At 36.7% G+C, this 72089-nt stretch overlaps 2 protein-coding genes across 3 annotated transcripts in view; both read left to right on the forward strand.

Moving 5' to 3' along the window:
* Positions 1–16376: 16376 nt before the first annotated feature.
* hbs1l (HBS1-like translational GTPase) lies at positions 16377–60346 on the forward strand. Of its 2 annotated transcripts, XM_088625283.1 has the most exons (18): positions 16477–16669; positions 17195–17260; positions 18621–18755; positions 18894–19088; positions 44308–44416; positions 48512–48765; positions 49021–49186; positions 49544–49661; positions 51158–51304; positions 51442–51516; positions 51747–51864; positions 52168–52236; positions 52457–52561; positions 54483–54573; positions 55435–55543; positions 55727–55827; positions 56326–56470; positions 59634–60346. In XM_088625283.1, exons 1-18 carry the CDS (start codon positions 16627–16629, stop codon positions 59643–59645), a joined length of 2058 nt encoding a protein of 685 aa, XP_088481409.1. In that variant the 5' UTR covers positions 16477–16626; the 3' UTR covers positions 59646–60346. The 2 variants fall into 2 exon arrangements, with proteins under 2 accessions (XP_088481411.1, XP_088481409.1); XM_088625285.1 differs by lacking the exons at positions 44308–44416; positions 48512–48765; positions 49021–49186; ... (9 more) ...; positions 56326–56470; positions 59634–60346 and adding an exon at positions 20122–23404 and having other exon boundaries at positions 16377–16669.
* Positions 60347–70147: 9801 nt separating this feature from the next.
* aldh8a1 (aldehyde dehydrogenase 8 family, member A1) overlaps positions 70148–72089 on the forward strand; it is an 11075-nt gene continuing 9133 nt past the window's right edge. The window contains exon 1 of the mRNA XM_088625286.1: positions 70148–70447. Coding sequence (XP_088481412.1) covers positions 70301–70447 — 147 coding nt within the window. The 5' untranslated portion in view covers positions 70148–70300. The remainder of the gene's footprint in view (positions 70448–72089) is intronic.

The raw sequence follows: 72089 nt of genomic DNA on the forward strand, positions 1-72089 counted from the left end.
TGTAACAGCTTTGCACTTCAGTTCTCACAGCAGAAAGCTTAGGGGATGACTGAACAACTAGAATTACAGCCGCTGACATAGACATACAGTAGCAGGGGAGTTACTCGTGAACCAGACGGATACAGCAATACTTTGTCTAAGACAGGCAGGACTTTAGAGTCCTCATTGCTCCTTTGTCTTATCTGATTTCTTTCCAACTGAGTACTTGGTTAATGAATTAAAACTTCAATCATTTGATTAATTGACATGATTTTATGGTCAATTTAAAAGAGGTCCAGAAGACAGTGGACTAATGAGACAGAGAGTTAGAAAGCCCTTATCTCAATAGTTTTTTAAATCCCTGAAATCTGACATTTTAACATTGTGCATATTCATAATCATATGGTTTTAGTTTTAAATTAAGTCTTAACTGTGCAAACTTTGATATTCCTTTTTTACGTATACAATATTTAGGGTATTCAGTAGAGACATTATAGACTGACAAAGACTTCACACAAAACTGCTATGCTATTTCACAACCACTCAGGTGCAAAATGTGAAACAGTGCTGATTAAGGAAAATATGGTGGTAAATATTAAACTGATTTTTAACTAATGTCACCCATAAAAATGTCACCTATGAGTGGGAGCTTTCAAGTTTTGATTAAAAACATTAACTTTAAAAAACGTGTTTACATCTTTTTCAATTCAACAAAATAGAGCCTCATAGGAAGCCACTGTACAAGGCATGTGCAATTTGAATTAATGTTAAGTGACTCTTCTGTTCCTGATAACCGTAACATAAGGAGAACACTGAAGAATTTGGTGAACTTGCTGCTTATATAATTAAGCCTCTTAGAAGAGATGCACAGCCTAGCTCACACCTTGACTAGCTCAAGTCAGTTTTGGGAATGGTAGAAGATTAGGGAGGGATTGTTTTTGAGATTTTAAAATGGAAATCAAAGTCTCGGGTGAAAAGCCATCTTGATCATTTGCAGAAGTTGCAGGTTTTTCTCACTAATAGTGTTGAAGGAGAGGGAATCCTGTTAGCATTGTAACAGCAGAGGCAGCTGGAGCAAAACAAATGTACCTGCGCTTCAGTTGAGCAGAGGAAAGGCAATCCACCCTTATTTTCTGAACTGATGAAATACTCAGTGCAAAGGAGGATAATGGTGTAGCTAAACAGGACAGAATTAAGAAGCTCCTGGGAAATTCTTAGAGTGTGTTATATGCTCACACTGTGTATGGCATGGCTTCACAGTGCAAAATTGGATTTGTCTTCCACAAACAATAACTCAAATGAAACTGAAAAGCTAGCCAAAGATGGAGCTCACTGACAGAAAACGGATTGCTTCCCTTTCAAAGAAAGAAATAAAGCCAGAATTGCAAGTTCCACAATCAGTCCACAGGGAGTGCTGAACAAGGACTTGTCAGTGGTCTGAGAGCTGTTGTTAATACTTTGTGTGTGCCTAGGTCCAGGGTCTTCTTCAAGTGTGGCCAGTTTGGACACATTTCTCTTCAGTGAAATGATAACGCAAAACCTACAGCTGTCAGTCAGTAAAATCAGGATCTAGGGGAAAACATGATCTACCACAGATCGAAGATTTTAGCATGAAATCCCTTCAAACATGCCTTTGAACATGTACTGTACTGTAGCAGCTTCTGTTGCAGGACATACAGCCTCTGGGGTAGTAGATGTCTAACTGTCCCATGAATTCTGGAGACTTTCCAGGCTACATTTCTAAACATTGAAACCAAACTGATAAAAACAACAAATCGGGATGAATTACTACCTACTTTCATGGCCTCACTGCACTGCCTCAGTTTCTATTGAAGGGGTAGCATATGCTTCCTTAATAATGTATGGACCAAAGTAATAGCGGTATCTGAGAATTTTTACCCGGATCATTTGATGTATGTTCCTGTTCAACTGTTAAATGACCTGTTAGAAGATTAAGATGATGCTCTTAGTCACCTGACCAGTGTCTGGAAGACATTGGGTAAGGAGACAGTTTAAAAAGCAGGGGCTTTATGGGTTGGTGTTTATCTGCTGTCTTGGGGAGAGAAGGTTAATTCTCTGCAATTGCCATTTTCCAGAGGGAGAAAGATTGACCAAGAGATTGTGGACCATGTTTGAAATCTTGGAAATTTTCTTTTGAAGACTCTCAAGAAGAGACTGAAACTCATTTGTGAAGTGTCTCAGGGAAAGACTGAAATACTGTCAATTGTTTTGAAGCTGGTAAGCAGCTGAGCTGCCATTGTGTTAGTTAGGAACTTGAAGAAGTCAGTCAGGAGCTCAGACAGGAGCTAGGCTTTTGTTTTGATGTTTTGGTGTATTTCTGGTTTCCCTTACTATAAATAAAAATGTTGTTTGAGCCTTACGGAGGGGTCTGTGTGCCTTTTGTCTTGGACCTACCTATTTTAAAGATCCTGTTACAAACTGGTTAATGGGCAGTCACAAACAGGCAAAAGCTGGTAGAGCTACCTGATGGTAAAGTGGTCAAATGCCCTAATGTCTTCAACCACAAAGGCTTGAGAAGAGAGCTACTGTATGTTTTTTTGATTGGAACAAAAAAAAAGGTGAGAAGTACATCTTATCACCTCTGTGGAAAACCTGAGAGATATTTTGTGGCTTTAAAATGCAATATGATTTAATTAGCAATACATGATTTGTATTGTGTGAAAAAGTTGGGTAGCTGATCAAATACATCTTAAATATGTCTTGCTGTTTACTTAAATTGTATCATAACTACTTTATTTGAACTATATAAGCTTAGTGAGGTGAACTGCCTTAGAAGTTTTCTTCAGTTCTTAGCATTGTTTTTATTACTCCCTAAAGGTTAAGAAAAAAAGTGAACAAAATATCTGAATCTGTCACAAAAAAGCATTTTTATTATATTATTTTAAAAATGGCCTTAAGTCTGTGGTATATTCCAGTTTTGAATGAATTATGTTCAGTATGTATAAAAGCACTGTGCACATTCCTAAGTATAATAAGTATTACTGTTCATCTTTTAAATTTTTTAAATAAATGTATTTCATTTTAATTTTGTTACTCTGTCTCAAATGGTCTTTAAAGAGATCCTGCTCCTAAATTTAGGCATTAACCCTGGGTTCCCAAAGGATCCAAAAGTGCTTTACATATAGGAAGGGACCCAAATCATCCACCACTGTATTGCTGCACCTGGTTTTTGCTCGGCAGCTGTTATTGCTAACTTTCGGTTTACTTGCTTCTGCACTCACTCCTAAGTTTCAGATAAATATCCTACTTTTAGAGTACTGTTTCCAGCAACGTCAACATACAGCCTCTCCTCAACTCGCTTTCCCTTATTTTTGACTAAACTGTTCTTAATAGGTAATCAATATATGATGAATGGACACAGGTGCGAATGTATCTAATACTCCTACAATGAGTTCTGGTTAGTTAGATGTCAGACAACACACCTGACTTAGGGTGGTTCTGAAACTCAGAAATTGCTTTCAGATACCAATTGCAGATCCCATTCAACCTCTGAAAGCAAATCTTTAAATGTGCCTCAAATAAAAAACTGAAATCAATTAGCCTGTGGTTAAGACCTCATCTGGAGCACAGACAGGAAGACACAGTGGTCCCCTAGGACCTGCATTGGCAGCCACTGACCTCTGCTATACCTCAAGCCGCGTGACACTGTAAATCATAAAACAAGTCTCTGTAATCTGACGTACTCTGAACAGAAACGAATCCTGAATGTGGTCTGTTCCCTGTTGTGTGTTGTGTGTATATATAGATTTATTTGTCTGTCAAAAACAAAACTGGCTTCATATTTCAGAAAAGTACATGGCATTTTTCATAATCAATGTATATATATTTCAAATTGTTCTAAGTTTAGTATTGTTACTATTTTATGCAGATTCTTTCCAGCTGTTTCCAGGTTTTGCTCAAACAGGTTGTATAAATTACTAAATGAGAAGAGTGCACTGAAAGCATTGAATTTACAGCAGAACAACAGCTACTTAGCAAGAGACACCATACAACCTAAATTCTGCAGCATCTATAACCACATTATATTTGGGAATTTCCTTTGGACATTTTTGTATTTAGTTGCATATAAATCATTGGTAAGAATAGAGAAAATATTTCCCGTAGAATATATCAGTTAGTTGTTGAATTAGTCATTTGGGAAAATATTAATACAGACAACGCAAAGGTAAGGAAGAAAAAGCAGTTCTGTATTTTTTTTATTTCATTATAAAATGCAAGGTCAGGGATTTTTTTCTTAAAATCCTGAAACTGCATGGCCCTAGTACAATGTGAGGTTATCTGCAGTTTTATAGAAGACAGATGGCCTTTATGTTGAAAAACACATATGATGTTTTAAGCCTCTGGCCTCTGAATGCATGAACTTGTGATCTTCTGAACTGTACAGATTGTACAAAATCTTACGTGTTTAATGTGTTTGACCTTGAGTGGTTAACACGTCTTATCATGGTACAAACCAATACAGGAAATTGAAAACACTGTGGGTGCACACGGCTTAGTGGTCGAGGTCATGGCACTTAACCTTTGTAACCTGTGGAGGTGAATCTTAGTGCACCATTATTTGTTTACCTTAATGATATGAAGTTCTTCAGCTGTGTTCACTTTAACAGTAGGTACTGTATAGTTTACTTGTTTTTAATTTTGAAGTAGGAGACACCCATTCCACAATAAACCCGACTAGTTAATTGGGGGGATTGTCACATTATCATAGGGGTTATTCTTGTTTCTGAATTCAATTTGATATGCTTGTCAGTCATTTCTAAGACTCTAATTATCCTTGATTCCTATAAAATGACATATTGTTGAAAATACTAATGTAGAATCACTATGTTTGCTGTTTTCTGTTATATCTGAAGAAAAGTATTAATATCTCTAGATGTGTAACTACATTTCTTTGCTACTACAGGTTTACTTTTAAGGTGCTATGTTTCCAATGCAATTATTAAGAATTAACACACATTATTCATTTACAGTACCTTGAAAGACTGAGATGGAACAATGTGTTATGGTATAAGAAAGACACTGTCTAATTTAGTATACTGCTGTTTCAGGTTGTTTTAGATTTTTAGAGGGCTGAAAGATGTTTAGGCCCAAAGGTTAAGAGTAATTCCTTAGCATCTACCTTAACACCAGTGTGAAATGAGAGAAAATATTAACTAATTTGTGTCACAGAATACTTTGTCAAGACTCTTGCAACCACTCATGCAGGGGCAGTCCCTTTTCATAGGCTTTGTTGGGGACGTGCAAAAAGATGATGTGAGGAGCACTTTGTGCCTGGAGCAGGATCACACTCATTGTGATTCTGTAAAGATCACGAACGACACAACATCCTGAGTTCCAAAGTTTCATTGTCTCATTGGTCCTGACCAACATGTGCAGTGACTACATTGCCCTTACCTAAGGCCTGGTCAACAACATTAGTCAATCACATGCAACCAGTGGCTGAACCCCAGAGCCACAGGCCAGCTGTTGGTTTCTCAGAAAACCCAGGATCCAAGAGGGCACATCCCCCATGCTCCTCAAGCCTATGTCCCTCTGTAAATTGTAGAGCAACACATACTTTCAGGACAGAACTGTGCTTGGGTAAAGGTTGCAATTCCAGATCTGCTGGTTGGAGGTTCATCCAAGTTAAGGGGTAAACACTTTCCTGGTGGCATTGTAGATTTTGTGATCTGCTACCTGCAGATAATCTGAGCAAGGTGGCCAACTGAATGCCAGGTTCACTTGTGCTTTTTTAGGGACACCAACTTGGGCAAACATTCACAAGTTCACAACCAAGAGAATAAACCAGTTTCCAGTCTCAGTTTTGGGAAAATGACCCAGTACATTAATCCCCACATACAGCATGCGAGGCCTGTGACTGGCAAATGGTCAGTAGTGGGTTGTTCAGTGTTCACAGGACCACCAGCTGCCAGAAGCTCTCCTATGTCCCCGGTGCCCCCCAGAGATGATACAGCATGTCATTCAGCCACTGTGAATTTCAGTGTACAGCTGTGACCATCCTGGCTATTCTCCTTCTTCCAACACAGGGGCACCCAGAATTGGGCCTGCAATCAGATAGCCCCAACCCAACACAGAACCCAATGCAACGGTATCCACATTCCTCATCTCATTGGGCGGAGCGGTGGCACTGTACCTGTGCTAAGGATCTGTACCTGTGGCTGGAAGGTTGCCGGTTCAAATCCCACGGCCGGCAGAGGAATCCTACCCTGTTGGGCCCCTGAGCAAGGCTCTTAACCCCAACTGCTCCAGGGGCGCTGTGCAATGGTTGACCCTGCGCTCTCACCCCAAGCTTCTCTCCCTGTCTGTGTGTCTCATGGAGAGCAAGCTGGGGTACGCAAAAAGACGAATTCCTAATGCAATAAATTGTATATGGCTATTAAAGTGATCTGATGTAATGATTGTACAGATCATGTAATGTACATGGAACTAGCCACAAAGATAGCACTCCACCTGATGTGTACCAGAGCCTTATAAAACCTAAGGAGTGGATATGAGTCCTTCTACTATGCCTTGTTCAAATCCCTGTAATCCATTCAGAACCCAAATGCTTTGCCCTTCATTGAGGGCTGTCAAAAGCTAGGTTGACGATGCTAGTTGCTCTCATTTACTGTAATTCTGCCCCAGCATATTGCTGTTTTACTAATTGGGGTACAAATATGGGTTATAGAGCCCATATATATGCAATTCGCATTTTTACTGTAGGTGCAAACACAACCTAGAATTCTGGAAGTAACTCTTTCATTGTAATTGTTTGCAATTATGTTTCTTTTCAAAGTCCTTTACACAAATGAGAGGACCAGCATCACTCGTGACAGAAATGCAGCATCAATATGGGTGATGTGGCAGCCATTATAGCCAGCAGCCCAAATACCCGACAGATGTGGCCTGGAAGTGAGAAACTACTTCACAAATTGAGTTCAGGGGGAAATTTACGTAGGCCAGATTTTATAACCCAAGAGTGGAGTTAAGCCAGGACACCGGGTTTAACACCCCTACTCTATTGAAAAGTAGTATGGGCTCTTTAAAGACTGTACTTGAGTTTAATGTTAACCCAAAGATAGATCCTATAGCACAATTTCCCTGGTCATCACACAGTGGCATTGATCTCAAAATGCTGGTGCAGAGAGAAGTCTACTGGTGCCTACTTGCAGCCTGTCTGATCATCTCTAAGTACTCAAATTATTCTCTGTTATTGCTGTAACAGTTGGTGCTGCTGATGGTGGATCTGTAACTGCTGTGTGAAATCTGCCTGCTGGCATAGATGATGTCTTGATTTTCCTCTACAGGAAACATGTGACCTGAAAATCACTCAGAAGATGGCTTGTGCACTGGCTGCAGCTTGTTGTCTCCTACCTCTTCTTTGCAGACTACATGCAGCATTAGGTGCAAATTGTCTCAGTGGGATTAGCTGGGCCAGGATTTGAATCCAGGGAATGTGTCACCACTCTGCTATTTGGTCAATTGGGGGCTTATTTCCTTTGGCCTCTCTTCCAGTGGAAGCCTGGATGTGGCCATCTAGGGTGGTTAGTTGTATGTCCCTCATGACACATGGAATGAGCAAACCGACTAGAGCTGCTCTGTACTTGTCTCCAAAATGGGGGCAACTATAGATGTCAAGTGCCACATCATCCTGCTCCAGACACCAATGTGACAAAACAGTTTCCTACAAACCTTATTCTAATTGTTGAAGCACAAAGGCTAACAGTGTGTTGTTCAGACTCATACTCTCCAAACCAGCCTGCAAGGGGTGCAAAACTATTTATAGACCTGCCTGGGGGTGGGGTAAAAGATGAGATGAAGAAAGCTCCACAGCCAAAACATTGTGTCTCTTTTCTTTTCCTTTCAGCATGGAATGAAACTACCTGTTCCTTTGTAACCTACACATGCTGATGCAGCTACCTACTTGAACTTCTACTGCCACAAAGTTACTTCATTTTTTTCCAGAAGCACCCTTCATCTTGTACAGATCATGAACAGTTCCCCCAGACCCAAAGTCTGCAGCCTACTTCTGCTAGCATTAGGGTTATTGAAATGTACATAGAATTTGTCTAGATAACTTAAAAATAAAAACAAAGACTTAAGTGGGAGATATCCATTAAAAATGAAGAAATCCTTTAATGTGCTGGTCTGATTTCCTGGAGATTACGTCTTACAAGAGCATTATATCCCTGTGTAAAATGTATTTCATGTTTGTTTTCTGTGTTTATATTTGGTGGAGCACTTGTTCTTCATACAACAAACCACAATATTTCAGTTCTAATTTTGGTCTCACTGATATGGTACTGAAGGCAAATTGAAAAGGGCTACATAGAGATCTACAGTAGTACAATACAGTTTGGCATTTTATGCTCGTAAAAGGTTTGTTAATGAAACAATCTTTTCATATTGAATTGCTGATCTATTCATTTTGATTTCTTTAATTGCTGCTTTGAGGAGAATATGTACTGTTCTTTACTTGTCTCAATTCACCAGCTGTCTTTTCCTCAGCAAATCTAGGTGGATGACTGATTAAAGTGATAAAACAGAAGTGTATCTTTAAGAAAGGCTTTCTTGTGAAGCTTGTATTCAGAATTACTCAAGTAGTATTTCCTTCTGAACTGCCTCTGAGAATATTTTATTTCCTTCAGGTACTGTATATCTGTCATGCATGCAAATCAAACTGACAAATGATTGCAAAGTGGAAAGATGGCTTGTATTTCTTTGACTCCCAGGTGTGTGCCTCACAGTGTTTTAAATAACCTTCACTCTTGTTGTGTAACTCGTTTATTTATTGTTTTTTTTTTTAACTGTGCTTCTGTAACTAATGGCAACGGAAAAACTGATGTCACTCTATACTTAAGCCTTCATGTTTTAAATAAATGCGCCATGGCTTCTGACCTTTACTGTCAGGGGTTAAACTGTATGTAAGCAGCAAGTAAGGTTACTAAGCCTTGTCTGAGGTTTTTTTAATTTTATTTTTCAAAAGAGTTGTTTTAAACTCTAAAGATTTTCCATATACCATTGCCCTTTAACTAGGCTCAACAAGTGAGTTGTGTTGAGCACGTAGAGTATTCAGAAACACCAGGCTGAATAACACCCACCAGAAGGGTAGTAGGAAAACAGGTGATAAGCAAAACAGCTTTATAATAGAAGGATGCATTTGTTGATTTACCCAGGAAATGGGGTATGCAAAAATGATATACTTTACACAGTGTATATATAAAGATAAATGCACCAAAACAGGCAAACCTTTTTTAAAAAGTTTTTAAATACATGCACCAGTCCAGGAAGCACAGCACAATCAGGTACATCAGGGCAACCATCAAAATCGAAACTTTTGTTTTTTCTTATCTAAAGATTCACTTTAAATACAACGCAGATTAAAATAAGATCTACTGTACTGTAGTTACCTGAACTCCCGATCACTCAAGAGAAAATGTTTTAGAACCTTCCAATAGGTTTAAACCAGTTCTTGCTATACATGACTTTTTGTGGTTCCTAAGTTCAATGAAGTTTTGAAACAATTTTCAGTTTAAATTATTAATTAGTCTTTTAATCTGAAAAATATTTTGCAACCAGTTGGGTTAAAGTCATTCATACGTGGTCTTTAGAAGGCACTGGCTTTAACAGGTGCATTCCATCCAGGCTTTCAGTTTAATTTACAGCTTATTTGTTTTCCTAAACTAAACAAATTAAGCAGTGTTCCCCCATGCTGAACAATTAATTCTATGAAAATGGCCCATAGCCCATAGGACTGCACCTCCCCCCCCCAAACACACACACACTCCTGGTACTATCTTTGGGATAAATTGTACAAGGGATAAAATACATAAACAAGATTTTTGGATTGATTTTTTTTTTCTTCCAGTTGTTACCATTAACATAGCCCTGTGATACAAATTTTTGAAAAGTAACATTGTCCCTAGATTAGGATACTCAAAGGGATGCATATATTTTCAAAGCACAATGAGTGCTCCTATTTTGAAAACTTATATTGAGGCAGAGATATTTAGAAATGATCTTTTCCTGATTCATATTTACTACTACCTATTTATTTGGCTGATGTTTTTATTGCAATGTTAAAACATACACATACTTAAGGTACTTGTCTAACCTTGCTCAAGAGTACCACAGCAATTCACCACCTGCAATTTAAACCCACAACCTTACAGCTGCAAGTCCAGAGTCCTAACTGCTACTCAACACTGTTACCTTAATGCTGTTAATATAAAAATATTTATAATTTATAATTTAATAGTTTATAATTTTCCACATTTTTTGAAAAGCTGATGTACTGTTGAGGCCATATACAGTATGTGCAGGACTCGTTTGGACCTTGGGGGAAGTATTAAATGCATTCAGGTAATGAGGCAGTTACATCAATTACAGGAAGCTGACTATAGCTTGACTGGAAGGAAGACCAGGATAGATACTACACTACTCAAGAAACAGGGTTCCACACCCTAATCTAAACAGACCTAGAAAACCAGTTGAAATGTGGCCCTTTAAAGACAAAAGCCCTAGAGGGACATATCTTTTTTGTGTTTTCATGGTACATGAACTCTTAATTCTATAAATTCTCTATAATTCTTAATTCTCTATAAAGCGAAACTGAGATCGGAAGGCAGTGATCCTCACTCCTGGTCCCGAAGAGCCATAGACCTGCAGGAACCACAACTCAACAATGTTTAAAGACCTGAAAACAGTTATGACCAAGACCAATTATTCAGTCAATGATTCAATGATGATTAAATTAAAGTAGAATGGAAACTAGAAATCCCCTTGTTTGTCTGAGACATAGGAGTGATGACAATTGTGTCAGGTACTGTATTGATTGCACTTCTTATGGTCTGTAGCCAACAACCTATTAATATAGTTAGTGTAAACCTAGCATGCTCAAAAGGTCCCTTATACACATGTTAGTGTAATGGAGTTCTTCTGTTGTAAAGACATAATCCCCCAGAAACATAGACAGTATAGAATTCTCCCTCAGTTGAGGACAAGGCCTCTTAGTCTAGAAGAGTTTGTTGCTGTTTAGGGACTGGCAATATGTAGCCCTGAGCCTGCGAGCAGCCATGATCAAATCCCTGAGGGGCCAGAGACGAGATCACATCGGTCCCATGACTGCCTTTTTGTGGAGGGTTTTACTCCTAACCTTTGAAGGTGTTGAGTGTAAATGAAATCATCAAATCGTCAAAAAACAAAATGTTGTATCAATCAGTGTTCTAAAGCAGGTGGTAATTATTTCCACCTTGCAGGGCAGTCAAAATGAGTTTTTATTTTTAATTCGCCTGTAACTGGATATATTCAGTTATATTCAAAACACTAATGCATTCAAAATCTCTGTAGAGATTTGTAAGTACTGAAGGAGTTTGACTAGAAGAACCAGAATCCTGCAAACGCCTTTGAGAAGATCAACATTTTCTTTATTTTGCCTATTGAATATGGAGGTTTTCTTGACTGTCCGTTAGACTGCACACATCTTTCTTACGCAACTGCATATTAAGTGCTGAGAAAGCGTGGGTGGCTGAAACCTCGCAGGGACCTGTGACATGGCTGACAAAATGTATAACATTTCCAGGAACCTTGCCTTTTGCATCAATCAAAACCACTGCTAACAACAGTGGAGATTAGCCATGGGATACTCATCCCACTTCCAAGTAGATGCTGGTGAGTTTGTTTTGTTTTTATTGAGCCAACCGTTTGACCATAGTTAGTGACTCAGTCTTAAGTCTAAATGCCACTGGTATGGCATACTGTACCTTACAGTACACACCTTAAATACTGATGACTTACATGAACATAGAACCCAGAAGAGACTTGATAAAAGTTGGCAAGGTATTGTTTTCTGTAGCTAGTGCACCGACATTTTTTGTAGGTTAATTCATTAAACTAGTTCAGGTGGGCAGCTGCATCAGCATGCATAGTCTACAAAGGAACAAGTAATATGTTTATTCCATGCTGAAAAGAGAAGAGAGAAAACACATGGTTTCGGCTGTGAAGTCTTCGTCAGGTGCTCACACCTCTTCTCTTTTCAGCATGGAATAAACCTATTACTAATTCATTAAACTATTTAACATTTCTCATCAATGGGGTTGATTAACGTGATCTACAGTGAACATTAGAGGTTTGTCGTGTGCGTTGCAAGCACTGTTGCAAGCAATAAAATAATGTGCGATGCCTGCTTTGCACCAGACTGCAGTTGCTATCTTGTGAGATTCTGGCTCATTCCTCTCGCAGAACCTAGCAAGCATTTGCCTAGTCACTGGTCACTGGCCCCAAGATCCAGATCATCACATGAATATTTAGTGGAGGTCAAGTCTGGCAGGTAGGGCATCCATAAAATTGCTGTCACATTTTCTTCTTGTCTTAAAGCCATTGGTACACAAGAAGCATGAGGACATGTGTTGTTCTGCTGGAATGTTGTCATATTACAATGTCACATGGAAGGCCAGCGAGACAGGGGTCTCAGGACTGGTTCAATGTAGTGCCATGCACTCCGGTTGCCATCAGTCACTGCAGGTAGAATTCTGTAGGGATATTGTTTAGCTGTACCATCCTGCCAAGTTAAAAATTGGTGGCCCTGAATGTCCCAAAACCAATTTTAAAGCATTAACAAATTTGCCGAAGCATAACACAGTTACTTTATCAAAATGACACCAAAACATTCAGTCAAAATCCAAAATCTGCATACTTCAATTTTTTATACATAATGATCATACATAGAATGATTAATTTCTTTTTTTCCCTTGCAACAAGAAGTAAAATAAAAAGAAGAATAAGAATATAACAAAACTTTGTTAAAGTGGTGCCAAGATTCATCCTTCATAAGAAATGGAAGTAAATGCTCTGTCAACAGTTCACAAAGACTTAACTGTTATGAAGTCAATGACAGGCCTACATTATAGAAAAGCTTTATGATATGGAACTATTGTGATGTACTGTATATATTTGAGAAACTCTTGTTTGAGGATTGTACTAATTAATTTTAGCACAGTGTGGGTATTTCAGATTTTTCATTTTTTCTGCAATTTGCAAAGTAAACTATTCACCTTTTCAGGAAAATGAGTGGAGTTAGGACATACCACATACTACCTTCAAAGAATAAATGCTTTAAAATAGTAGTATACCGCATACTGCTGTATGGCTGCTGTACAGAAGTATAAGAAAATAGTATGTATATATATGTTATGAGCATCAACAATTTACTAAAAGCCTCCATTAGTCTGTTCTACTATTATAGTAGCTTGGTTATTAATACAGCTTAGTTTGAGAAGAAACTAGAGTTTCTCATTTTGAAATCTGAAATTCATATTGATTAGAATCTTCAAAAATGTGCTTGCAGTCCATTTGAATTGTTGTAGTAGCACTTACCACTAATATCTCAAATATAAAAGTAATTGTCAAGTTTATCGTATTGTGAAAGCCATTAAGTGCAGTGAACAACAACTGAAAATCTTAAGAAGAATCTTCCTATAATCTTCTTTTAGACAGAAAAATAAATACTTCTGAATATACATATGTGGGATTTTATTTGAAATGTACATTTTATGTGACAGAAATTCTAAACTTCTGGATTGAGATAAGGGTACAAACATTATGATTTTAAGCCTATTTCTACATTACACAGATTTAATAAGAAAATCCTTCCCTAGTTCAAATTTCCCTTCTAGTTTCGATGAAGAAATAATAATGTTTTATCTGTTTAACAAGGCAACAAAGCAGAGCTTGGTTTCTGATTTTTTCTTTCAATGACATTGAACAAAGGAAGAAAGTGAAAAAGGTACATCTGTAAATTTGCTTGCAGCATTCAGGACACCTGTCCACAAAAAGGTGTCTCATCTCCTGTGGATGCTGCTTATAAAAATGTTTATTTGAAAACAGTCAGGTCATTGCTCCACTGACATCGACATGCCCAGCTGTTATGTGAATGGACACTTAGACCTAACCCTTTCTCAGTGCAAGCAAAAAGAACTATTTTCTCAAAACAATGTCTATATAAGCTGTGTCACATACTGTAAATGTTGCTGGCTCTTCAGCTTCACCAGTTCAGAGAGGGACTGTTCAAAATGTTTAGAAGAAACCAAAGAAGTAAGCATAGGCAAACTATTTAACACCTTTAAGTAATACTAATTTCTGCCTTACTGTATAGATTGAAACTGAAGGTTATTTTAGGAGGAAATGTAATTTTTCACTCATGACAATTTCTTTCCTCCTGCAACTTTTGTGTCTGTAAAACCTACTGTACTTTATTGTATATCAATCTAAGCTGACTGTCCAGCTGGTGCCAACTGTAGTTTAAAACATCGGGTAGGCTGTGCAAGTCAGCAAAACCTACCGGTATTGTTTTCCAAAGCTTTGGTAAGTAGAAAATGAGGTCTGTCATTTGTATCAGGGGTGCACTGTAACTAAAACATTTTACTCAATTTGGACTTAGATTAAACCATAATAAACATATTTTGGCAGTTACTTCAAGGAAGGTCTCCTGCTACATGTTGACTGTTCACTGAAATTAAATAATTTAACTACTGTATGTCATGCGATTTATCAGATGTCTGGAATGTGTGCTAAAATTTTTGCCATGCCATGTTCTTCATATTGACGATCTTCTGTGCTACAAGGGTGTAAAGCTTTGAATGAACAATATTTTAGTTTCACTTTGAGAACCATCCATTACCTGAAAGCTGCTTATCCCGATGAGAGGACAGGAGACTGGAGACTGGAGTCTATCCCAGAAGCTGTTTAACAAGACAACAAAGCACAGCTTTGATGGAGGGATCCAGGTAGGATCCAGGTAGGACCGAGAGCACATGAGTTGCCTTCCGCTGGACGGGACCTGAGTCCATTGCAGAACCATGGAGAAAGCGGAAATTTAGCACAGCCAATAATACCTAGGCAGCACTTCTTTAGAAGTTGGGAGCAAACCAGAGCACCTGGAGAGAACTCATTTTAAAATCTAGAGACACAGTCACACCTTAGGCCAGACTAGGGCTATGAGACATCAATGCTACCTGCCATGACGATGTACAAAACATCTCTTTAAGTTAACGGGTATGTAATCAGTATATAGGGTTTGAGCCACTTAAATTATAACTAATGGAATGGAATACTAATGGTAGCTTACTTTACCAGTGTTAACCCATCATACATGCTGGGCTCATTTCACACCTAAATGATTTTTACTGGCCTAAGCCAAAGATGGATATTATACCAGTTTACTTACTGTAAGTAATTCAAGTAAAACCAGAACGTGAGAGAAGAGGCTATCACAGAGAAAGAACTGCATTATCAAACTCCTTACAGGGTCTGTGACCCTGGTCCCTGACAGCCACAGTCTCTTCTGGTGTTAACTCACAGCAGAGTTCTTACTGACTTATTTGGATTGAGCCTTCTCTTAACCACTAGAAGTTGTTATTGTTCCAGATCTCCCCTTGTCAGCTACTTCAATTCACGTCTTAAACTTTTGAGACTACGGATGACTAGGACCTGCATCCTGAATGGTTCTCACTTCCATGTTTCCCAAGTTATGTTTGGCCTGTTAGTACTGTATGTAAAACAGCTTAGTCTCCGGTGTTTTGAAGTGCTTTTTAATATTTTTCATTACACCTTTGAAACAATCAATAAAAATTACAGTCTGACTTTCCAAAGATTGTAGAAGAGAACCAAACTGGATTTAGCTGTTTGAAAGAAATTTAGCTGTGCTGAATATAGTCACAAACTCTGGATTGTGAGTTTATGCTCCCTTTCAAACAAAGGGTTAAGAAGAGCTGAGTCAGACAATACAAAACACACTCAACCTGTGCCCGAGTAACCTGCAGGAAACCCCAAATATGCGTCTCTTCTACATTTTCAAAAGGATGTTTTTCCCTACGACAAGTGATTGATCAGCTTGTGCAGCTTGCTGTTGTCATAACCTTGTAAAAATGTTAACAGCAGGTGAAACAGTTATTAACCTTCATGAACTGTTCAGGCCATAACAATGTGTTTAGCACATTTTAAAAGGGCAGATTGTACCTGCATCTTTGTCCTCTTTTGTTATGACTTAAAAGTCTCAGCCACAGATTGTTTGGTTTCATAAATTACACAACATGACACCCCCTTGCCTCCTCCTCCACTAACATATGTCATGAGAAAGTAAAAGTAAGAACAAAATAGAAAGAGCCCTATTGCATCTTTGGAAAATTAACAAGTTTCTTAAAATGCTAGCATGCTTGTCTTTTCCAGTTTAAGTATTTTCTTTTTCTTTTTGGAGTACAGTGGATCAATAGTTTGGAATATTTCTGTTTATGATCGCAGCAGTATTGAATTCAGAATTCCACTTTCATTGTGTTACAGACCCAAATATTTACTAAAGATGGACTGTAACATGTCAATTTAGGTGAGCAGGTGTAGGACTATTGCTTGAAATAACTAACTTAATTTCACTTCGGCGCGTCTCAATGGTTAACTCGGCACAGGCAGAAAAACGGAGCTGGAGCAGAGCGCTGCAGTGCGCTTGCTTGGAGAATGCGCAGTGAGACGTCGGTGGAAACAAACATGGCGGCTGGAAAATGAAACGAAGCAGCTACGGTTACATTGCTGATTTATCACCAACAGTGCGGTTTTATCTTTAACCACCTATAAAGAGGCGAAGGGAAAGAATCCAAAATGTCTCGACACAGAAATGTCCGGGGCTATAACTACGACGAAGGTAGACGCTCTTCCAAGTTGACTGTAAGATTGTGATATTCCCTTGTCAGGAAAATGGAAGTGCTGTCGTGTCCCTTCCACAGGCTGGGCACAGGCCAACGCTTTAGTCAGAAAGTTTTACAACATACGAGCTAGCGGATACATAAAAATAGCTGTAGTTATTCTATAAAAGCGCTTTTGTGTACGAATTTGCGAATGAAATGAAACTGAATCTTTCCTTCAAAAAGCAAAACAAGATGTACTTCATGTGGTTTTACATTTCCCCCATTCATCCTGGCCTCCTCCTCGTTTTAAATTAGCAGTACTGATAGTTTAGGACACCCCTGTACGTTAGTCATTATTGAACATTATAGAACCTCTGTAGCTTTATGTAAATTGTTTTGGTGTTTAGGTGGTTTTAGTAGTTAACACAATTTGTGTCATAAGACTTAACTGTTCATTGCAAATACCTACCAGTGTGCAACGACAGATAATACATAGTGTACCATGCTTAGATATTTTCACAGCTACAGTTTTGTATACACAGATTTTGAAGATGATGATCTATATGGGCAGTCCGTGGACGATGACTACTGCATTTCCCCTGCTACAGGTTTGTGGGATGCGTTTCTTATGTGCCTGAACTTGAATTCTAAAGTTTTCTGAATCAAGATTTTGCCGATTTGATTAGATGGTTTTCTAGTGGTCTAAGCACTGTATTTGTTGAACATGGACCTCATTGAAGATGTGGACGTTTCTGCAACTTGGTTATTTTCAATTTGAAAGCTAATCAAAGGATTCGATATAAAACCTAAATTAAGTGGATGAAAAATCTGCATATTTTGTTTTGTAATGTTTTGAACATTGGCTTTTATCTTGTGTAGTATGAACTACACATGATGGATGCGCATGGATAAGTGTGAAACTATTTCTTATTAGTTTAGTTTTAACATAATCACATTGTTTGTGGTAAGACTTGGTGATGTTTCACACGTTTAGGGTTTTTATTACTTTTCTTTTTTTAAATTCTTGGCAGTAAATATGGATTGTTAAAAGTTGGATATTCTGCATTTTTATGATTCTACACATGATATTGTATTAAAACATGCAAGTGTCTTCTTTGCATACTTATTTAACTTTAACAAGAAACTACAGTTTTGAATAAAGTCATATTTTGGTGTGGCAGGTTTATCTGTATTAACTAAAGACAAATGAACAGAAGCATTCTGGGATGATGTGTCATCTGAGCTCGTAGATGAGTGTGCAATGTCTATATCTTTTATTGGTCAAAGCCATTTGTAATATCTTGCATCTCTCTAGTTACTCAGCCAATTTATTAAAATGTGTGTTTGCCTGGTAGGATTATCCATTCACAATGGAATAATGTGGCAGTGGGTTTGCAAGTGGTCTGGTATTTGACTCCTGTTGGCATCAGTTGTAGCTGAACACCATTAAAAAACACTGTTTACTAAAACGTGTGATGTCTGTGTTAAAGCTATCTGTCCACAGTAAGTTTTTACTTTCAGATGCTTAGTGTTATTTGTAAATAAACGTTTTGGCTCTTTCAGCCAGGTTTTAAATCATTTTTGGACAACTAGTGTGATTTGTCCAGAGTATCCTTGAGAGTAAATACATTCAACAAAGTAAATCAATTTAGTGAATTTTGGGAGAAATGAAGAGGCAATATATGGAAAAGGGACAGATGATTTGCATGTGTAAGGATGCTAAGTAACCTATTGAATTGTGGCGACTCATGTATGTTGATGTTCACTGTCTTAATGTTTTGAATTTTTTTGTTGCCAGTATAGTTACAAAACGATCACCCACCATGGAATGAGGCAGCTTGACTTCTTGTGTCACAGTTTTCTGTAGATGAAATGATGGCGCATGCGTAAGGCGGCAAATTCTGGATGATATAATAGTGAGATTTTGTGCGTCTCCCCCCTTAATATCCAAGTGTGCTTGTTTTGCAGCTGCCCAGTTCATCTATTCCCGACATGAGAAGCAGGCAGCCTATGCAGAGCCCCTGGAGGAGGAGTATGGGGCCGAAGAGGAAATGCCTGTCTCTCCCAGTCCGAACCATCACAAACTTGACACTCTTTCTCAAGGTATAACACAAAGCTCAAGTGATTTTAACAGATGTGACATTAATTTGATGACGCTATCAGTTTGCAAGTCATATAACATTTTCTTGATGTTGATGAAAGGCGATCAGCACAGTTCCCTCACACACTTCTTGTTTCCAGGGCAGCTGTACTCCTGTCTAGATCAGATGCGAACAGTGCTTGGCGATTCCATCCCTGATCCTGTGTTGGTAGAAGCTGCACTCAGCTGCCAGTTTGACCCACAGAAGGCTCTGGACTTAGTGCTTTCTGGGGAAAGCAAGAACACACCAGCAAGAAATCAGCAAGACAATGTGTCTGCTGTGAAAACTGACAGAGGTATGTTTGTATTGTCTTAATTCGTTCTGTTGTTTATTCAGCAAGCAAGATACATTTCTTTGCGCGTGCGTCACACCTTAGATTTTCTCATGACTTCGAAACCCTCAGTCATGCAGTTGGTGTGTGCAATTCTGAATAAGCGGACAGCAAAAAGTTTTTTCTACTATCTGAGGCTTTCACTAAATTGTATTTCAGAACACTGTTGCTTCAGTGTTTCCAACAAAGTCAGGAATAACTAAATATTTGCACAGAGGTATTGTAGTTAAAACCCTGTTTAAATATTGATAGTAATTAGGAACTGTTTATTCACTGAATAATATTCCCTCATTATTGAAGAACACTTACCTGTAATGACTTGAGAATTAATTTGAGAACATGAGAAGTTCATTTTCTCAAATGGTTTAAAATAGATATGTTGTACACGTCAGTGGTAGTCAAAGACTATAGAAGAATTACTTATTGCTTTTAGAGTTTTAATTTAACAGGACTTCCTAAATACAGTACCATCTTAGCAGAAGCATTTTAGTGTAGTAATTTGTATTTTAGTTGCACAAAAGTTAAATATTCAAAATACCACTTAGGCTAATTCATTTGTAATATACTTTTTCAAGAATAAACATAATAGACCTCCTCCCTCCATTTTACTATAATTTGATACGACATAACACAGTAATATAATCAGAGTGTTCCCTGCTTCTGCTGATGAACATACACTTACAACTTAGCTTTTATTATATGATTAAATCCATTGTTATAGTTCTTATTTTATGCTGAATGTTTTTGTAGTCACCCTTCACAAACAATATACTGTACATACTGTGCAGAATTACCATGCATCAGATCTGCACTTTTTATTTGAAAAATAATTTTTAAGTATGAATCAGATGTTGTCAGACATGTTTTTAATAAAATGCCCTTTTTTGTTTTTTTTTCCTTCTTGCATGTTTTGCTCAATCCTAAACGTGTTGCCTCATTGTCATCTTTGTGGACTCTCTCCATCCAATTTGGATGTTTTTGGCTATCGTAAGGTAAGGAGCCTTATTTTGTTCTTCAGATACTGGAATTTCTAAGAACAATAGACAGACAACAGCCAGTTTAAATCTAAGTAACCTATTAGTCCAGCCTCAGGTTGAGTCAAGCGACATACTTTTTAAAAACCTTACTGTGGAGTCTGGCCATGAGGAAGCTTTGAGTTCTTGCCAGGGTAATCTACTAAACCTGCCTTTGCAAAGGAAGAATTCTTTCACAGTAGATAACTTAGAGAAAATCAGTCTGTCGCAACTGATTGCAGAACATGAGAGGAAAAGTCAAGGATGTTCAGGTTTAAGTAATCTGACCTTAACAGACACTAGTGTAGCACCTGAAAGAAGCGAGTCTGGCTTGTTCAAGCTGTCGTCCTTGCAGAACATCCCATGTGGTTTTTCAGTCTCTACTGTAACTGAAGGTTCCCAGAGTACTGCTTCTTTAAGTGGTGTAAGTAGTCTGGCTGATTTAAACCCTTCACTTCCTAGGGAGTGTCCCCTCTCTACATCTTTGGGCAGTTTATCACTCTCGGCAATACAAGAGTCCAAGCCTGAGGCTTTCAGCAGCCTCAACTCTGTTCTGCAGAGCAGCCCGTTAGACATTTATAGTGGAAGTGGCAGCAGTACAGTGAAGCATGTGGGAAGCCCTTCCTTGGCAGACCTCATACAAGAGCATAAAAACAGCAGTCCGACTCTTTATAACTCCCTTCCTGATATCCAGAGCAAGCCAGAAGAAAGCAGTGTACCTTTGTCATGGGGAAATGTGTCATTGTCACATTTAGCTTCTGAACATGGTATCTCAATGGATTCTGCATCAAAGGTGGCAACTTCGTCTTCACTTACGTCAGCTGAAATGACAAAATGCAAGGGAGAAAACGTCTCTCAACATAACTTGAGCCACAGCAGTGTTCTGAGTAAACAGAAATCACCATTACCATGTAACAGATCAAAAGTGCTTATATTACAGCCTATTTCTGCACAAGACATGAATATAGATTTGAGTGTGCTCATCCAGCAACCACCTGAATCCAGCTTGGCAGCTATTTCATCAACAAAATTAAAAGATGGGAAGCTAACATGCTTTGAGGACAAATATTTGTCGATTTCTTACAAGACTCAGCTTTGGCGAGGCTCCAAGTCTTCTGTGTTTGCCGAACCTTCAGTATTTGCTTTGACTTTGTCTGCTCAGTTCCCTTGTAAGAACTTAAGGAAAAAAACAGTCTGCACCCATAGAGCCTTCTTATACAGCAAACAGATGAAATCAGTGAAAAGGAAAGTCCAGGGACCTTTGTTTGATATAATTCCTTTTGATTTTCAAACACCTTCTCCAGATGACGTTGTAAAAGCTAATCAGAAGAAGGCTTTTATGCGAGATTAACTCAAATGTGGATACTTAGTTACATTTTGTATATGAACTTAATGGATTGCCCTTTTAGTTGAAACATTCCATTTCAGGGAATGTTAAAAAAATTTTAAACAAATTATTGTTTTATTCCAATGATTTATCAACATTCTTATGTTTTTAAATCTAAAAATTATACAATATTTTTGTAATACTTGAAGTAATTCAGCTATGTTTTATGAGTTTGTACTAGTTGCTTTCAGATTGTGCCTCAACGAACATTGAGAATTTAGACGAATCTCAGGACATTTCCTAGTTTCTTAAATTTACATTTTTGATACTACAAATCAGTAAACATTAATTTGACAGGAGTGCAGTTTGTCACTTCTTAATTATAATTTGAAAGTGGCAGTCCCTTTCTTTTAACATATAAAACCATGTATTTCGTTCTGTAAGTTTAGTCTTCAAATACGGTTTATCTGAACTTTTAACTAGACCAACAAGGTTTAAAGTAGGATGCTGTTGCCTTTTTTGACAGTTATGGTAAATTATAGCAGCAAATATATAGTTAAGATATTGAGAAGATACACTGTTTTTTTGCACTCTTCAGTATTATGTTTCATCACTCTGAATGTTGGATACAAAGTAGTTTGATAATGTAATGTGACATGTGACATATGAATCCCTCATATTAGTAAACCAATTGGAGCAGAACACTGCACGCTGTCTGAGGTAAATTCAGGGAATAAGCTGATGTTCCATTACTATTGTGCCATAGCCACAAGGACATATTGGTATTCATTTCTAAGTTAATGAGTGGTGCTGTATCTAGTAGCTGAGATTTTCCATTATATGTTTGGGATTGTATATCCATCAACACAACCCTTAATTGGATTCCAGAAACTAAAAATGTGTGTAAAATTGAAGGGATCTTAGGACAACATTAAGATCCCTTACTTTCTCAGCAGCTTCTAGTTTTAGTGGCATGATTTAGGGAAAGCAGAGGCTTTTGCATGAACACATATTCAATGTAAAATATTGCTCATTATAGTATTAAGATATTTTAATGATCATTCATTATCAATGTGAAAAATCATTTGGAAAAGAATGGCACAAGTTAAATATCAGTCACTGTTGGTTCTAAAACTTCACCTGGTTCTAAAACTAAAATCTAGTTCTACACTTTCAAATGCTTGCCTGGGAGGGTATAGTCTGCATTTGCCAGTCTTGGTTTTATGTGAACTGTCAAATTTACCTGTTTAAGTTGAAGTGACAACAATCTTTTGGATGGATAGGATGGTAGAAATTGCTTCTGTAGGATGAGGAAAGTTTTATCTAATACATTTTTTAAATGATACATGGTTCATACATTAGCAGAAGCATTAAAATATTCTTTATGTTCTAAAGAATTGTTGGCAAGTTAAAAAAATGCATACCACATTTCGCAGAGCTTAAAAGAAAGAGGACACACGAGACAGGTGCATATTGGAAATAATGAACAGTTGACGCACAATTTTGGTTTACCACTATGAGCCGAGGCATTTAAGTTGTGAAGAGTTCAGGGACACCTGGAGTGTTTCCCATACATAAAAGCCCAAAGCAATGTATTACAGGATTCTAAATTTATTTTAATGAGGTTTGTCATGTAAATATTGTACCATTCTTTCATCACAACATAAAGAGGAAAAAAAGTATTTTTGTATATAGCTCTTTTACATGTGTTAAAGTTATGTTCTTTTAAGAAAAAAAATTGATTAAACTATTTAGTCTTTTTTTTCCATTAAAAGTGTCTTTTCAAACGTTTCTAGAAATGTACATACATTTTAAGCACATAATTTTTTTTAAGGAATGTATGGGTTTTGAATTTTGGGGATTTTGAGGTGTGTGCTGTACATTTTTGTTTGATGTAACAAAGCCTGAGAGAAAACATTGAAATAAATTTTGAAGCCAGACTTGTTTACTTCCAATGTGTGAAGGTGTATTTTGCAGCTCTCATACCCATGTAATGGTGATAGAAATCTCACGTTGACCAATTTTTTTTATTCTTCACAGTTTGTGTTGTACGGTGCCATTATTTGACCTGTGTTATTTTACTGCTGGTTTCTAAATAGGCCACACTGATTTCAGGTTAAGTGAGGCAGTAGTGAAGTGTGATTCAGAAGCAGGAGCTATATCTTTCTTTTGCAGAGAGGGTTTTGTTTTTATCATTGTCCAGACATGTCGCCGATTATCCAGTGATTTGTGTGCTTCTTTTTCTAATGCATGCATTGAAGGGCACGGTGTGTTATTATCTTGTGCTTCAGTTGTTTAAGATAATTGCTTAATTAATTCATTTTAAATCTGTAGTCCTTTCTGCTCTCCTAAGGTAGGCTGAACATGCACTTTGGACACATGAGTAATACTAAAAATGCAAATAGGCTGTCCAGCATGCGATAAGGAGAACTTTGAAATAACTTTTTGAGAAAAATCTTAGAACAAAAAGGTGCAAGTCTGACTTTAAATATAGACATGGTTGTGGATCAAAATGAAGTATCTGAATTTAACACATTGTTACCTTACATTATGGTATTTACACTATGTAGCTTATGTTTAATTCTGTACTTTCCTGGACAATTTTTAAAGATGCAAAAACTGAATTAAATGCATCTGAAATATCAAGTTGTGCAATTTTCATCATCTTCATCTTTGACCACCGTTTGGGTGTGCTCCAAATTCCTAGGCCATATTTTATGCATAAGGTCCAAAAGTCAACATAGCTAATTGAATCTCTGCATGATACCGAAATGTGTGGGCTTTAACAGGAAGTGGTGAAGTTCACAGAAAATATGTCAGCATTGCAGTGTTCTCTGCACCACCCGATTATTTTTTTAACACCACCTACATAGGAAAAAGTGAAGCACTCCAGGGTTTGGTATATTCAATTACGTTTTGTCTTGCAGATTATTTTCAAGTGTGTTGTCTTACATGGACACACACTTTACATGTATTTATCATTTTTATCAGTAAAAACATCATGATTTGCCATAGTTCAGAATGGTTATACTACATGTGCAAAGGACTACTGTACTGTTGTTTAGCGTCACAGACAAATTAGTCTATTGTGATATTTCAAGGCTTCAGTGATTAATTAAAGCAAATTTATTGCAGTTTTAGGAAAAAGACAGGAAGGCATTTAATTGTGAGATCTTTGATGGACACCACAACTGTTTTGGAAGTAATAAACTATGTAGGATACCTATAGCTGCAGACGTGGTCATTCAATTGATGTAAAGGTTGTACAGAATTTCATATACATTTAAATGACTGTTGATTGCTATTATTCCTTATGTCCTGCAACTGTTCCTTTCCTGAATGTGGGTTGTGTAGTTTTAGCTGTCATTGTCACATGATCCTACACAATCTTGTACTCCCACTGTTGTATTAACCTTAAAAGTGATATAACACTGTAGGAACAGCAGTGTGCATTAACTGCCATTAACTGCTCAGGAGCAGCTGAAGAATAATCCTAATTCATGGAGTTTGAGGCATTTCAGTTTTTTTAACACAATAAAGGTTTTCTCTTCTTCTCATCGTAAGTGTATTTACATTCAATATGTTGAGCACTGTTATCTTAAGAGTTAGCCCTGGCTTTTATTTGGGAGCTCAGAAGTACTCCCATTTAGTAACTTTGTTTTTAATGACTAAAGGCAGAACAGTATATTTTTATACAGTTCTTTGCAAATGTATTCGATATAACTCTTGCGCAGTTTTCACATTTTGGTGTTTCAAAGCTTGCAGCCGTGACACTTTGAAGTAGCAATTAACATTCGTTATATACACAATCTACTCCACATATTTGAATCATAAAACAAAAATAAATTCAATAATATGAAAGAAAAGGAATCATCATGATTGCATACGTGTTCAAACATTATTATTTAAGTGAAAAAAATAGTTAATGAGTAACACAGTTAGTTGAGTAGCTGTGCAATAATAGCAGTTCTTGTGATTTAAAAATAAAAACACCTGTCTTTATGAAGTTTCTTGGTTAGGTAGTGAATTTCAAGGAAAAACTCAACCATGAAGACTAAGGAGATTTCAAAGCAAGTCAGGGTTAATGTCATTGAAAGGCACATATCAGGAGAAGTGTAAAAAAAACTCAAGTCTCTGAATATCCCTGTGGGCACAGTCTGCTCAGTCATCAAGAAATGGAAGGTGCATCGTACCACCCAGTCACTGCTTAGATCAGGTTGTCCCTCCAAGCAGCCAGGCCAGGATGAAAATGGTGAGGAAATCCATTGTAAGGCAAATGAGAACTTTGTTAAAGTTAGAGTTCAGTGATTGAAAAGAAAAAATGCACATGAGCCAATAATATCCAGGTCCCTCCACAAAGCTTGCCTGTATAGAGAGAGAAAAACCCATCTGGTATTCCGTGTCGAGTTTGCAACAAAGCACTTGATTGATTTTGCAAAAAATATAGAAAAAGTCATTGTGGTCAGGTGAGACCAAACTGGAAAGTTTTGGTCAAAATGTCAAGTGTTAAGTTCTTTGCAGACCCAACAGCACATCTCTGAGTCAAAACCATCTCTATAGTCCAGCATGGAGATGGTAGCATCATGCTATGGGAATTCTGCTCCTCTGCAGGGACTGTAATGCTTGTTAGTCTAAAGGTAAAATTGGCAGAGCAAAGTATAGGCAAATAATAGAGGAAAACCTGTTTCGTCTGTAATTCCCTTGCAAGCGGGGAAAACTTGAGCGAATCTGTCAGAATTAAAGGACACAAATTGCACCAAACTGTTATAAAAAGGTGATAAAGACCTATAAAGAATTGTAGCTGTAATTGCTAACAATGATGCTTTTACCAAATAGTGAGTTCAAGGGTTGGAATACTTATGCAATCAACATTTATTTTTTCTCTTTAGTTTTTGCTGACATTTATTTGAACTTACAGTAAGTTTGAACAATCCCTGAATGTATGTTATATTAATTTTCACAAAATGTATGGGCACTATTTTGTAATTTTAGCAAATGGGATAGCACATGTGGGATCTGAACACTTTTGCAAGGCATTGTTTATACACAGCTTCCAAGCCACTGGTTCCTAATACAAAGAAGGGTTATTTCTTCCTTGCATTCCCTGTACAAGTGCCTGGTGGAAGACAGCAGTAGGATTTATTGCTCATTGATTAAAATTTTTTAAAGAAAGTCAATTGAAGGCGAGTTCCTATTTTGAGAAAAGGTGTCAATATTTTTATGTTAATATATTGTTTGCATGTTCATGCAGTGTACATTTGTAGATTGCACACCTGTACACTGGCATTATACTTCTTGTATTAACTAAAGCACTAACCTACGAAAGTAATATGTGATCAGTAAAATTCTGTTAAATTACCTTGAATATAGTTAAACGAATTGTATGTTCTTAGTACATAAGCGTTTCAGATATGGGCATTTTGTCTGTACCATTTTCTATTAAGTCTAATTCTTAATAGTATTTCTATAATAGTATAATTCTTAATAGAATTTCTTACACTGCATCTATTATATACTAATGCCTTTTTAAAAGTAATTCTTTATCTTTTATTGCATGGCTGCCATATGTTCAAAAAAAGATTTAAATGGTGGAGAAGCTGAAAGAACTTTTCTCTTTTTATACACATTAGCTAAATTTTTTCCTTGGTCTTCTGATGCTGTACATGAGTGCTTCCTGAAACACGTTTGTGGTTCGGACACACCTTATTATCATTTGCACTATAGAAATTAGTAATGAAACCACCTGAGAGACTTTGTTTTTACTGGAGTGGTCTGCGTACAAGTGTTCTTTGATTGTGGTTACCTGAATTGCAAGTAGCGTGTAGAATAAAGATTTGTTAAGGTGAACACTTAAATGACACTGGCCAAAATGAGGGATTATTACTGATAACTAAGAAAACAAATATTTTTGTTACTAAAACAAAATGTAGTTCTTTAAGTATGTCTTAAGAATGTTTACCAGTAGAAATCTTTATGCCTGTCTTTCTCAGTTGATAAGCTTATAGATCTGATGTTCTCATTCATGCATGTCTTGAAGTATCCTAGGAAATCAGCTTCACCTGTTATTTTTGGGTAGAAGCAGCTGTTGCCACATAGAATACAGATTTGAATGTTATACAGTAGTTGGGACTGTAAATTCAACATCCAAAGTCCTTATTGTCTCTAGTCCCTTGTGAATGCTTTAGCCGGGCTGCACATTGGACAGAAGCTCCACATTCCCTCCCCTGGCATCTACTGTATGTCCGTTTGTGACATTATTTACATGAAGCTCTGCACTGCTTGGACCCATGGAGCTGGAGTCGGAGTGAGGGGGATAGTGGGGATAGTGGAGGTATGGAGGGGTCCTGCTGACGTGGCCAAGTCCTCATGGCACGATACTTCAATCGTAGCTGCCTCTGAGGAATTTCTGGAGGGCTGGGGCAAGTTTTGTTTTTTGAAAAAAAATTGATTATAACATCACTAGAAAGTTTGTTTCAGAAGCCCTTTATTTGTAAAAGGAAGTGCCCATCTTTAGTCAGTTTCAGTTCATGTCCTCTGGACTGTTCGTCCTAAAGTGGTCTTCTTGGTTAAGTTTGTACGTCAGCATTTTATGTGTACTTCAGTCAACTTGAGTTTCTCCTGTTGAAGGCTAAAGAGTTGAAGTGGCTTTAAATCGCATTTGTGACATTCTATTAAAGCCAGGAAATTAACCTGGTCACTGTTTTTTAAACCAAGGTACAAACATTCCTTCTGTAACATGGTGAAGTTGTATACAAAACTCCACATGAAGTCTTTCTATTCCATCATGTATTGTTAGCATAAATCCTCTTTTTTTGTAGCCCGTAGTGTAATAGAACAAGCTACAGGATGAATGACTGTTCTGTACAAAATATTGTATTTATATTTAACAAGTCACAAGATTGCCATTTTTAGAAAAGCTTGTTCGTTATGGATTTATGAAGTGTTATTTGCATCCCCTAAGTGTTGAGTTATGCTCTTTTATTATTATTTTGTCTGATGCTTTTATTTTAAGGCAGTTTACATTTGTACCCATTTATACAGAGAAAAGCACGTTGTTCAAGGGTGCAGCAGCAGTACGTATCATGCTCATGGGATCTGAACCCACAACTCTCCAGTTACAGGTCCAGGGTTTAGGAAGTTCACATTTTTCAAAAAGGGCAAAATTATGTCTGAGGTCCTGTGCAGTTGAACAACAAAGTGACACACTTTGAGTCACTTTAGCTAAAGAACGTTAGGCACTGGGCAGTGTTCAAATGCACTGGATAGAAAAAAGCATTACTCATTCCCATTATCTCACAAATGATAAGTACAGCTTACCACAATATAACACCAGACTGCTTTGTTTCCCACCATTTGATGTAATGACTGTGAGAAATACATTTATATAGAATGTATTTAATATACCCTATAATAAATAAAACTAAATTTAAGAAAACCTGAAGTCAATAAATATTCCCCAAGAAATCTATGAATATTTTAATATGCCATGCCTTTCAGGGGTTAAACACAAGATCTGAATTGATCACAGTTGAAATAATGCCAGCCTATTTAATAGCTATTAAACTGAGGTCATTCTTAAAACTGGTATGTGTTCTGATTTTCTTTTCCATGACCATTGCATGATGAACATGAAACATGAGCAAAACATGTGCGGCTTCACTTTTCAATATAGTCTTAATCTTCTACAGTGGATCTCAATAATAATCCAGTCTGATCAAAGCATGTTTGCCCACTGTTTTACACTGATTGATTCTGAGGCCCTTAAGGGATTTGCATTTCTTAGCTACTGTTCTCAGGTCTGCAAGCATCCATGTATGCTTTTCTCAGTGTTTGCTAATCTTTAGGTCCAGTGCAGTTTTCCTAAGTGACTGTCTATGAAAATGATGTTTTAAGTTATTTGAATTTAAAACAATTTTCCCCAGCATTGTTGTTGAAGCTGACTTTTTTTTCAGTTCTTATATATCACCCTTTACCTGAAAAAATGGTGAAACGGCACTCAAACACGTAGCTGCAGTCTTTCCGCAGGTGAGGGAAGATACACATTTTACTGCTCTACTGTTCTTCTGGTTTATAGTAAAAATATGTGGAGAAACTGCTTATATGGTAAAACTAATGTAGTATTACCTTCAGTTATTTTCATTACATTGGTATGATCTGACTTTTGGTGACTCATAATAAAAAAGGAAATTTAATAAGCATTCAGAAGGTGAAAATTTTATACATCCTAACCACGCTGAAGGCACTTTAAGAATAGGGCTTTCAGATTCTTAAATTACACTGTCAATTTAATGATGCATTAATTTAAAACAGAAAATAGTGGTCTAAGTACTTTAAATTTGTATTCTAAAAAATAATAGCAGGTAGAGAAGACAACAGTTTTTATTTTAATGGTAGCAATAATCAGTTAAAATTAAAGCCATTTAATTCCTAGGAATAGCAGGTCACAGACTTCACTGAAAAAATACTCAAAGTCACCAATAAATGATCCGAACTTCCATTTGTGTAGGACTGATTTGTGAGGAGCTCTCCGAGTTTGTACAAGCTGCTACTACAGCAATAGCAGCTGAGAATTCGTAATCATTGCCCCATTCCAGTGTGCCTGTCCCAGTCCTGGAGAGAAGGCTTGTCTGCAGGTCCTCTGGTTGTCACCAATAACCAAATAGCTGGGATTGGCTTAACTGGAGCAATCTAGCAGCCTAAAATAAACTGATTTGTGTTGTAAAAGACCTGATCTAGAAAGAAAACCTGCAAGCTCACCTGCCTTCCAGGAGCACAACTGGATCCAACGCATACAGCTCAACCCTTTAGAATAAAATATTCTCACTCGCAAAAAGAAAAATACATGCAAGTAGGATTCATTTGTGTGAAGGTTTGCCTTGGTTGAAAAACAAACACTGAAACACTTTAAGAACTCAACCTGGGTTTCCACATAAACGTTAGAATGACTAAACTTGGGTATACCCCTAAGTACCCCAGTATATGTTTTAGTTTCCATCCTTTGTGTATTTGACAAGAACTTTATTTGTGGTGTTGTTTCAGTAGCCTGAAGTGTGTTATGATTGGTGGACACTTCACTTAACATAAAGGTACATTCATTGTACTTAACATACTGGTACAGTCTACCAGTCATTAGAACACAATGGAATGTGCAGAGGCATTACAGTTGACAACAAACTGACTCCTTAAGCTGACATTCATTACCCCCACACCATTACACAACTGTGACACATTTTGGAAATGTCAGTGTACAGGATATTTTCATGCAAATCAATATCTTAAGTTGTGTGTGGCACGACCTAGTAAGGTTGAGTTATGAAGTTGCAGCTGTAGCGACATCTGCATTGCATAGTGACAGATGGGTCACAGCAATATTCTTTATGGGTCTTCCATGGTGCCCCATTGTGTTCGGTGGCGCTGCCATGAAGTAGTTCTCTCGGGTGATCATTTCCATGTCCTTAAGCATGGATGACAAGGCCACGGTTTATCTTAAGTGCTGCCTGTCAGTGGGCAGTAAATCTAGTGTCTGTGGATAAATTTCCACTCCAAATTGTGATGTTCCAGGCAGCAGTATCTTCAGTGCTTTTTTTCTCTCTCTTTCACTGAGCATTGGCAGGGAAATGTGATTAAAACTCCCGAACTCCTACCCCTTGCACTTGCAGGCTTGAATACATATGTTTCTTGGCACACATCTATGATTGTCACATGGATGGTATGGAAGAGTACTAAATGTGCCTTTAAAATTGCTTTCAGTAGGCATATTATAACTTATCATACTAAACTTGGTTAAAAGGGCAATGCTGCACATTTATTAATTGGGATTAAAAACATTTTAGGGTTAGCTTGAAATAGCATAGAGCCAGGGAACATCTTAAGAACCCTTTACCCTAAGTGTGTCAGTTCTTTCATGGTGGCTACATAAAATGTGCATGGGATTTCAAACGCATCTCCTATGCTCAGCTTCTGAGGCACCCATGTAAGAAGTTCAGTTAATTTTTTTTCTTCCATTTTTCTCTAAAAATGTAACTTTTTGGGGTGAGAATGAATGTCTATGGCTGTCCTTTTCTTAACTGTGTTGATGCAATTTGGTTTTCAGGTTTTATTTGTGAAGAAGCTTGCCTTAAATGAATTACATGTAGTGCACAGTACAAGTGTAGAATGATTGTTTTCTTATAGTAAATCATCATACTGTAGAGAGCATTTATTCAAATAAAGAATATTAATGAAGCTTTGGCACAACTGCTCTTATCACTTCAATCATATTGTTTTGAATTGTCTAGGGGTGAGCTGTACTTTGGTTAAGTCACCTCAGAGAATTTAAGGAAAGCCCCTTTTCTGCTGGGATGCCCTATACTCACAAATGTGTGCTGGGTAAATTTACTCATTTTGGCACATGAAGAAAATGTGCAATACCCTGGCTTCTAAGATGACTATTTTTGTGTTCTCACCAGCTGTGAAGCAGTAGCTTCAATGTCAAATTACTTGATTTACTTTCGTAGCACTGAAGACAGGTGTTTAAAGTAGCTATAGTCGCAGTGTCCTAAGATTTATGTTTTAGCATGAAATTGTTTTTTCTGCGAGTAATAAAAATCTTTAGATTTTCATGATAAAAAAAAGCTTGATTTGAATGTCTTATTTCCTCTCAACGTTTTTGACGTGAACAAGTCATTTCTGTAAAACCGTATTATAAAAAGTATCTCAGTGCTTTCCGATTCTTGTTTCAGAATACTCTGTAATGAGTTTCTGATTCCTTTTATAAGAACAAATTTTTAGTGCAGGCATTTGCAGTGCATTTTTTGTGTGATAAGCTCGTATCTTGGGTTTTGCTGCATGCAATCTCAGCCTTTGCACCTGTAGATTGTTAAAATGTTGCAAAGTTAATTTAAAAAACATGCACAATTGTAGATTGTTCTTCATTGCCGCAGTGCATTTAGCTTGAATTTTCCTGAAGTAAACTCAGCTTGTACTTCGTAAACAGGGAGGACATCTAATGTGGCCTGTATGTTTTTAAGAAAACCATGGAAGTTTGTCCCAGGTTAAACAGGCTGCTTTATTTGTGTTCCTGGATGTTTGTTACTGCTCTGCTTTTGCACAACAAGCATCTAATGTTGGGAGACCCCCAGCCAACAAAATGAAAATGATTTCACTTATGGTGAGAACTGGATCATTACCCTTCTATCTACTGCATTATATCCTATACAATGTACACAGGTATTTCCCTTTGGCTTATACTAATGTTGACCCCTTCTAAAGTATTGTGGTTCTGCCAAATCTACTTTGTGTGCAGTGAGTATCTGAGCTCATCTAATCTGAACCCATCCGCTGTATTTACAGCTTACAGTGACGAGCACACGTTGTACTTGTCAGTGACTAGGGATGGAGTTGTATGACATATACTGTATTGATATAAAACATAAGACTGAAGTGTAACTTTTTTTGTGAATGCACAAAATAGTTGAGAAAAAATATACTTTGATGATCTAATATTGGATTATACCACAGTGTCTGGGTTTCTGTGACTCTTACCAATAATAACCAGCATTCTGACTGTGGATGTCCAGTTAAACTGGAATGCATTTTAAATGAGCATAATGACCTATTCGGATTTAGGCTCAACCATTTAGAGCACTATTGAGCGCAATGGTCCAGTAACTATCTGTTCTATTTGCATGTGTCCAGTACTTTGCTGTTTTGAGTCCCTGAGTCAACTGTAACACCAGTTCTGCAAGATGTGGTGCAAAACACGGTAGATATCTCAGTCTATCCTTGATTTGCCACAATAACAGTGAACCCTGGGAGTTTCTGGAGGAAGGTAAGCATAGATCTGGCCTCTCCCTTTCCCCAAATTGGTAGTGTTCTTCTTATTTAAATACAGTAACAAAACAATTATATGATTTTGGAAATATTCTTTTGCTAAACCAGTTTCTGGTAAGAAACCAAAAGATTGTTCAGTCATATTCACAGAACTGTAACGCTGCACAAATCATCTATCATACAAAGTATCAAACAGTCCTACTGCATTGGCGCTCTCTTCTGGCAAGGAAAGCACGTGAGAGAAACAGTACAGACAGAAATGTGAGCACCTAAGGATTTATCTTGATACTGAGCAGAAAGTGAAAACAGTATTCTTAAGATTAGGCACAAAGGGTCCACTCTTGTATAACTCATTTATGTTAATTTTCTATATGGAAAAATATACCTCAAGAGAAAACATCACGCATATTGAATACATTTTTGTGTTGTAAAAACCTCTCCAAATCTCTCATTTGTTTTTCCTGTGTCCTTAAACATTTGAATTTTATTTGATCAAATGGAAGATATTATTTTCATAAAACCAAAGTACCCTCAAAAACATTCATACATCTCTTATTTCCAGTACCCCTTAACCTTTAAAGAGAACCGAGACGCTGTGTGTAGTAAATCAGTGCATCTATGTGCTCTTTCTTGACTTTGAAACCAGCAGAAAAAAAAGTCTGCTGCAGATTAGTTTAGAAAGTTACTTAGTAATTTGATGAATGTTATTTTTATGAAAGAGTTTTGTTTGGTACATGTGAAAAGTGAAACCTAACTTCTCATTAAATTAAGAAAAATATGTTTACGTCGGAAATCCCCCCCACCATGTGGCTTTGTCGCTAGGAAATTACCTCTTTTCTTTCTGCACAAGATAGTATGCAAGGTAAGCAATTGAAATTTTATATCCGGCCTCTATTACATATTTCTTAAAATAGCTGTTTCTTTTTTTCTTAAGCTTTTGTTTATCTGAATGTATAGTGATGTTACCAGTTGAAGGTTTTATCCCCCTAAAAAACATGCAGTAGTGCAGCAGTGAAGTATTTTTTAAAACAAAGACAGGCTTTATAATATTTGTTTTAATGACTTTTGGTAATTTTTCTGAAGCACATTATTCCTTCTGTTGACATTGTTGGGGTGCTTGATTTATTAGAATTATATTTTTGACAACTAAACTCTACAAAGCTGTATGAGAATGATATATTAAAAAGACCCCCAAAACATTTTTTAAGTTGCCTTTAGAGTACATAAGTATCAGATTTAGGCTTGGTTGCAATGTTTGTTTTAAAGCTGACACAAGTTGTGTTGATAATTTGGTGCAGAAAGAGAATCCCTCCCTTCAGTGCAAGATGATGATAATATAGTCCAATGTCTGTCTTCACAGATAGAAAAGTACCATCTTACCATTAATGTAGGGCTGTTTGAGATAAAGCAACTGAATTTAGTATTTTTATACCAAAACAAAATTCAGTATCTCCGGTTTGTGAATTCAACATCATTGTCAGTGTAATGTCTAATATAATATAAACAAAATGTGGTAAGGTTAATATATTTACAGTATATGGGTGATATGTAACTTTTTTGTTACTTTTAATAGATTAATATGAGCCAAAGCTGGTAATAAGAGAGAAAAAATGAAAACTTAATTTTGAACATTTCCAAATATTTGGACACATTACCAGCCATATACAGGTTCACTTTCACCTGTTATACTCTGTAAAGTGTTAGTTTCCCTCCAGGCTTTCCTGTTGTTTGATTTGCATATCCTGTTGTGTGTTCCACTGGATTCTGTGGTAATTCCTGCTTAAATTATATTCCGTGAATACTCCCTATTGCAGAAATAAAATCCTCCCGACAGCTTCACAGAGCGGACTTGCAAAGAATTGCAGTACTTCACTGAAGCCATTATGCAAAAATTGTTCCTAACCTAGAAATAATCTAGTAATATGTCTGTCTTCTTACAAAAGTAACTGAGACGGAAAAATTGAATAAATAGTAAAAAGCATATCATAGTTTGCCTGTAATAATGTTAGATTAATAAAGCAGGTCTATCTTGAATAACACTAGCAATGCCAAACTACAAATTCCAGTTGAACACAATGTCTGGTGTTAGTAAGGGCTGAAATTTCTCATACACTGTTGATGTCTTATGTACAGTAGAACTACAGATAAGCAAAGGAAAATAATTTTATATATGTCATAATGAGTTTCTCTCTCAAAAAAGTAGATTTCTCAATCAGGGAGAGATGCTGCAGATATTGATGTATTATATTACTGATCAATGATAAGATAAGAAAATGTCATGAAAAATGCAAAGAAAAGTGTATTGTTTTAAAGAGAACATTAGACAGTACTGCAGATCTTTTTTTTGTCTGCAGAGAGGTTTAGAGGCTTTGTTTTCAAATATACAGTTCTATTAATAAATGTATTAGGTAAAGAGTAAAAGACTGTTTCTGTTTGTACAGTTCACTCTTTCCTTCTGTAAAATATCATGAAGTAGCTTAAAATGGAAATTTTATATTTAATAAAGGATTTTGTAGAGCATATTAAACAGATTACATTTTTGTGTTTTTAGCCTTGTATTTACTGTACCACTGTATAAGGCTAAGTCTATCTGCTCTGACATGAGTTTTGACATTTCTTATATGTGAAAATTCGTATAAGAAATTACATGAAGTTGCCGCTTACTGTATATGTGTTAGGGCTGTTGACTTGATTTGCTGAACAAAGTTTTGCCTATCTCTTTTAGACAACCTACACATGTACCATAAAGTGAGCTCATGGCATGCTCAGGTATTCTGTTTGGTGCAGTGGTTTTCAAGGCATGTTATTCTCTATTTTTGTCATACAAAAATATACATAAAGCACAATGCAGAAGAGAGTAGCTAAACCACTTATCTGAAACAAGTTTATCTAGTAATTATAAAAGATGCCAATCAATAACTACATTGTCAATGTTACAGAACATCTAATTTTACTGAACACCTGTTCTTCGTAGCTCATGGTTGTAAAAATTGTTCTAGTGAATTCATCTTCTAAAGATGCAAGGTGTCAATACCTACACCTGCCGCACATGGATGTCTCTTTGTACTGTAGATTAGCATGGTTTTCCAGTGCATGTATTTTTGAAACCTCTAAAACACTAATGCTCAAGGTACTGTAGTTATTTATAGTACAGAGAAAAACGCCATCATCAAGCCATGCTATATTAACTGTTAGAGCTTCCTTATCAATACACCACACCTTTTGAAATGGCTTCACCTTTTCACCTAAACAGGATCTGAAAATTAAGATTTAAGAGGAAAGTGGTCTGAACCTCAAAGCCACCTGGGCTAGCGATTGCTTTCTATTTTGTCTTCATTGTGATAACCACAACTGCCATCAGACATGCTTTTGAAATGTGCACATCATAAACAGAGCTGACAGCTTTCAATCAGGAACTACTCTACCAAAGAGGATGTCTGTTCTTAAGATTTATCTCATCAATGCTGTAGTATTACTGTATCGGTAGTGAGCAGATCACTTAAAAGAATGATTATAAGCTTTTAGGGAATGCAGTACAAAACCTGTATTTTCTGGTGAACAAGTGGGGAAAAAAGCCAATATACTAAACTCATCTCGGGCTTGTAGGAGCTTTAATTGTGTTTCTCCATCATCTTGGCACATCAGTCTGACGTGAGCACAGAGTGGGTATGCTGCACCCACATTGTGCACAAAGAATGTAGTTAGGGGACGAGATGATTATGGCAGTTGAGAGTGGTCTAAAAGGAAAATTTATTGATTTTAAATAAAAACTTTGTATAAGCGTCTTTCGATAACACATTACAGTGTAACCATGTGTGATTTTATCTGGCTGCAGTGCCTTTGGGTTAGTCCCTCAGCTTTGACAATCAGTCATTCCAGTGAATCCTGAGGTTCTTGACTTGTTGGGAGGAGCTTATTGATTTTATTTGGAGAATGCACTTTTTCTGCCCATTGTACCTGGTGATCAGTGGCAAAGGTTTGACCTCCTAGTAGAGGATTAGTTGAGTCTAGAAAGTTAGTTCAGAGCACATTGGTAGCAGTCAGATCTGGAAAAGAGTTTTGATGATATTTGAATGGGAGCTCAATGAAGATGTAAGAAAAGGACCATTAAAGGTTAGAAAACTCATATTTAGCTACTACTATAGTAAATCAGAAATTATGAGTCTTTCTAAATATTTTTGAGACAAGTTTGAGTCATTTTAAAGTTGTTAGTAAATATTATTAGGAAGATGACAAAATAATCCTATCTAGCTAACACTGCATATGCTGTAGACTAGTGTTTGAAATTAATTTAAAAGTATGTATGCACATCTGTGCAAAAGCCTGTAGACAGGATGGCTCTGTGAGACCTTGTATTTACTGTTCATGAATAAAAGCATAAAAACCCCACTTGCTGAAAATTCACAAGACCTTTAAAATGTGAAGTGGAGGCTCATCTTCACTGTCTGTTGGCTGCCAGGTGTATTGAAGTGAGGTGGAGAAACTCTCCTCATGGCAATTGTTCGAGTCCTTAACATGTCCATATTTTTCCCCAGAGTCCAAATTCTCCACTTTGGCCTCCAAGAGCATCTTTAAAGGGTACAAAATTGCCAAAAATAGGATAGGGCACAGTCCTGACTTAGTAGTAGCCATTCACACTGCAGTCTGTTCAAAGAGTTAATAATTTCTCAAAGGCGAATTCTCGTCCAATTCGTGGAACAGGGTGTCGTAGATCTCCAGTGCAACATGGCCAGACTTTAGAGAACCACCAAGGTCGCGATCAAGAATATCTAACAGATTTGATTTTTGAACAAAATGGCGTGGAGGACTTCCTTTCGCTAGAATGTCACTTAAAAATGACATACTTTATACTGAGAAATAGAAAGTGAGGAGCACAAACATTTCCTCCATTTTCTTTTGCATCTTTGAAAAATACCACTTTGAATGCATTATGTTCACATTGGGCTTTTTAGCCTCTTTCTCCTGCTGAACATCCCCATGGAAACTCCCTAAAACAGACAGCACTTGCCGTTCCTTGGAAATTCCCTCAGGTTATTTAGATAGATGATGGGCATACAGCTATGGATTCAGCAGTTTTGTTTTCCACCTAGTACTCTTACAGCTGTTTTTCAGTAAAGCAGACATGAAATTGAAAAACAGAAATTTACAATGCAGAAACCCAGTGTCTGTTTTAAGTGCCTTTTGAATCCAGTGTTTCATTTGCTTCATAAACAAGACGCATGCATGTAATGTTTTTTCTTAAGCTGGTTTCCTTTAGAGAAATTATGAGTTAAAAAATGCAATAGTTCTTATCTATTGTTTTAATTTGTAGGTAATATTTCCTATTGGTAAGAAGTGAAGAGGTGGTCTAGAAATTCACTTGGCACATTGCAGTCTTTATAAAAAGCTTCACTGCTGCTACTTTGAGGGAATTCTAACTGAAAGATTGTAAGATAAGTCAGAAGGGTGTTCGTATGTCCGTTATTGTTCTTTAGTGTTTTTCTGTATGAAGACTGCTTTGTTTAGACTTGTAAATTGCCCAAATTGTCCAGTCATACCTGGATGTCCTTGGGAGATTAATGCTTTTTCTCTTTATATTCTAATTTGACGTAAAAGTTCATGAAAGCAGACAACAAGTAGCTGGGCAAAAAAAACAACCAGTACAGTAGTCAAACTAAAGGCAAAGTTTTAATTCCTATTCAGTTGATGGAATTTGTGTCAGAAATGCTTTGGATGGATTTTGATCAGTTTTTGATTGTTGAAGCTGACTTTGCTAGTACACATTTTAGCTTTTTCTGGTGTTAATTTGAAATATTGACATTTATAGTGGTTTACAAATCTTAACAGTTTGCTGTTAAATGCGTATTCCTAATGTCATACAGTAACTAGTATTTTTTTTATTAATATCCCATATGTTAACCCCTCTTTCTGAATAGCTGCTAACAAACCACCTCTGTAATAGAGAATAGTGTACTGGAGTAGGTAAGTTTAGAGTAGTTTCTAGTGACCATGCTGGCCCAGCTGGTTGTAGTTGGTTACTATGAAGTTACAGCTGTCTAGTGAAACAAGGTTACTCCTGCCAACACAAAGCATTTGGGCCATTTCAGGGTTGGAGACTCCCGGACTGTAGTCAGTGAGCATAACAAAGATTATTATGTGGTGAGCCTAACAGTCACCTTAAGTCATAAAGGGTTAAGATAAAGTGACAGCTAACAATTGACTAGGAACAAGTTCCAGCTGGTTGTAGAAGAAAACTCACCCAAAATGTTGTTTAATCACTGAGGCTGGTAAAGCTGTCCATTTATGTCTTGTAACTTAAAGATAATTTATTATCTTGGCTTGTTTGAAACAAAGTTCATTTAATTTTAAAGAACAAGCTTTACTATTTATAATAGAAATAAAAACTGGACTAGTCAGGTTCTAAGTATTAATCAGCTCAGGCTGAATTGCCGTTACCACGTACAGTGCACCTAAGATTTATTCATGCTCCTGAAGAATTACGAACATATATCACTTCACAGAATGAGTTGCCGATTAAATTGAATAATTTCCTTACTTTAAAACAGTTCTGTAAATGTTATACTTTAATGATAATCGCATTGCTCAGAGGAAAGTAAAATTTGTCATAATTTAATTGATGAAAATACCAGTGTTTCTTTGGGATACTTGGAAGTCCTCCAGAACTATACAAAGGCTTCTGAGGTTTCCTGTTTCCCTGGGGAATAAAAGGAGGTAACACATGGAAAACACTTACTGTAGCAGTAGCATCTATCATCTTGGTTCAAAACTGAAAGCTCTTCGAAGACAAGTGCTCTGTAGGCAAAATGGCCATTGACCTCCACAAGCTGAAGGATGCCTGTAAGAAAATCCATTAAATCTGCAACTTAAGTGTATAACTGCTGTCCATTATTAAGACAATTAAGGCTATTGGTATGCAGAAATTGGAAACAATTGTCGGCACAGGCTGCAACACAAGCGATTTCAAGGCAAGACTTGGAGTCTTTTGGCATTGCCGGTTTCAATATGGCATTCAGGACTGGGTACTAAGGATGAAGCTTCTTCTGAGCACCACAAAAAGAGGCGAATTTGCCACCTACATCTGAGGGACAGTTGGAACCATGTCCACGTTCCCAATTCTGGTCCAGAAGGCCCACATACCAGCTCGCAGTTAAACAGTTTAACTCTTGATTGATTTAATAACAGGAATCTTTTGAACTGTTTTCAGCTGTTAAACGTGTTGGATGTCACCTTTTAAATCTTCCATTTCATAAGTAACATAGAATTCCAAACCTTTGAGTGGGTAGAAAAAAATTTGCAAATGTTCCAATCAAGCAACCTGTTAGCTCAATTAAGTAATTAAGCTCAGCTGGAATGAAAGCCAGCAGGTGTGTGGGCCTCTGGGACCAGGATTGGAAACCCTTGTCTTATGAAACAATGAAACAGAAAGTTTCCAAAATCTTTTGGACGTGCTCATCAGTGTTATGTCTGGTGTTAAGAAGGCCAAGTTAGTGCTGAGAATCGCTTATAACCCGCTGTTAAATGTGGTGTAGAGTTTATTATGTTTCTTGGTTGTTTTGTGTCTACAAGTCCTGGAGCCCCAAGACGGGTGGAATCATGAACTCCAACATGTACCAGGAACTTTTGTCTAAACGCCTAGCTCTCTGTTCCAAGAAGCACAAACTTTGCCAAAAATGGATGTTTCAGTATGACAATGATCCAAAGAAAGCTTAGATCCAGATTCACAAGGAAATGGTTGACTGCATGCAAAATAATTGTTCCTGACTGGTCATCACCATTTCCAGATCTCAATCCAATCAAGCATTTGTGGTTCAAACTCACGAAGGCTGGTCACAAACGACCACCAAAGATTCCATAGGAATAGTCAAAAATCTCCTTCATAAGTGCCAGAACCCTATATCATGTCAAATGTTTTTGTTTAATGTTTATACACTAGGGGTATAATTAATTGTGGAGTGCATACATTATTTTTCATATTTTGTAGGAGTTGAATGATGCCTGAGGATATGAGGTTTTCCTTTTTTGTAACATCTCTGTTTAATTCTTTACTGAGAGCCAAGGAACCAATGACATTGTTTCTTTTTAATGCATCTCAGAATATGATTTAGACATTAGAAATCAAATTAAGAAATTTGATACATGCAAAATATTTAAGGGCAGGCTTGCAGTGAGGAACCCAGTACACAGTGATTCATCAGAATGGGTTAACTGTTGTATTGTTGAATAATCTTTCACCAGGCTTCCCAGTGGTTCTGAGTCATTTCCTTTGCATGAATTAAACTCAAGTGAGTGTTAACTGCTGTGTTCAACAAAAGAAATTGCAGTCTTATTTACAGTTTGAATTAAGGTGTTTAACATTCAGGTACCTTAGTCATGTATTGCTGAATAAAGTCAAAACATAAGTATATTTCTTTCTAATTTCCTTTTTATTTGACTAAGCAGTTTCACTTGTACCTTTCCGACTGTTTTTATTTGAATTTTTTTGTATTAAGGCAGTTAGAATTAAGACAGCCCTACTTTTAATATCAGTTTGTTTTTCTCTCTTTTATAAATCCTTTCCCTTCAGCTATTAAAAAAAGAAAATCAAAATTAAGTTAATTGTTGGTTTAATAACAGAAATTACATTTTTTCTATTGTTTAAAATGCTACATGTTAAAAATATACTGTACTTGTTGGTGTGTGCCTTTTCCCACAATGGTTAAGTATTTAACTGTAGTTTAAGTATGTTTAGCATTTTTTTTATCACACAGCTTCATTGCAGTCATTTGATTTCTGTTGCATTAACCAGATATTATTTCTTCTGTCCTAATGTCTCTGTGGAGAATGTTTAGAAATTCCCTGTGCTGTCTTATATGTACTGGCTACAAAATCCAAGTTTGCATCCACTCCAATTAAAAAAAATAACACTAAACTTAACCATTATCATTCTGACCTTAAAAACAGAATCACTCCACCTTGCAAGTTCTCCTGTTAACCTCATTTCAGAATTATGAGGTTGTATATTGGAAATTCTGAGTAGTACCTGTTCCTTTTTATGCATTGTTTTTTGTCGAGAATTCACTTCTGGAAGTCAAATTTACTATGGTGAAAAGATTTGTTTTGTCTTCAAAATTTAGGTTAAGCACTTAACGTGTGCTGTAGATATGTGTTGCTAATGTGTAGCAATATTTCATTAGTATTTCATATTTCACAAACATCGTAATGTCAGGGACTTTGAGAACGCCTTGGTAAAATACAGTAAGTCCTTCAATGTGGAAAAAGTGCATGAACATTAACAAGTTGTGTTAAACAACAGTACTGTGAAGTTTGGCTTTAATAACAGCACATGCTTAATTTTCTCCAGAGAAATCAGTCTATAAAGCAGTTCTGTACGTGTCTTGGATAAGAGATAAGATTACTTTATTGGACATATACAATTTCTTGTATTAGGAATTTGTCTTTTCGCATACCCCAACTTGCTCTCCATGAGACATACAGACAGGGAGAGAAGCTTGGGGTCAGAGCGCAGGGTCAGCCATTTATATGGCACCCTTAGAGCAGTTGGGGTTAAGGGCCTTGCTCAGGGGCCCAATGGAGCAGGATTCCTCTGCCACCCGCGGCATACGAACCGGCAACCTTCCAGCCACAGGCACAGATCCTTAGCCACAGAGCCAACACACCGTGGATGAAGAAAAGGGCTGCTATCTAACATTACCTGCTTAGATGAATGAACATGTCTTTCCACTGGGCAGCAGTACATCCTCCTCTCCTGCCCCCCTTCCATGGACTGACAGCCTGAGAGTATGTGGAGATGCAAACATCTCTTTCTGCTCTCTTTTAACACCAGCGGGCAATAAATGATCCAATTTTTGATCCATGGAGGATCTAACTTTTAAATAGTTAACCATGTGCTGTATAGTTTGATGATTACATGTACAGTATGTATGAGAACAAAACCATTGCTTTTAAAGAAGTGTTAGTCAAGTCATTAGTCAAGTCATTTAGTTTAAATTAAATTAAATTTAGTATAAGCCTAGAATGGTTGTTTTTTTTAAACATTTTGCTTATGTCTTCTTGAAAAATGTTTTAATCTCATCATTTTTTATGTGAATGTGAGAAAAACATAATTTGAAACTCATTTTATGAACCGTGTTTTCACTGTTCTATTTTAAAATGTAAAGTAACTGTCAGTGATGGATAAGAAATTAACCCTTTCCTTACTAGACACACTTTTTGGTCAAATAGCAACCAGAATGACACCTTGTAAAACACACTGATGAGTCAAAGTGTCATTATGACTTTAGCTAGGTCTGGAAAGGTGACCTCAGGAGCTTAGCTTTGTGCATCTGTGAAAAACATACTGTTAAGTGCAAGATGTTTTTCAGTTGAGGAAAACGTCATTTAAAAAAGTGGTAACATACTTGCTCATCTATAGGATAGCAAATAAGATAAAAATAGTTTTATTTAAATTACTGCTTGCAAAGCTTAATTTTATCTATGCATCCTTGATTTTGCTTTTATATGTTCATAATTATTCTGCTGTGAATAAATCAGTAAATTTATATTTTTTATGTAATAAACTTAAAAGCTGCTTTTATAAAATGTTTGTATTTTTCATGTGTCAGTGGCGAGGTTACTTTAAACATTTGAAAGGGTATTTTGACATTCATAATAAGGATCATGTGTAACAAAACAGACTATCATAAGTTTAAATGCGTATCTTTAAATCCTAATTGATTCCTCTTAGCCTGTCCCTGCTGTTAGGTGGTATTTTTATCTTGGCACAAATTTAAATAAGAGGGTTATTAAAGGTAATTAGATTAGCATTTCTCACTTTATTTTTTCTTCTCTAAATACACACTAGATATACTTATTTCTATTAAATAGATTAGATCAGTTAAGTACCTCTTTTTTGCAACTGTTTTGCATCAGATTGCTCTCTCCCACCAGATACATTATACAGATATTTCTCTGAGATTGTTTGAATAGAATACATCTAAATTGTTTCCGGTAGTGCTGCTTTGAGAGTTAAGCAACAACTGTTTGTATTTTTTAGGAAGATCTACTGATCCACCTACAAATAAGCTTGATTCAGAAGTTCTTCCTAAAGTTGCCAGAATGACTGTTTCTGGAAAAAAACAGACAATGGGATTCGACGTTCCAAGGTAAATGCTGTTCATCTAGTGTATTACAGAACATAATTTGACTTACTCTTTTTAAGAAGCATCATGTAGTGCATTACTTTAAAAGGTTTTAACCCTATATCCATCACTTTGCATTATACTATATCTTACTAATCTGAAAAAGTAGTTACAGCTGAAAAAAAGCATAATATTAAGCCCTAGTAGTATATGCCAGTGTCAAGTTATGCCAAGTTACAGCTAATTGCTAGTGACTTCATTGTTTTTCTATTTGTATTTTCATACATGCCTCGGGAGTTTTTCCCATTATGTGACTTATAACCTTAATGATGGTCTGTAAAAATCCTCTGCAAGGGAATTAGTAGTTCTGACCAGGAGGAAATGCTTTGAGAGCATTTGTTTTTTAGCTAACCAGTCCAGTCCTTTAGTTAAATGACACACATTTTCCTGTTTGGTAGTCATAGCTAATTAAAAGATTTCTTTAAAATTATTTGGTTTACTAGTTTAGATATATGTCTGTTTCAGAAGCCTCAAGATTCATTAGTAATTCTGTTTTTTACAAATACAGATTTAAAATTAAAAATCTGAAGTCAAAAGATTCAAGAGGTTTTGAGACTCACATGTTATAAAACTGGTTTAAGACAGATTAAAATCAAGAATTATCTCACTAAAACCAAATTCCAAGCAATATAATTGACAACAATCTTTTCATTTGGTAGATGTGAGAAGCCACTATTGAACATCAAACTGCTGTCGGGGGCTCATTTATAATTTAAGAGTGATGACAGGCCAAAGTTATGATATAATCTTGCTTTATACTCTTGTTTGGGTTAGCCACTTTATAAAGTCACTGAAATTATAATGAATATTCTTAGCTAGAACTATGTTTTTTATTTTTAATTATGCTCGAAGGAACTGCCAGAATTGTTAGCACATTTTGTTCTTTTTTTAAAAAATTGTTTATGGGCATATGCATATGATTGTAAGTTGTAATTTGTTAATATATAAAATTATATATTGGAAAATTAATAGACAACCCTAAACCCTGCAACAAATATAGTTATCTTTGATTAATTTGATTAATATTATCTTGTCTTGTGCTCTCTCCAGAGTTTAAATTGGTATCATCGTATCGCGAGTCGGTGGAAGGAAAAGGAAGAAATTGTGGTTCAAGCTGTTTTCCATATACAGTACAGACGGGGTTTGCCCTCAATTAACCTTTTAATTGAATATGTGATATTTTCTTCTTGCACATTCTGTATTCATGGCTGAAAGGGAGAATGAATGATGGGTCATAATCACAGACAGTAAAGTACAGTTTATATGCTGAGACCCTTCCTTTTAAGGCAGCGTAAACACCTTCACCTGTAGCTTCCTCCCATTCAGTCTAGAGCCTGTTCTGGAGGGTTAGTTTTAACACTAGCACTGGACAATGTGAAACTTTAAAGTCTCTGAAACTGTGTGCCTCAGGTGTGCAACTAATGAAACCATAGCATAACTTTACGCAATACAGGAATGCCCAATTGAAAGAAAATGTTCATATTTTATTATAAAGTTGCATATTTTGTATTAATAAGGACAAGCGTTTAAGTGTCCTACTTTTGTACAGAATTTACATAAGTAAATTATGTACATAAAGGACATACTTTTGTCCTTCACAATGTAAATGTCCATTTAAGTTTGGTCTATGCAGCTCATTGTTAACACTTTCTCCCTCGTGCAAGACACTTAAAATCTTTTTAGATGCCCCAGATTAATAATTTGCTGCAGAATGGCTTTAGATATTCAGTTTCACTTATTCCTGTACTTATCACTTTTGTTATTTCTCAGTGGTGTGGGAAGTAAAGCAGAAGCAAGTGACCTTTTTTCTTAAACATTTGTGTTCTAAATTTAAATGTCAACTGTGAAGACTGTAAATGTGTAACTGTAATGTTTTAAATGCCATAATGACCAGTTATCAACTCCTTTTTTTATGTTGGCCATTATTGTTACAAGTATAATTGGCCATTACTCTGCAGAGTGTACAAATGTCAGGTAATGTTAAAAATCACTAAGAGCTCTTTGAGCAGAAAATCGTAAATGGAACAAAATTCAGAAAAAAAATGAGAAGGAAGAGAGTGCTTTGATATCTGCGTAAAAGGGGCTCAAAATTGAAAGATGGAAACAAAGTTGGAAAAATGTTTAAAAACTGTAAAAGAATGAGAAAATAGCTACAACACAAAAGGGAATTAGTAATAGAATGCAAGAAAGAAAATACGCAAATATGCAAAATTAATATTTACTGTGGGTTTTTGTAGTAGAAGATGTCAATAATAATAACATCCCTCAATCACTATTTTAGTAATTTTAGCGTAACTGACTGTTCTGCTGATGGTAGTTCTGCTTAAGCCTAATACATGACTTGGCGCTGATGGTAGTTTTCCAGTTGTACTTAAAGTAAGGATTCTCACTTAGGATGGGGGCTGTATATGCAATTTGGAGATTTGAAAATTTAATATTAACTAAAAAAAGGAAAAACTGTTTCAGGAAGCTGCAAGACAGCTAAACTAGCAGAATACTTTCAGAGCAATGTCATTTTAAGAAGGAGCCAAGATTAATTTAAGATTAAATCTTATTAATTAGTACTTGTTGAATAAGAATCAGTGACAGTTGATGTCTCTGTGTATATCTGGATTTCCTGAAAGATTTTTATGAGGACCTTTTTTACATCATAAAATGTAAATTGTCAGATTAAAAGCATTGGGAATCCCATGTCATGTTTGCACATAAATTAAACACAGGAAACCGCATCTTTTTCTATGGATCAAAACCTCTAATTGGGCCAATGTAAGTAATGTAAAAGGGGAAGTGACTAACGCAGAAGCAGCAGCAAGGGAATTACAAAGTTATTGGTCGATCAGACAGTTGTCAGAACAGTTAATACTGAAAACTGCAAAGTGATCCACAAAGGAAGCAGAAACATGTTCTGCTCATATCACATAGGGGATCCTCAGCTGCAGGAAACTACACACAATAGAGATCCGGGTGTTTATGTTGTCTCTTGTGCATCTGTGTCCTCACCAGGACAGTGTGGTGAAGCAAATGGAGGCAAACTGAATGCTTAATAGCAGAAGGTGTTGAATAAAAATCAAGGGAAAGTATGCTCAAGACTTATGCTATTAAGACCTCATTTAGAATATTGTTCTAACAATAAACAGGAATGCAAAGACCTGACCACTGACCTTGTGGTCAGGGGATTGTCATAAGGTAAATGGACAAGTAAAAGGTTTGTGTCGAGAACAGAGGAGAAAGGGTGTAAATCTGATCCAAGTGTTTGCAATCCTAAGTGGTATAGACAGCTCAACCCAAGGTCCTATTCTGGCTCAGCAGTGAAACAAGGACAAGGTCACAGTTGAGGTAAAAACAGGATATTTATTTAGGAAGGAAAATGGGAAATGCTTCTCGTGGGTGTCTGGAAAATGCTTTTGGAGCACAAGCTCTGGGCTCTCCCAAGAAATGGCTGGCTGAAAATTGTTTCACTTTGCCAATGAAATTAACTAGATAGTTGTAATGGAGTCCTTTTTCATTTGAAGGGTATTTAACATACTGTAATTCACAAGGTGACTGGAATTTGGATGACTTTGGTTTCCACCATTTTTATGTCAATATACAGTACACAAAGGTGTACATATAAAGAAAAACAATTGCCCTTACTATGCAGCATAAAGTGTGCAACATGAGGAGCACTCAGTGTAACAGAAGTCAACATTACTTAGTTAAAGGAAGTGTTTCAGTCTCACAACAATAATCATTCATATCAACTATCTAGTATTTTCAATGCTAAAGGATCCAAAGTGTTTTACAGATAGGAGGATCCTCACTTCACCTCATGTTATGCAAGTTGAGTTAAGGCAACAATATAGAGGTTTGAGTGATTAACTCATTAAGACAATAAAACTGGAAAGGAAAGTATCAGTTGGCCAGACTGGGAAAGTTTCAGTAGACGCTTAGGTGGTTTTACCCAAGTGAGGCTTTCCACAGCTTCAGAAATGATTCCTGAAAGAAAATAAAGCCATGCCCTTGATGCATTCTTTTGGCAAGAGCAAGTGTATTCTATCAGTGTTGTGGCTTGTCTTCCAGCACTGAAGACAGTGATGTTCCTGGATCTCTACCACAAAGGCCAGCAGCTTCTGAAGACTCCCAGGCTGCAGTAGCTCCAAGCACGCCCTCCAAAGCTGCCATTTCCGTCCCTTCTAGCCAAAGTGCCGCTGAGGAGGCCCCCGCCGTGCCGACACCCATCAAGACATCCAGCAAAGCCAAGCAGCAGATCGATGTCAAAGCTGAGCTGGAGAAGAGGCAGGGAGGGAAGCCTCTTCTGAACCTTGTCGTAATTGGTATGTTTCAACCGCAGTGTGATTGTTCTGACACACATATACACACACGGTGTCATGGTTCCAAGCGGGATACATAGGCTTTTCACTCGTTTTGAATAAGGTGAATTTCCTGTTTTCCGTGTTCCTCTTTTAAAAATTCAGATTCAGAAATTAATGTATTTGTTGTAGATGAGATCAGCACCATTTAATAAATACAGTGGGGTATACTGCAGGTTAAATTTTGGGACTGATTCAATTGTCCTGTCTATCTCACAGGGCATGTGGATGCTGGTAAGAGCACATTAATGGGTCATCTTCTCTACCTGCTGGGCAATGTCAACAAAAGAACAATGCACAAGTATGAACAAGAGTCTAAAAAGGCTGGGAAGGCTTCCTTCGCATATGCTTGGGTACTGGACGAAACTGGAGAAGAGAGAGAGAGGTACATTTGCCTAAAATAACACAGCTTTGTTCCAAATACAAAGTGAGATCTTTGTGATATGGTGAAATGAAGGGGAAACCTGTGGCAGCCTCTTTAATGATTTAGAAGCAGTTAACATTTAAATAAATATTTAATGTTGTTTAATGTAAAACATTTGTTAAAGATCTGAATACCTAGTTGAGTATTAGGTTCTTTAACAGACTTAATTTTGTTTGGGGAGTTTCTGTATAAACAATCTCATAAGAGAAATACTGCTGCATGCTTAGTGCTTTTGGAACGCTGTCAGTAGATACGGATACTGTCATTTTCATTCTCTGTCTTCTTTGATTGACTTTCTGTCACCTGTGCTTTTTTCAGAGGCGTAACCATGGATGTGGGAATGACAAAGTTTGAGACCAAGACGAAGGTGATAACATTGATGGATGCACCAGGTCATAAAGACTTCATCCCCAATATGATCACAGGGGCTGCTCAGGTATTGCAAAATAATTGAGACATTCAGAGCAAGAGGAGCCCATTTTGGCTGTTATGGCTGTTATGTTATCAATTTCAAAGAACACTTAAAAAAAATTGTCAAGATTTCATTATTTTAAATTTTGTTAAAGATGTGGTTGAAAGCACAATGGCACTTAACATAATTGGTGTTTATTACAGTTTTTTCGCCACACCAAGTGCACAATATTGCTCTCTTTTTGTTTCATTTAGATATGTACTCAATGGGTATTAAATGTAAATATTAAATAACATTTTGGGTAGACAAATGAATTAAAAGCCTTTAGGAACTGTTTACAAATTAATTACTCAGCACACTTTCTTATATTGTTCTTGTAATGACTTTCAGCCTTAAAGATTAAAAATAAAAATAGGCACTAGGTATCTTCTTGAAAAGAGATTAAAAGAATGAAAAGACAAACATTTTAAGTGGGTAGTAAGTTTTCACATTTTTTAAAAGAAAAAAGTGTTGCATTTGGTTAAAAGGAAATACAATACATTTTTAAAGGGCAATTAGGTAAATACATGATATATTTGTTTTTCTTTGATTAAATGGACTGCATTCTCAGTGTTCATTTGGGAACGTTCAGTGTACTCTGCCTTGTGTTTCTCCTAAATTTCCCTGGACTTGTCAGAGCAAGGTTTGGAATATTCTTGAACGTATCCACCACCCTCCAAGGAAAGAAAAACCTCTTGTTCTTGGTCTCATGTGTTTCTGTCTTGGCATGTCCTCTGGCTCTGGGTCCCAGTCCCCCTGGTTCCTGGTCATTCCAGATTTATAATGCAGAAGAATTGTCTGGAAGTACATGTATGTGTACATTTTTATCTGTACTCCCTCTCTTTTGTAAAGTCATGACCAAAATTGAACATAGGGTTCGAAAACGGGATTTGCCCCCATAGTTTTCTGAAATATTGAAACTGTTCATCTTAATCTTTGAATTCAGACATGTTTTTAATATGTAGATCATCAAGGTTTGCTTCAGTCTTGCATTTTCTTTCCCCTCGTAAGTATGTGGTAAAAGATGACAAAAGGGTTTTTTGGCAGAAAGTTTTCTAAGTCATTATGGTGAGCACCAGCCACTAAGAGATTGTCACGTGCTAGTTCTCACACTGTTTTTTTGATTATGTAACCATGTTTGCTAATTGAGATTCTCTTCTAAAGGTCTTTTTTTCTGTGCTGTATATATTTTCCTTATTAGTGTCTTTTGTAATTGATCCGTATTCAATTCAGTACTATTTAGAAAGTTAAAAGGGTATGGAATGGGTGAAGACAACAGTGTGATGCACAGGGCCTTTCTCCCCAAAGTGTTATTAACAGTGTTTTGTTTCTCTTGATAATCTAACAAGACTATTAATAATCTTTCACTTGTTACAGGTGATCTCTGGCAGTGTGGGTAAGTTTAGTTGGCCACAGTTCTGCCAGGGTTGAGTGTGAGAGGGGCCTGTGTGCTGATGCTGTTGTCTGGCTTTCTCCTGCAGGCGGACGTGGCAGTGCTTGTGGTAGATGCCAGTCGGGGGGAGTTTGAGGCAGGCTTTGAAGCGGGCGGACAGACTCGGGAGCATGGGCTCCTGGTGCGCTCTCTCGGAGTCACCCAGCTGGCTGTCGCTGTCAACAAAATGGATCAGGTAAGGCTGATATCAATCTTCGCTGCTTATCACTGAGCTGCAGTGTATGCCACAGTTTCCTGTGTTTGGTGAGAAAATTCTCACCATTGGCCCTGTCACATTTTTTTCCCAGTGATACTAACACATGTCTTTCACAGGTGAACTGGCAAAAAGACCGGTTCCAGGAAATTCATGCTAAACTCAGTCAGTTCTTGAAGCAAGCAGGCTTTAAGGTAAAAAGCATTTGGCTTTTTAAATCCAATCCTTTTTGTACTATTTAAGAACATTCCCATAGTAAAACAAGATAAATATTTGCTGCATAGGGAGTCCCTTAGTCCTTGGTACATGGTTTGAACATAATAATTGTATGGCTATTAAAACAGATATGAAGGTATTTTTGCCTGTCCATAAAATGATTTAGAGCACGAAGCAACTTATATGCATCTTACCTGATTTTTTGAAGGACTCCGATGTGTCTTTCATACCAACCAGTGGACTCTCTGGTGAAAATTTGACAACTAGGAGTGAAGTACCTGAGCTCACTGCTTGGTACAAAGGATCTTGCCTTCTTGAACAAATAGGTGGGTAGAAATCTATTTGTTTTGATTTAGGAACTTGACAAGTCTAAATTTTATTTTTAAAAGTAATAAACAACCTCTTGAAATATTAGACCCTTTTAAGTGTTTATTCATTCATGAAAACATTGGGTTTTGCTAAAGATTAGAATAATAGAAAACTAAAATTATCAGGACACATTTTCAAATTGACATTTAGAGATTTCTTGAATCTTGCATTGCAATTGAGAAAATAAAACTTTTAAGACGTTCTTTAAGCATTAATTGCTGATTTTTGATTGCTGCATTTTGTTTTTTCTTTCCCTTTAGATTCTTTCAGGCCACCAAAAAGAGCAGTGGATAAACCTTTCAGGCTCTGTGTATCTGACGTGTTCAAAGGTTTGCATTATAGGGAGACTTGGGTGGTTCCCGGCACAGTGGCTTCACACACCCTAATTAGCACTAATTTTAGCCTAATGTTATTTCAGGTATACAAGTCAAGGAGTATAGCTGATTTTGGTGTGTGAAACCTTCCAATGATGCCTCTTAAAAATGCAGTTAACGATTACAAAATATGCATTTTAAAAGCCTTTGTGACAAGTTTTTCACTTCTTTACAGACCAAGGGTCGGGGTTTTGTGTTACTGGCAAAATCGAAGCAGGCTACATTCAGACTGGTGACCGGATCCTGGCTGTGCCTCCAAATGAAACATGCACTGTGAAAGGTACTGCTGTCAGTGTGAATACTGAGGGGTTGTTTATGTTGTACTAGGATAAATCTGCATGAGTTGGATTTTCTCTGTTGACGTTATTATTTTATGTGCATCTAAACCGTTTAAACCAAGAGAAATCTCATATGTGTTATTATTCCCTCCATCTTGATTTTCCCACCATTTATTTAATTGCATTTCTTCGTTATCTATATAGAAAAGGTATTGCATAAACTTTGACGAGTGAATGTTTCAAGTTAAAACTCAAACAGAAGTTAGCACTTTACCTAAACGATGTTTTGTTTTGGAAACTACAGCATGAGTTAAAATAGTTTGTCCAGTCAAGATGTTAACATTGTAATATCTGTGTTCATATAAGGAGCAGTTGAAGTATTGAGTATAAAGATAGTATTGCAATGTAACAACAGCGACCTCTTTTGTCCAAGAAAGAAAAGTAAATGATCTTTATATAATAATCTATACATACATCCATTATTAGGAAGCTACTTGTTCCTGGTAAAGGCTGTGGCAGCCCAATGTACTGTATATAATGGGAATGTACTTAATAGGGCTTAACAGGATGCCAGTCCATCACAGAGCCCACACACGCATAGATTCATACAGGGACAATTCAAAGACACTAGTTAACCTCGCCAGCATGTCTTTGGACTACACAGAATCCAAGGCAAAGAAGAGAAAGCTCTCATGGAAATGCAGAGAATTTCGTTCTCAAAATCTGCAGAAAGAGAATCCCAAAACTCAAAAGCTGCTTATTCACATAAACCTGCAGCTACTGAGAAACATGTACAACACATACAATAGAGAGCGCGCAGGGATTCAGTAATTTGCTCAGGTTAGCATAAAGTTAGTCGGTATCATAACTGAAGTAATCAAGGGTTTCATGTTTCCTAATCACAAATTCAAAAGTGGCTCTCAGCCTTCAAAGATTCTTCAGGTTCATCGCATGGAAATTTATGTCGCAATGGGACTTCCCTACCAAACAGTTTAACTTGATTGCTTTTTTTGATTAGGCGGACAAATACAAAAAATGGTAAATTTGTACACCTCTAGGTTCACCCTGTTGTCTCCCATTTATGGTTGTACTTTGCTACAGACTTAATAGTATGTTATTGATTTTAATTGAGAAATCAGGTTGTTTTTCAATACATAAGGTTGGCTGGATGACTTGAACACTTTGTTTTATTTATGCATGTTTTGTGTAAGGTATGGTGATTTCCAAACTAGAATTGGACTGTAAATAAGGCAAATGACTTAAGGAGGTTTAATTATTTCTTTGGAAAAGGGTACAGAGCCATTGATCAATATTTTTTTTGCCGGGACAGTTGTCGAGTCCTAGTTTATGGTGTTGTTACTTCATGCTAGCAGACATTATTTTGTGCACTAGAAGGAAGCGACCTGATGAGCTGTACTTGTTAACCAGTTAGTTGCCCGGTCGTGATGTAAGATTCCCTGCCGCAGCTTGTTGCAGTCAGTTAAAAGAGATGGCATGGGAAGGAGTTGAGAAACAACCATCTGTACTCAAAAAACAGTTAAAGAAAGAAAAGGGGAAAAACTTCATGATGAAATTGTGATTGTTTTTTTTACCCGTCTTAGCTCACTTGCTGTTTGATAAGGGCCTTTACATTAAATTGAAAGAAATGTGATTCACAATGTACGAGTTCTATCATTACTTAGGAGTATTGCTTTGGTTTAGAGCTGCAGAAGGCTTTACACATGCTGAAGATCCTGTGTAAAGAGTATGGTGCTGCCTTTTGGACAGTGTTGCATAACAAGCATGTTTTTTTTTTCTTCCTGTCAGTTCATAGTGAAATCTGATGAGTCAGAGCACACTGAGGCAGGTATGAAAGTTTTAACTATCTTTACCTTAAGACTGACTTCTACTGACCAAGCAGTTCTTGTTATTGCTCATTTCCAGGAATCTCACTGCACGATGAGCCAATCGACTGGGCAGCCGCTGGGGATCACGTTAGTCTCACTGTGACTGGCATGGATATCATCAAAATCAAGTTAGTGCACACTCATTTCATCACTTCCTGGCACTTTGTCCTGTGCCACCTCTCGGGGTACCGATGACAGTGCAGAAGTGTGCATCACTCCTCAGGCTCTTCCTTGACGGCTGGCAGTCGCCGCTTATGTGTGTGCGTCTCCACCCAGGCCCCAGTGGACAGTTGAACACTTTGCTATATTTGGTATTATAGTTAAAAACGATGATTTCACTCTTACAGTGTAACCACAGAGCAGTGAAGAAGACTGAAGTATTCTGTAAGCCCTTGAATTTGTGGCTTATCACTCATTTCAGCAATCTTTTTGACTTGTCTTTAAAAATAAGTCATATGTAAAATAGAATATTATATGTTGCAGGCACATTAGGATGTGAATTTGCGTGCAGTGTTTCTAACAGTATAGGAATGTATTTTAGTTGGAAAATGATTAAAGCAGTAGTGTACAGTATCTTAGATGGAATGGGTTTGACGTATAAAATGTCTGCTTAAGAACCACCTCCTTCTCTGCCTGCACTCCTTATTTGCTCTCAGAGGAGGTGTGTACTGTATGTTTTAATTAGAAACACTGGGCTATAAAACTTCTGAATATATATATTTTTTGCATGCACTGGTTGTCAGATAACATTGTTTATTTAATAAGGAGGCAGAGGCAGCAGCTTGGAGTAGTTGTCCTGGGCACAGAATGTGAAATTCTGTGAGTTCAAATCCAAGATGGAGCACTGCTATTGTATCTTTGAGCAAAGTTGTTCATGCAGATTGCTCCAGTAAAATAATGCTTAGGATAAAAGCCTCAGCCAAATAAATAACTGATAATAAAGAGAACAGAAAGGGAAACAAATGTTAAAATTCAGTTTGTGATTTCAGGGTTGGCTGCGTGTTCTGTGATCCAAAGGAACCCATCAAAGCCTGCACTCGGTTCCGGGCCAGAATCCTGCTTTTCAACATCGATGTCCCAGTTACACAAGGATATCCTGTAAGACCTGCTGTTTGGTGACAATGATATGTTTGTGAAGTAAACTATTAATACATGATGTACAAAACTGTTAGTTTAAAAAATAATAAGATTAATAACCTGTCCAGGAAAGTGATGATGAAGGGATTATTAAATCTACGTTGTTTTGTAAGATCTATTTTGCATCTGCCATTTCTCCCTCAGGTGTTGCTGCACTATCAGACTGTAAGTGAGCCAGCCACTATAAGAAAGCTTGTGAGTGTCCTGCACAAAAGTACTGGCGAAGTACTAAAGAAAAAGCCAAAGTAAGGTTCCCAGATTTTCTATCTGGGGAAAACATTTTGCTGTCAGTTGTTTTGAATTAATTAAGCATTGTGTGGTTACAGTTCTATATTGAGTTTCCATGTAAGAAGTTTATTTTCTGTTTGTGACTGAGTTAAAGGGGAAATCTTTCCATGCAAAACTCATTCTGAAAGAAATATGTGCAAGTTTTTAACATATGCTAAGTTCTAGCTTTAATTGCTAGAAATATGCTTTAGAAAGTTTCATGGTATATTAAAAACTGAAAGTTGCTTGGAGCAATTTTTAAAATTCTAAAATGAATCGTGGTATCATCGAAGATAACATTTCATAAACAAATATGATTTTTTACTCATTTAGATACACCTCTTTACATGTTTATACCATTTCTTTCACTATTGTCTAAAGTTTAAATTTAGGAATCTCTTTCAGCTGGTGTTTTTCTGTCATAGTATTTTTTAAATCGTGCTTTTTGTGAACTAATGCTGGATTGTAACTTACAGATGCCTAACTAAAGGACAGAATGCACTAATAGAGTTGCAGACTCAGAGACCAGTGTCCCTTGAGCTTTACAAAGACTTCAAAGAATTGGGGCGCTTTATGCTGCGTTATGTTGGATCCACTATTGCCGCAGGTGTTGTCACAGAGGTATGTCGTTGCCTTTTGCATCTTTTATTGTTTTAAACCATTGTTGTGTCAAGTAAAAACTTCACATAAAGAAAATGGAAATGAGCTAAAAAATTGCCTTTAAAAACTGTTGCAGGTTTCAGTAACAAAGTACTGCTCAGAGTGATGTGCATAATTATTCATGGCCTTTTAATGTTATTCTATGTACAGTGTATTGCAATAATATTTAATCCATTAAAATGATGCCATCTTTAATTGTATTTAAAATTATATATATATACAGTACATTTTTAAATGGAATATTTTTAAAATTTATTTAATCAGAATTTGAAATGCTCAAATTATGCAATTTCTAGGGTAAAAAGTTAAATGCCAGAAAGAGCTGCAAAGACAATCTCATACTAAAATGTGTTGATTGCATTAGTAGTCACCCCCTTGAGTCAATTCTTGCTGGAAGCATCTTTGGCAGCAGTTACAGCTGCTAGTCTTTTTGGAGAGGTCTCCACTAGCTTTGACACACCAGTTAGTTGTAACTTTAACCCATTTTGCATTGCAAACAATTTCAAGCTCTGTTATGTTGGTTGGCAGCAATTTCAAAGTCTTGCGGCAGAGTTTCTATTTGATCTAAGTCAGGACTTTGACTAGATCACTCAGAATACATTCATTTGATTCCAGTGTAAAGTCAGCCCTGCGTTTTGTCCAGCTAAAGGTGAATTTTAATGTCCATTTGTAGGTCTTTCACAGACCGACTAGGGTTGTCCTTTTAGATTTGCTTGTACTTTGCTCCATTTCCCCTGGACAGTTGGGGGTTCCTCATACCCTTCTCCTGATCTATGCCTTTTCTACAAATTTTTCACTTCTGTTGTTTTGAAAGCTCTTTGGTCTTCATGATTGAGTATTTATTTGTAATTCACTGTCTGACTGAGGCCGCTTATAGAGACAAGTGTATTCTGAAATCACGTGAATCACTGTTACTGCACATAAAGGTCATTCAGGTAATTGGTGTGACTAGTCAAAGTACAGTAATTATGTACATCAAAACTATTGCGGTCGGTTGCAGAAAAGGGGATGAATATGCAATCAATGTATTTTAGTTTCTGTGTGCAGTTTTTGCTGACATATCCTGTTTATTCAATAAAACTGTTCAGTTTGAGTATTACATTTTTGATTGAAATATCCATTTGATCATATTTGTATATTGGAAAGGGGTGGGTGAATATTTGTGCAAGGCACTATACAATGAATTTCAGATAAAGCCATTAATAGGTAGTTAGCTGCTAAATACTTTTTTCATATACAGTAATTTTTGTTTTAAATACAAAATTACTTTTGCCCGAGTACAAAAAGCCCTGTTTTAAATTTCAAATGTTAAATTCAAAAGTACTCATATATAAGGTAAGAGAGTATTCAAGTTTAGGTTTCTAGAAAGGCCTTGATTACTGTGGTTGACAAGTAATAGTCTTTCAAAAGTTTACCTCAACAGTTTTTTTTCCAAATGAGTCCAAAAGCTGGGTCCATACACTGCTGTGGATTTGCATTGCTACTGAATCATTAAAGGGGAAATCCGGTGTGAAATAAAAATCAAATGTGAACTATATTAAGCTGAAGTTTAAAACATAATCTGTTATTTTACGATTGTGCCAAAACATTTCTAAAAGCTGCTAAGTCAATCTTAAAAATCCTTAGAGTCCTTTTAAGCCCTTCCCCTAGCACAAGAGGCATACAGTAGGTACTTATTACTAACTCATTAGGCCATTGGCATTAATAATGGCATTAGGCCATTTGCTAAACCTGTGGACACACTGAAGCTTCAGTCTAGAGGCACCAGCTTTGGGCTTTGGGGAAAACTGTTGTCTCATAAATCCATAGAAAATACTCCAAGTTCTTTCATTTAAATCTGAGGTCATCCATCCTTGAGTAATAAGATACAGTACTTTACACTGTTATTTAAATGTGCCAGATGAATAAATAACACCTTCAGTGGTTAATTTAGTGTAACATATATAGCGCAGTAAATGAAAGTAAGAAGCCTATTCACTCTACTTAACATTAAAAAAAATGATTAATATGTATAAGTAAGAGTACTGACTCGTACATGTATGAGTACATGAAACTGTAATTATTTTCACACGCTATTTAAAGCTGTGCATAATTGGTTAGCAGCTCCTTGCAGGTAGAAAGGACTGGTGAAGTAATTTCTCATTTGTCCACTTAATCCATACCTGATGTACAGTGAGTATAGATTTTAAGATTTTAATTGACTGATTTCTGGCTTTTATATTGGTTGGCAATATTGCTCATTGACAAGATTTAATTATGTCGATGAGAACTGAGACTCAAATGCACAATAAATATAATATTGTTCATAGTGGTCGTCAGTGTAATAATACTCGTAAGTCGTGTATTTGGATATGGCTGTTCATCTCAAGGACGTCCATGGTGATGAAAGTGTAATTTTGATGTGGAAAAATTAGTTGTCTAGATTAGTCACCACTATTTTATTTCTTCATTTATCTTATTTAAGTTTTTTCATTCACATTTACAATGTATGTTCACCTGCATCCCAGTCAAAGGTATCCAGTATTTAACAAGGATGGAAGACCCAAGTTTAAATTAATGAATGAAAAATATTACCTTCCTTTGATTTATGAGACCACTTATACAGAGTAAGACACTTGCCCTTTTGCTCTTAGTCCCAAGTCTTCCTACTTGGGCGTGTTAGCATATCTACTTGGACTGCAACAGGTGTGTTACAGTATGTCTGAATGCATCAGTACAGTACCTCTCCTTGGACTAACGGAAGGCATCGTTAATAGCACATGAGGTCTGCCATTTGAGATTGTCCCTGTGCCATTATAGTGACATTGTGGAGAATACAATGGCATATACGGTATTACATTCTTAACTGCAGTTTGTTACGCAGTACTTTGCTGGAATTTTGTTTCCTACTGGTTTTTCTCTTTCAGCTACAGTACTATACAGATGACATCTGATGTTATAATTTTTCTCTCAGTAAAAGGTCCTTTGTACTCTGGTGAAATCTGCTTCCAATTTTGTGTTTACATTGCATTTAAATTGTATTGGAATCTATACTCTATATTGGGCTGTCATATAAATTTGTATTATGTGATATTGGAGTTACTAATAACCATATTATCCTATTCTTTTGTTCACATACCTGTAGATCAAAGAGTGATGTGATACACACCTTCCCATCTCCATAGAGCCTTGAGGAGTCCCAGATGTCATAGGGAAAAGTGCAATTTCTTCTGGAATGGACTGCCAGCAAATTTTGTCCTGAATGATATTTATCATCTTAAGTCGATGGATTTTCCAATGACCATTGTGACCTCATCACAGACGTGTGTGAACACTACCTAATAAAACTTGAACTGTGTTGAAGATGTGCTGAATTGCAACACAGTGGCTTAGCAAGGACATTGACAACATTTGAACCCAGCTGCTCTGAGAAGTCTAGCAAAAGCAACTGAGCTCCACAGTTTTCTTCAAATATTGCAGCTGCACACACAATGCATTTTAATAAAACAGCCTGCTGCTTAGCCTTTTTGCGTGAATTAATTTCTGAATTGAAGAATGATTCCGATAATTTTTTTGCGGAAAACAAAAATACATTTTGGCTGAACATTTTAAACTGGGATATCTCTCCCAGGTTTGAGTATGAAATGCCTTACCTGAATCCAGGTATATTTTTTGTTTTGAAGTGATAAATATGTATCATACCAACTATCATTTTATGTTTCCAGGCCTATGTATACAATTTTTTGTTGAAGATAATGGTAACAATGCATGGCATTTGGGAAAAAAAAACAAAGTTGTAGGGAAAAAAGAAAATGACAAAATATTAAAGACTAATAAAGTTTCATGATGTAAGCATAATTGAAGTCCCTTTTATTTTAATGTTTAATGTCTAAGTTTGGAACAAAAGCTCAAAAATGGTATTTCCCTGTAAATATACAAACAGTACTATTGATTTTGTGGACATTTTCAGATCAGAAAATAGGATGAGCATTTGTATTATGAATTGTTCTGTGCTGTGTTCGTGCTGATGGTGACCAACCTTGAGACTGGAACAGTGGCGTTTTATAAATATGGTTATTCATTAACAAAGGAGCAGCCTGCTTCTGATAATATATTATCAAATCAGTATTCCATTATTTTACCATAATCCATGGGTAACATGTGCTTTTAGATGACAGCTGGATTTTGTTCTCCAAATGATTTTTTTTTTTGTCTTTAGTAGTAATAACGTATAGCATAACTTATAGAATTAAAGATTGTGGTGGTTTTGAAAATGTTATAGGATAGTAATGTCTTCTGCTGGAAATTGTTCCATATTTTAGCATAGTTTGAACAGAATGTTTAAAACAAATGCATGGTACAGTATTCACAGTATAAAAAACACAAAGCTGCACTTCAGACAGTCAAGAGAAAATAGAGCGTGATCTTGGTACTGAAGTTTTCGGAGACTTTCACATTTATTGGATCAAATAAATTTGATAAAATAATCCCATGGTCTTCAATGGCTACTTAAGAAGATAAGATAACACAAGAGGAGGTAATTAATTGATCTGGTTGGTTACCTAATTGATTAAAAAATCAATTAACTCACCCAGTTATTTCCTGAAGGAGTTTAGGGTATTCCCTTCATCAACCTGGTTGGATAGCTTGTTCAGTCCGTCCTTATTTTTTTTGTGAAAAAACATGCCAACTGTTCTCTTCCACATCTAATACTTGGTCACAGTTCTTTGGGATCAATGATGAGTGGCAATATAGTTTCATAATTTGGTGACAATGAATGTATGCACTATAATGAGGTCTTGCAAATATATTTGTACAAATCTAACATAAGAACTCTTTGTTTCTAATCTGTACTTTTCTACATTTTCCTACAGTTGTAGGCCTTTCTGTTTTCTACAGGAGTCAAAATCAATATCTAATAGGTTTATTCCATGCTGAAAAGAGAAGAAAGAAAACACGTTTCAGCCTTGGAGCCTTCTTCAGGTGTCCAGCATACACATGCTGACTCAGCTACCCACCTGAATTACTACAACATAAATATCTTTTTCCTAGTTGGCCTAGATGAACTCTTACTATCTTCCAGGTGTTTCCTCATTCTTTCATTTTTTCTAACTCTTTATGAATTTAATTTTAATTGCACTAATCACACCAATTTAATCATATCCTTTATCTGTACAATTTTTTTCATTATTCTATTAATTTTCACTCCAATCACATGCATTACCATGGCTGCTTTCTTCAGTTTTAATTTTCTTATGTTGAAATGCACCAAATTAATTTTAAAACAATCTAAAAATTCCATTGTATGCACTGTATGTATCCATTACTGGTTGTTCAAAGTAGTCTTAAATTAGTTCAAACCTACCTTTTCTAAATCCACATCATTTAGTGTAGAAAAAATAAGAAAAATATTTTTCATTTACTTAGAAAACTATTTTTTATTTGATTCGGAGGAGCCACCTTTATAAGCATCAAGATTATGGAAATCATTTGGTACTATGTGAAAGATGTAGCTCAACACACCATTCCTAAAATAGTAGTTGGAACCCTCAAATATAACAGAAATGTCCATAAATGAGTTTCAGTACTTCATGCAGTACTTTCTGCACCTGCAAAAATATTCTCAGGAAGCCATTTCAAGTATGTTTTCTACAGTTGCTGTGTGAAGTTGTAAGACTGAAAATACACGTTAAGAACTGGCTAAATTTCATGGCAACCATGGGTTTTGAATGCGGCAAACACAGAAATGTGTCATCGGAATTGAGCTACTGCATATACTGTACCAGCCTCTTAACTGAAGTTACATACATGTATAAGTTAACCAAGTTAAATTAAAGCAAAATGATTTCTTCATTACGGACTTGTGTAATGTGAATTATATTGGCAGACCATCTTGATTATACCCGAACAATTGGATGGTGGGTTTAATGTCTTGTACGCAGTGAGTGCTCTGCTTTTTTCTTTCTTTGTCTTTAAGTTTTAGCCAGATCAGAGTGCAGACCTCATGTGAAATATACTGTTTTGCAATGAAAAAGTTTTAACCTTAGACATGTAGAAACTAAGTATTGGGGGGGAATGAATGCTTTAACACACTAATAGTGTGCTTCTCTTTGAATTCTTTTTATTTTTTAACACTGGTCCTTAAGGTCCAAACCTTCTTATCCTTCTGAAAAAGAAGAAGCCATACCCTGTCATATCAGTAAGTCTTTTTCTGTGGCCTTACTTTTCCCTGGACCGCAGCCTTGTTATGGATCAGATTTCCATTCATCATCTGAGTATTATTATATTATGACTAGTATAAACAATGTGGACAAGAAAGCTCCATTCAGACTTTTGTCAGAAAACAATGTTCGAGCTTTGGTTAAAGTGCACTACGAAAGATGGTAAGATATCCTTGGGAGCTGTATCTTTCTTTTTGCAAAGCAGTGAAAGTCTTGTGTGGGAAGCATTTGTAAAAGTGACATCTTCCAGAAATGACTTGTTTTAGGAGCAATTTGGTACGGACAGGCTTTTGCATAACGATATTAAGCTCTCAAGTTGCTGCCAACAGAACTGGCGTGCTGTACAACCAAATGAAGGAATAAATTATTGTTTCAAATGTTTGGTCTTTGAACACAGTATGTGTTAATGCAGTAAGATAGTGTTCCAGATCCACTTGCATTTGGGAAGATATGGAAACATGGTTTTAAGTTTGGGTTAAGGGCTGCCTTTGTTTCACACATCCTTGTTTCCTCAATTTGCACGTGGCAATTCGCAGAAGCATTTTTAGTTGTATGCAGTTTTGAGGAATTGCTGTGCGTGCCGCCAGACCCTGCACACTGTACTTATGTACACTTTAATGTCTTACTCTGATTCTCCTTGCTTTTATATTTGTCACTCTACATTGGGAGGTAAAAGTAACTGTTCTCGCGGTAGTAGGGCAAGCATCTCTCTTATCCCTTTTTCAGTGGCATGGGGCCATATGTATAGCCATTCCGAGAGATGCAGACACAGCTTCTGGTTTCATGAGCACTTTCAAATGGGTCATGCAAAGCACTTGATTGCCTCAGATATGTGCTGACTCATTAGGTGTTTTTATCATAAGCTGTTCTTTTTTTTTTAATTCTCAGTTTCAAATATTAGCTCTGTGGTCCATTCTATGCATATTGCAAAAAAACATGTATTTTTGCTTTTACTTAATTTAATTGTTCATGAGAATGCAAGTTTATGCACAGGACTCATACTGGTTGTATTGTCTGAAAATGTCCCAGCTCACATGGGAATTTCCCTGTCCTAGTCTAATGAATGGACTGTGATAGATAAGCAGATGCCTTTATGTAGCCCAGAGGAGCAGAGTTAATGAAGAAACTGCAGTGTTGTGGTACTCCAGAACAGGAAACAGCCTTGCACTCTGAGTGTACCACTGAAACAGTGGCAGTGAACTTTTCCATCACACAGCAGATAGCTCATTCCTCAAGATAGCTGTGAATTTAGTTGTAAATAACATGGTGGAAACACGTTTTAGAGGCCAAATGGAAACTGCAGCATTGCTTGAAACGGAATTTGATTTCTCTGTCATGGACACAAGTGTGGGTTTCCCCAGATCCTGACTTTGGTTGATTCAGAAAACTTCTGCATTTTAAATGCAAATGGAATAAAGATAAGGGGAAACAGTGCGATTGATTAGTACTGACACATAATTGGCTGAATTGGGGTATCTATATGAATAACGGGGACATGCAACTGTTTCACATATGGTTTCTCTGAGTAAATATTTTTTTTACAAAAAACACGTCATGTTAAAGCATGCAATCTGGACCTGGATTCTAGGAAAGTGATTCACGGAGAAGCCATATTGAAACTCAGGAGACGTTCAAAACTGATCTTCAGAAGTAAGTTCAGTGCACAACATATCCTCTCCCTTCTTAAGGGAAAATACAGTACAAGAAATAGTAATTATCGCTTCTACTTATATAGCATCTTTTCTGGACACTCTACTCAATGCTCTTTACATGGAATGAGGAATCCCCTCCACCACCACCAGTATACAGGAAACATCCGGAATGATGAGACAGCAGCTATAGTGCACCAGTACGATCACCACACACCAACTATTAGTGGGGCGGAGAACAGAGTGATGAAGCCAATTTGTAGATGGGGGATTATATGGAGGCTATGATTCCTAAAGGCCAGGGGGAACTCGGGTCAGAACCCCCTACTAGACTTCTCAAGAAACCCAGAGATTTTTAATGACCACAGAGAGTCAGAACCGTGGTTTTACGTCTCATCCGAAGGACGGCGCTTTTTTACAGTATAGTGTCCCCGTCACTATACTGGGGCACTAGGACCCACATGGACCTCTGGGTGAGTGCCCCCTGCTGGCCCCACTAACACCTCTTCCAGCAGCAACCTTAGTTTTTCCCAGGAGGTCTCCAATCCAGGTACTGACTAGGCTCACACCTGCTGAGCTTCAGTGTGTTACCAGCTGTGAATTGTAGGGGGATATACACTAGCTGCTGGTAGAAGTACTGAGTTCACACCTGCCAAGTGCTCAGCCTTGTTTCTCATTGGTCATTGTCTGCTGTGCTTTTGGCATTATTTCTGTTCACAGACTGTACGTCTGCTACAAAATATTTACAGCAAAGTTCTGAACAGTTTGTGATGAATACTTCTAATCGAGATAGAGTACATAGCAATATGAGATAAATACAGAAGGGTTTAGAATAAATGTTTGTTTTTTTTAATTAATTTTAGCAAAGGTTTTAACAGATCTTTTTTGATGACCTTAACACTAAAACCTTCAAAGCTAATAAACATCACGAAATGCAAGTTAGTTCAGAAAATCACCCCCTTTTTTAGAAAGAGTCTGAAAGAAATGTTTGTTTTTCAAATCCTAAATGGGGATTTAAGAGTTAACTCCAATCAACACTTTCGATAGTACTAAATATGAAACCACAACAGAAGGACATCTAAGGAAAGTGGGTAATTTGTTTGTTTTTTGGTTTTGCTTTGTAAAGATTGAGATTGCCTCAGTAAAGGATTTGTTACCATTCATTTTTTAATTATTACTAAACAATCTTGACTGTCTCACCCAGGACACTCTATGAATGCAGATTACCACAGATTACTGCAGATACTACAAGAAAAATTAAAAATACTATTTTATATTTATCTTAGATTATTTTAAATATACTGTATTGGAAAATTTGAAATGAATGTAAGCACCAAATTGTTTTCAGTAAATACTGTGTTTTAAAACATCAAAGGAATCATCCAACAACAGTAAACCAATGAGGCCTAAAGGGGAATAATTTTAAAACATAATATTTAAATGCATTCCTAACCATATTAGCCTTGCAGGTAAAAACAAAACAAACTCTTGTTTTTGACAAAAAACTGGAATTGTCTTAAGCAGCTGCAAGCACAACTCCCCCACCAAAACACGACATGAACTTCTAACCATATCTGTCGAATCGCTATGAATCACACATTATACAGTATGTATCGCATCCAGACAGAATTTAAGGGGCACTCACTAGACTGAAAGCAAGGGCTTCCTCACAGTGATTTGTGTGTTGATTAAACAAATAACATTGCTAATAATAACAGTATGCTAAGAGGCCTATTCAGTATTTTTATACTTGTCCAATTGCCTATAATTATGCTTAGCAAGGCAATAGGATGCAAACTCCAGGATCTTGATATCCCATGTTAATTGAAAGTCCAAGGCAAAACAAACAAGCACTGTTGGTCAGTTTACTGCAAACCTCTGGCTTACAAGCAGCCAGTTTAATGAAAAATAATCTGCTGAGGCCTCCCAAGAGCAGGACACCACAGTTGGGTTGCAGTGTACAAACCGCTCATCTCACCAGACCATGTACGTTTGTGAGTCCAGTGGGGCACGGAGAATATGCAATGGACTACTGAGCAGTGGAGAAAGGTGATCTGGTCAGGGGAATCATCCTTCAGCATGTTCATGGCAGTATATGTGTGGAGCCATCTTAAAGACCTCTACAGTCCTGAGTGCTTCATTCCATCACTGAGGGGTTCAAGCAGTTCTCTAATGGTGTGAGATGCTTTTTGGGTGCACTCATTCCCTTAGAAGGCAGGGTCAATTTCTGCTTAATGGTATTGAGTTATCATCGACACCCCATGTCACTGAATTTCTCTCCTGCTGGGAGGGGTGTCTGACAGGATGACACTGCCCCCATCCAAAGAGCATACAGTATGTAGTCTCTCACTGGTTTGATGAGCTTGACACTGATGTTACTGTATCTATATATCAGAGCGTTTTCAATCACGAGATTTAGGCCCAGTTACACATTTAATAGATATTCTGGAATAAAATCTTTGTGTTTTTTTCACCTCTTTTAGCCAGACATGAGATTTCTCCCAAAAGAATGGCGCCGCATTCCTCCTGCAGAACTGCAGGTGCTGGTAGACTGTCCCACAGTGCATACAAGCTGCACTGGCCACTTGTAATGGCCCAGTAACCTCAGAAATGGCTTTACATTGTTGCTTCCATTTTTTGTCCCTGCCTGTACAGGCAAGGTTAAATTAAATGTATTGACAGGAGCATTTGCAATGATTGGGCAGTCGATAAGAAGAAATGTTTAGCGGCCATGGATTCATAACAGAAAATTCTCTGTTCCACAAACAGTGATGCCAAATATACTGAATGATTAGTAGAACCCAGCACTGGTATGACTCAAACAGGAATTACCCAACAGACTGTTGCCATCTGCTTCAGATTTTACAGACACATCACTAGTGAACCTCTGAGACATAACCATACAGTACAACACATGTTCATGTCCACCTGTTACAACACCAGCACAAGACAGATGGATGAGGGCCGTGTACCAGATATCCACTTCCACCTGTGCATGGGGCTGCAGAACCCAGAAAACTGCCAAGCAGCCGAAGAATCAATAAGTTATATGAACAACATCCAGTAGTATTAATCCCTGTCAATAATCAAGTTGTCTAGCCCTTCAGCATGATCACTTTGAAGCATGCTTTCTGCAGTGTGGACAGAACAGACATCAAGTGGGTTAATATTAACTTCAAGAACAAATGCAGACCCAACTTGCAGCATGGTGAAAAAAAAAAATGCTTCAAGTTGAATACAATGACCAGGGTCCAAGTTCCTTTCATAAACCCCCATTTTGATTATGTGTGAAAAAAACATGCGACTAACTAGGCAGCTTATTTACATATGTTGCACACATTGTGAATATTAATAGAAAAGAAAGTGTTTTATATCAATCTGTACACATACATACAGTATAGTCACTGTATGTAATAATAATAATAATAATTGCTTACACTTCTATAACACTTTTCTGGGCACTACTACCAAAAGCGCTTTACAGGTAATGGGGACTACCCTCCACCACCATATGCAGCACCCAACTGGATGATGTGATTGCAGCCATAGTATACCAGAAAGCTCACCACACATCAACTATCAGTGGGGAGGAGAAGAGAGTGAAAAAGTCAATTCATAGATTTGGATTATTAGGAGGCCATAACTTGTGCTAATGGAAAATTTGACCAGGTCGACAATAAGCTCTAGACAGACAATTAGACCTAAATTTCATATAAGCTAGGCTAATTGCACAAGAACTTTAGTCCACCAATTTTTTGTCACACCAGTCTTCTGTAGTTGCTGTTTGTGATCTGTTTACTGGAAAGTACATATTTATATTGCAATGCTACCATCTAGTGGTAATATTTAGATCTTTTTTGTTCCTAAATTGCTTAGGACACCTGAAAGCTAAAACCTAAATTCAAGTGCTTACTATTAAACACATTTGTACACACTGTGATCTGCCAAACTCCTACTAGAGACTCACATTTCATTCTATGGTGACAAAGCACAAATTTGGTATATTTTAAATTGATCTCAGTTTCCTCTAGATAATGAATGCTGTAACCTATATTACAGGTTCACTTCTGCAATAGCACCACCCAGAAAATTAGTCCTACAAAAAATAAAAATTATATGCTAAAAATACTATTGATGAAAATACCTTTTATTACTGTTGTATTAAATATAATACATATAACACAGCATATAGCTGTACAGCAGGAAATTATTACACAAAACGCCTTTCCGGGTTATGGTGTTTTTTTAACAGCAAACATGTCACTATCAGTTATGGTAATTTAATATTTCCATAGTCAAAAGAGACTTTTAATTATCAATAGATACTGTAGATAAAGCAGAATTAAAAGGCTTTTTTAAATGACCATAGCTAAATAATATTCACCATAGTGTAACTAAGATTTAAATTCCTATTTATTAGATGTGAGTGTATAAATCAGTTTGATTACATACAGTACTAATCTTTGCTTCTTATGTTCATTTTTTTAATGTTTTGTTATCTGGCTTTTGATCAGCTTAGAGGAGGGATAGCATTGTTATCCAATGATAATTATTATTCACACAAATTGCTTGGTAAAACACTACAATAATTGAGCAGAAAGCTGTTTAGATTAATCAAACTAATTAGAAATCCTCTCTGTGGACCCAGGCCTTGTTGTGTTGGAGACACCTAAAGCTCTAGATGGACTCCATGGTTACATCACCTGAACATGAACGTCTCATGCTATTGGCAGGCTAGCCCACGGGGAACCAGTTTTGAGGTACAGTATGTTTCCAGAGTAGGTGTGGAACAATTCTGCTCCGGTGCAGACTGCATCTTAACCAACAAGTCAAGAGCATTCGTTTCGGAAGAACTGGTATTTGTAGAATGGCACCAACAGGAAGGAAAGAGTAGGGAAATCAGACTCCTAGTCCTAAGCATGTGTGTGAAGCATGGACTAGTCTTCTTAAACACCATCTTTAGACGAGGATGTGGAAATAACAGTTGTGGCTTCTGTGGACATCAAGAGATCCTGGGTTGAGCTCTAGTTCTCCATTTTATTTTTTTAACCTGTAATATTCTAAATCTGAAATTTTATAATGTGATTTAGCAACATTCTTGCAGAAAACTCGACTCTTTGTGTTAAAATGCGAAAGGATTAACACCCTAATGTTTTTAATTTCTCACAAGATCCAGGAAAATTCTAGGGCTTTTTTACTGTCTGTCCTCACGGCATTATAATATTGGTGTGTTAACATGAATTTCTAGGTCATTTACTTTGATTCCTTGCTGTTGTACTCTCTATTTGATTTCATCATAGCTGTCTTATTTGCAGGTAGGTGACTGCGAAGACTTTCCTTGATACAGTGCTACAGCCTAGTCACATAGTATAACTCAGACACTCACTAGGGACAACACTTTAATTTCTACGTGGGTCTATTTTATTACTTAATAAAGTGTTTTAATTATAAGTACTGTGCAGCATAACAGTGTATGGAAAAATTCCACTACAGGCCCATGATCAGTTTCTACATCATGGAGACTGACAATGACATACATTAATATTAAAGATATAGATATACAAGTGACATCAATATATGCAAATATGTAAGGGATTAAATTCAAAGGAGGTTTGGTTGTTATTAAGTATACAGTATATAATCTTTACTGAATAGTAGAAGGTCAAGAGGGATAGCTGTCAGCGGCAGGAGAATATCCCTCCCCCTTTCCGTCGCGATTGGTCTCTTGATTTTGACAGGTTTTCCTTTCGCGGAATGTGATTGGTTACCGGAATCGCTGTTCGCTCGAGTGAGAGGTGCGGATTACAGAACAGGGGCGGCATTAAAACCAGTTGAATAAATGATTGCTAGCAGACAGTGTGTGTGACAGTGAAGCTGTAGCCTGTACTGGACGCTGCTGTGATTTTTAGGTGTAGTATAAACTAATAAAGACCAAAGCAATCATGCCTAAGATGGCAGATCAAAGGACACACTTAGTGCTGGAGAATTACATAGGAGGTAAATTCGTGCAGTGCTCCAGACATGTAGATTCCTATGATCCATCTACTGGAGAGGTGTACTGCAAAGTGCCCGACAGCGACAAGGAGGAGGTGAGATGTTTTATCCATGTAGAAATGTATTATATTTTGCTTAAACTCTGTTATCTTAAGGGGTTTGCGAAGGAATCTTTCTTCAACAACTGGGGTTATGTGGGTAGTAAATAAAATTATAGGGCCCTCTGCTACAGTAGCTCATTTTCTCTAACAAGAATAGCACATGCACACTGCTGTAACTACATTCTTGTCGAGTGGCCCTGTGCCATCGCAGGGGTTTAATGAGACATGTATATATATTTAAAAAATAGAATATACATGTCCACACATTTTTACTATGTGTAAGGTAAAAATATGAATAGGGTTTATTAGTGTTTTTGAAATGAAAACATCTCATGGATTTAATTAAATGCTGTTGTAGTTGTTCACAAATGTATATTCAGGACTGTTTTAACTAATTTTTAACTCTTCCATTGTGTGCCATAAAGTCTCAGCCCTTACAAAGAGAAACTCAGATATGTCCCATTAACTAGCAGATTTTGAAGTAATTAAAAGTAAAAATAAATCACTTGTCTTTGCTGATGTGCAGTTGTAATATGATGCCCTAGAAAAACCCATATAAAAAGGGCTTTGGATCACACACACTTGGTGGCACACTTTTATTTTTATTTTATACTTTACTTAGGTTAATTTTAACTAAAGCTTTACAGTTTCTGTAGCCTTTACTATATATCATATAACACAAGCAAACCAGTATTGCTAATTGTCTTTCTGGAAAATGTGGATTATTGCAGAGTCAGAATTAACCTTTGCACTTCAAAGTCTAGGTAAATGTCTACTTAACTGCTAATGATTAATTTATACCCTATTTTAGGCTACTAGAGGGCTGTGTCTGATAGCGATTGCCAGGTTTAAGCTGCAGTTTTAGCTTTTACAATCCGTGTACTGTGTAAAAATGGGGTCAAAATGTATAATTTGGAAGTCTTTGTAATTTACTTACACAATAGCATTGTGCAATGAGAAATAGCTGAAAATAAATTAATAGTTATACTGTGCAAAAAATAGGTGGTGAAATTATCACAAATATGAACCTAACACTGGGCTCAAAACCTCTGTGACAGTGGTTTCATTAAAAAAAAATACTTGAAGTTGTATGACATATTCATTATCACTATTGGAATACTTTTTTTCTGAAAATGATCATGAATATATGTACAGTATATAAATGTTTTTAAGTACACCAGGACATTTGCAGAATACTGCTGTTTTTGGACCAAATATCCTGCAGGTTTCTTCCAGAAATTGTTCATCATTTTATGTGAAATAGGTCACACAGCATCATTCCAATGAGATTCCTGACAGAATCCTGCAGGACATTTGCAGAGATTTACAGAATCCCACATGATCATCAGCAAACATAAAACAGAAAAGACTTACATTTCTTTTCTCAGAAAGTTCTCAGTAATGGTTTTATTAGAGTTTAATTAAGTAGTTTTTGTTTCCACATTTATATGGGGCCACTTCAACGAACTCTGTCACTGCCTGTGTGATGCGCAAGCTTTTTCTTCATTCACCACATTGACAAAGTAATATAGAAAGTTTTGTACTTGGCTAGGCAACTCAGGGTTTTTCGGATTCATAGTAAAATGTTGTCACTATTAGTTTTTTTTCCTGGATGTATTGCAAAAATAAGCAATGC

Source organism: Lepisosteus platostomus, chromosome 3 (assembly GCF_059453375.1).
Source record: "Lepisosteus platostomus isolate fLepPlt1 chromosome 3, fLepPlt1.hap1, whole genome shotgun sequence".
Lineage (NCBI taxonomy): Eukaryota > Metazoa > Chordata > Actinopteri > Semionotiformes > Lepisosteidae > Lepisosteus > Lepisosteus platostomus.

Coding starts and splice junctions, on each gene's coding strand:
- hbs1l (XM_088625283.1), top strand. CDS start 16,627: ATGTCTCGACACAGAAATGTCCGGGGCTATAACTACGACGAAG. Junction 52,237..52,456: donor TGTATCTGACGTGTTCAAAG/GTTTGCATTATA, acceptor ACTTCTTTACAG/ACCAAGGGTCGGGGTTTTGT. Junction 55,544..55,726: donor CAGTTACACAAGGATATCCT/GTAAGACCTGCT, acceptor TTTCTCCCTCAG/GTGTTGCTGCACTATCAGAC.